Source organism: Chaetodon trifascialis, chromosome 20 (assembly GCF_039877785.1).
Source record: "Chaetodon trifascialis isolate fChaTrf1 chromosome 20, fChaTrf1.hap1, whole genome shotgun sequence".
NCBI classification, from domain to species: Eukaryota; Metazoa; Chordata; class Actinopteri; order Chaetodontiformes; family Chaetodontidae; genus Chaetodon; species Chaetodon trifascialis.
The window spans coordinates 18676400-18737836 of record NC_092075.1 but is presented as its reverse complement, the minus strand read 5'-3'; the positions used below and the strand labels follow the sequence as shown (position 1 = coordinate 18737836).

General features: G+C 41.9%; 5 protein-coding genes across 7 annotated transcripts; 4 read left to right on the top strand and 1 right to left on the bottom strand.

Moving 5' to 3' along the window:
• The first annotated feature begins 3744 nt into the window (after nt 1-3744).
• On the top strand, nt 3745-25151 carry ghrb (growth hormone receptor b). 3 transcript variants are annotated; one of them, XM_070989177.1, is made up of 9 exons: nt 3745-3978; nt 7564-7654; nt 17449-17584; nt 19111-19289; nt 20380-20558; nt 20707-20851; nt 22043-22133; nt 22419-22488; nt 22866-25151. In XM_070989177.1, exons 2-9 carry the CDS (start codon nt 7573-7575, stop codon nt 23739-23741), a joined length of 1758 nt encoding a protein of 585 aa, XP_070845278.1. In that variant the 5' UTR covers nt 3745-3978; nt 7564-7572; the 3' UTR covers nt 23742-25151. The 3 variants fall into 3 exon arrangements, with proteins under 3 accessions (XP_070845278.1, XP_070845279.1, XP_070845276.1); XM_070989178.1 differs by lacking the exon at nt 3745-3978 and adding an exon at nt 4019-4051 and having other exon boundaries at nt 22866-25145; XM_070989175.1 differs by lacking the exon at nt 3745-3978 and having other exon boundaries at nt 7549-7654; nt 22866-25145.
• Nucleotides 25152-25618: 467 nt separating this feature from the next.
• Nucleotides 25619-30820, top strand: LOC139349017 (coiled-coil domain-containing protein 152). Its single transcript, XM_070989460.1, has 8 exons — nt 25619-25675; nt 26213-26318; nt 27183-27251; nt 27577-27641; nt 27943-28078; nt 28296-28423; nt 29770-29871; nt 30692-30820. The coding sequence occupies exons 1-8, from the start codon at nt 25619-25621 to the stop codon at nt 30818-30820; spliced, it is 792 nt and encodes a 263-aa protein (XP_070845561.1).
• Nucleotides 30821-32223: 1403 nt separating this feature from the next.
• nim1kb (NIM1 serine/threonine protein kinase) lies at nt 32224-35793 on the top strand. Its single transcript, XM_070989200.1, has 4 exons — nt 32224-32443; nt 32951-33252; nt 34059-34327; nt 34605-35793. Exons 2-4 carry the CDS (start codon nt 32979-32981, stop codon nt 35358-35360), a joined length of 1299 nt encoding a protein of 432 aa, XP_070845301.1. The 5' UTR covers nt 32224-32443; nt 32951-32978; the 3' UTR covers nt 35361-35793.
• Nucleotides 35794-36701: 908 nt separating this feature from the next.
• gadd45gb.1 (growth arrest and DNA-damage-inducible, gamma b, tandem duplicate 1) lies at nt 36702-38328 on the bottom strand. Its single transcript, XM_070988813.1, has 3 exons — nt 38112-38328; nt 37781-37988; nt 36702-37663 (listed from the first exon to the last, which is right to left on the bottom strand). The coding sequence occupies exons 1-3, from the start codon at nt 38252-38254 to the stop codon at nt 37550-37552; spliced, it is 465 nt and encodes a 154-aa protein (XP_070844914.1). The 5' UTR covers nt 38255-38328; the 3' UTR covers nt 36702-37549.
• A 4031-nt stretch (nt 38329-42359) lies between these two features.
• Nucleotides 42360-43506, top strand: LOC139348701 (growth arrest and DNA damage-inducible protein GADD45 gamma-like). The gene is made up of 3 exons (XM_070988984.1): nt 42360-42460; nt 42567-42774; nt 42892-43506. The coding sequence occupies exons 1-3, from the start codon at nt 42360-42362 to the stop codon at nt 43003-43005; spliced, it is 423 nt and encodes a 140-aa protein (XP_070845085.1). The 3' UTR covers nt 43006-43506.
• The last annotated feature ends 17931 nt before the right edge of the window (nt 43507-61437 follow it).

The window sequence follows — 61437 nt, the reverse complement described above, 5'->3', positions numbered from 1 at the left end:
AGTTGGGCATGTTTTTCTTTTTTATATGAACTGAAATGTTTCCAACAAACACTGTTTTGCCTCACTGGATTGCGACATGAGGAGTTGCGTCACAATTGGTGATCCTGCCTTTAGCAGCTGGTTGCAGGATTTGGACAAAGGTCACAAAAATTCCCATTTGGCCCATATATGAACGGCTTGGCTCTCGCTCTGTAAACACAAAATGCATGTGGAAATAACATCCACATCTTCATCTGTTATACTGATTTTTTATTTCTGCCAGTATGCGTATAGTCACTAGAAGCACAGTATCTCAATCCAAGACAGTTGCTAAGTCCTGTTTGTTGTCATTTTAGTTTTTATTGTTTTATCTGTTTCATATTAGTGAATATAAAATCAGTTCCATAGATAAAGCAAAAATGTCCCCTTGCTCCATCAGCACACGTACTATCATCAAAAAATACTGTGCATTCAAATACATATTGCCGCAGGTGGCATGTCCAGATGACTTCAATAGATAAAACATGAGAAAATGCAGTTCACACCAGAGGACAGTGATGAAGCTCACATTTAGTCCACCCTCACCACATCTGGATCTTACCCAATTAGAAAGCCACCACCTGGGCCGTCGCTGACCTGCAAACATAGTAGTGTTTGCCATCTGGTGGTCATATATTTTCTTGTCTGGTGCTGAGCACCAAGACACAGACTGTTGTTGCTCCACCGTAGGCCTATCTGTTTTTTAAATCACAGATGAAGCATATCATTTCTTGTCCTGGGACATTCAGAAACACCTTCCCCTCCGGTGGCAGGAGCTGAGCTGTGGAACAGATTGTCAGCCCGGGGTGTGTTCTGTTAATTGCTACCTCTCAAGACCCAGCTTGCCTCCGTGTCCCATTTTCCCTATCCATTCCTACTCTTCTTTATTTTCTAACTTTTTTACTTTTCTTTTTTTTAAACGTGTTAATTCCCCCCTCACACAGATGCGTACGCACACATATGGATCCACTCCACACATACCAAACACACACGAGTCACGACACACACCTCACATACACACTGTCATTTATTTAGCGCTTGATGAACTCAGCTTGCAGCCTTCCACACCTTAACTCTAACTATACTGTGTCACTTCTGTTGTGCAGCTCTGCCTTTATGTCCATATAATGTGACACTTGTACCATTGTTTACGACTGACTTCTTTTACTTTGCTGCACTGCACCAATTGGAAAAAACATCCTTTCACTGGTTTATTCAATAGCAATTCAGCTCAGGAGACAGAAGACGGACAAAAATACAAAATGATTAACTTTGAGGGTTAATAGGTGTAGAAATCCATACTCATACATCAAAATGATCATCAGCTGTGATAACCATCAGCACCGTCTGGCAGTCTTTTTAAAGAAAAAAAAAATCATCAGTTCTAACCAATGGCATCATTTTCATTTTAACTTCGGCCATGTGCTCAATCCTCTATGACTACACTCTTCACCAGTAGCAGCAGTGTGTTTTTTCAAGTGCATAATACACTACACCCACCATATGTCACAGTTTGACAGTGAACATTATATCCTGACCACAGCGGTGCACTGAGAAAAGAGGTGGACAACAGACAAGACGGCCGGCTCACACTGCTGTTCACTATAGTATTATACGACACTCACACTGACTGTTGTAATGGCCTTTTTCAAACACTATGTGTGTGCACGAGTCTCTGTCTGTTTGCGTGTGCTATGTAAAGTATGTGGAGAGTGTGTGGGTGGTCCCTACGGTCTCGCACACACTCAACAACAAGTTGTTCCTAACGTGAGTGGGAGAGACTGAGCATGACCTGGATTGTGACACCACAGGCTGACAAATACTGCTCTGAAACTGCTGAGGGGGAGTTCTGTTACATGCAGACAAGCTAGTTCACGTTTTTCAGAAGAAAGATGTGCTAGTTCAGTTTCATTCAGTTTGAAGTGGTTTTTATTTACCCTTTGTGGTGTGGACCATAGTTTAAAAACACTTCAGCACGGGAAAAAAAGAACTTTCACTGAACAGCACAAGAGCAAGTAACATGCTTACTGGAGTAACAGTATATGTACATGCCCATGTACTGATATCCTTTATACAATCATGTGTTCACAAAGTGGTGAACCCCTCTTCATCCTCGCTTGTCTGAGCCTTTCCACGATGCCCCTTTCATACCCAATCATACTCTCACCTGTTACCAATGAACCTGTTTACCCGTGGAATGTTCCAAACAGGTGTTTTTTTTGGAACATTCCACAACTTCTCCAGTCTTTAGCTGCTCCTGTCCCAACTTGTTTAAAACATGTTGCTGCACCAAATTCAGAATAAGCAGATATTTACAAAAATCAGTGAAGTTGTTGATGTCAAACTGAGTATGTCTGAAAGGATTAACAAATGATTTATGCTTGATACAGCTCCTTAATGTTATGATTTTTGCTATGTAGACCCTCTACACAGCAGACATTGTGACTTGTAATAGGAAGAACAGCACAGGTGTTACTACTAAGCTCAACAATGGCTCTGTTATTTTCAAGTGTCCCAGTGAGCCAAAACAGTGTGAGAGTGAGTCAGCATTCACAAAAGCAGGACCCCGAAACTGAAGCCCCTAGATGGAATTCAGCCATCATGCGTATTATCATTTACACTTGTGCTTTTCCAACCATACGAAAGGCCTTAGTCTTGAAAAGGGTCCCTCATTTATTGCTATTAATTAAAAATTACATCACCATTAAGATATGTTATTCTTTCCATGTGCAGCAGTAAAAGGAGAAAAACAAACACAGAGCGAAATGCAAGCCAGGTGTGGTTTAGTATGTGGGGTACACAAGGGGAAAGGTACAAGAGTACTTCTACATTTAGTTTTTAAGTATGAATCAGATTACTGTAACATTACTATTAAGTTAATTTCAACTGCCAAAGTATCATTAAAGGTTTCTTTAGTTTAAAATAGAAAGTTTAAAATAGAAATACTCAAGCTACTTTCCGTCATAGATAGAGACCCGTCTGCAATCAAGCTCCTCTCCGGAGGAACCAGCTCCAGTTTTTGTTCAGGAAGCAGACTCCCCACATTTAAAAGCAGGCTTCATTTTAAGCCTGCTCATAGAGCTGCCTCATGTGAGCTATTAATCATCCCTCAGTAATGCTTCTGTAGGCCCAGACTGCTGGGAGACTTCCCATGATGCACTGAGCTCCTCCCTTCTCCTGTCCCTCTCCATCTGCATACATTCTTATCCCATTAGTGCATGCTACTAACTCGTTTCTCTCCCATAGTTTTTTGCTTTCTCGTTGCTCCTCCTGATGCTTTCTGCAGGTATTTCTGCCTCCAGAGCTGTAGAGTAAGATCTGTGATTGCAAGCCACCTCCTGCCCCCACATTCCTACTGCTAGTATTATAATTATTATTATTATCATTATTAGGCTACTATTACTCAACATCTCTATGTGTGACTTGCTACATATGTTCTCCTTCCTCCCGCTCTATCCTTCTACCTCTCCTCTTGCGAGGCAGGTATACGTCCACCCAGAGCCTGCTTCTGCTGGAGGTTTCTGCCTGTTAAAGGAGGGTTTTTCCTTGCCACAGTCAAGTGCTTGCTCATGGTCGGAATTGTTGGGCCTCTGTGAATCATATCACAAAAAGTGGAGTCGACGCCTGCTCTGACTTTCCACCACAGCCCTCCTGTTCTGGTTTGTTTTCCTGCTGTACCCAGACTCCACCGACAGATGGCGCCCTCCCCTGTGCCTGACAGACAGAGGGATTCTCACAGCTGTGCCACTGCCCCAAACACACTCAGACCGCCCGCCAGTGCGGCAGCGTTTCTTCGACAGCGTTGGCAGCCTGCATGGAGCTCGCTTTAACGCGGTCCTGTGTGTTTTTCAGAGGCCGTCCCGTCTCTTTTCAGGGACTCTGGAGTTTACTGTGTGTGTGAGAGTTCCGCCGTCGCTGCTGTTTATCTCGGAGTGGAGCTGAGGACGCTTCAGCTCAGCGGTGAGCTGCTTCTCATGTCCGTCCTGCATGTTTATGTGTTTGCGCAGCTGGACGCAAAACTACTGGATCTACAGTGAGTATTTGACCTGCCAGTCAGGACCTGAAGCGTGTCTCGGGCTGTTCAGCAGGTGTAGTCCCTAATTGTTGTGTGTTGTCGTGTTTAAAGTACATTTTTTTTCCATGAATCTTGCTCAATCTCAGAGGGCAGACTGGGGGAAACAGTGAGGCGGCTGGAAAACAAGCTGGAGATGTCATTAAATTGCAACTACTGTCCACTTAAAGTCAGCAGAGGCAGCTTGTCAGGGCTTAAAGGTGGCAAATATATGTCAAGTCCTCAGGTTTGGAAAGGTGGGAAGTAATTATATTTGAAGTATTATGGACTCCATGAAGTTTTGAGGGACTTAAGTTACATTAATGATATAATTGTGAAGGAAATGCTGTTTAATGTTGCTTTGTTTATGTCTTTGAAAGGACGGATGTTAAAAAAAAAAATATTTACAACTGATTTGTCAATAAAAAACAATTACTCAATTTATAAGTGTATTTTAAGTTGATATTAATAATGAATCAATAACATTAATTGTCAGTTAATAACCAATCAAAATGTCAAATCTTTCCTTCGTCCAGCTTGTTTATTGCGAGGATTTGCTCTATTCCTTTCTCTCATGCAGTGATAAACTGAATATCTTTAGTAGTTCAGACAAAAAAAACAATCTGAAAGGTCATAACTTTGGGGTTGAAGACATTGTATTTTCATATTATCTAATATTTTATTGAATAAGCCATTATCAGTCAACCAAATAAATAAATGGTCAATTAATCAATCATGAAAATGATTAAGATTTTTTATCCAAACATGCTGACCGAATTATGATGGACTGAAGTAATCAAAATGGACTGTTTGTCTTATAAATTTCGTTGTAGAAATCTCAGAAACCTCCCACTCTCTCAGCAACTGAGCTGAAAACCTTCAAAATAAAGTCTGTGAGTAACATGTATGAGGAAATAGGGACTAAATGGCAGTAAAATACATAGAAATGTCCCATCAGGGTCTCCCAGATATAACGCCATGACCTTGACTATGTTTGTGAAGTCCACAACTGCTCATCAAAGCACAGGTTGTGCTATCTGCAGCTGTGAGGGTATTTTTTTCTCAGTCTGTCTTATCAGCATGAGAAATCTGAGAGCGTGAAAGCTTGTCCTCAGCGTGTTCAGACAGACAGTGATGAACAGAGATTCATAATGCCGTGACTGCAGTGGAGTTTATTGAAGTGAGAATGAACATTGTCGCTCTCACTCCTGGCACTGGCATCGGAGATACGTATGATAACACTTTTCAAGGTATTCTGCCTCCACTTGATCCAACACAAGCAGGGAAAGATTATGTAACTGTAATTATTTTTAGCATATATGTGAGCCGAACACAGAGGCTGACTGATGCTACACTGAGGCAGATAATCGGCCAGTATTCTAATTTACAGAACTTTTTGCCAAGCTGCCTTCATATTTGACTATTTTAGAGTTGTCACAAAGATTAGGCATGATAATTTACACTGTGTGAGCACCACAGAAACATTATATATTGTATTTACAGACTGGTTCATCAGTTATTATCCAGCACATCTTAAGAGCAAACACAAATCCTGCACAAACGTTTTAACCTCACTGCCAGTGAATGAGTCAAGCTGGACCAGAAATATAGTACAGTAGCTGCTTCATACTGTCGGAAGCGATCAGGGTGTGCCACGTCTATGTCACTGTAGCAAAATGACTGTACCTGCACTGCAACATAGAGCTGCGAAACTGAGAGCAAAGATGCTGAACTAACAAGACAGGAGACTCCATCGAAGCATGAGTCTGCATGAGTAGGTGTGAGGAGAGGAAAACAGAAAGGTGAGCAGTAAATCATTAATCCCTTGTTTGATTCTGTGTGAGTATGTATACACAGTGTGAAGTCAAGTGCACTTCAGGTGTCACATCGCACTTGAAAGCAACACGTGTGCGAGCCAGCAAAGCCAGTGTTTGGCATCAGTGCTCCTGAGTAAGATTTAGCACTTTTGATTCCCTATTAAGTCTCATTCACTCCAGTCATATGTGATAATGATCTTTTATTTGGCCCAAAAATCCATTGTTCAGTGAAGTCGAAAACATTTCATGGACACTGGGTGTACTCGCCCTCATGGCCTGTCTTCACAAATTCCTTTACTGTTAAATTGCCATCAAAATCTGGAAATGACATTGCTATTTTATGAGTAAGGAGGCATCTCCAGATAGATTATGATATTTTAAATGATAAATCAATCAGGCTAAAATATGTGTTGGGAATCTTAATCACAAACTCACCAAGGGCCCCAGCTTCAAGATTAAAAAACTCTGCAGTACAAGATGAATATTATGAAATAATATTTATAAATCTCTTTGCAAGTATCACTAAACAAGATCTTAATGAGGGCCAGAATATAGTAGGGATGGATTTCACAAGTGTTGTCAGGAACCCAGCGTAAACCAGTGTACTGTTTTGAAATGTGGCTTTCCAGGAAAGATAAATAGTGTGAATACCACGAAGTGTGTAATGAATAAAACATGCTCAGCTTCTGATTAAGACCTGCTGGTCCTGCCTGCTCTCCAGTAACTGCGGTGAACGATGATTCATCACTTGGATTTTTTATTTTTTCATGATTTTATTTTTCTTGTCCATTCAAATTACAAAAAATGCAGTTTTAACACATGTTGTCATTGTTGTGTGTTAACACGTTGAGTCTTGTTGAATGTTGAATTGACAGTTTGAACAGAATCACTTTTGAGACACTTTCAGTTTAGCGAGCGCTAAATGACGTTCAAGAGTAAGAACTGACTGAAGTTGAAGCACAGTATAAGTTGTAGTGACAGTGCTGAAAGGGCGTGAAGTGTTAGATGAAGCGTAAGCATGAAATGTTTGCTGGAGTGTAAGTGATAATAGAAATGGAGGAGGCACTTTTAGTGACGTCCTGGAGGGAAATAGTGTCAGTTCAAATGCAAAAACTGAAGGAAGGTTTCTGAAAGAAGCTGAAGTGGCAAAGTATAAACAATGAAAGGAGCTGAAATGTCAGTTGTAGTGTAAGTAATAAAAGTATCTGAAAGTATCAGTGTGAAGTACTTAAGGGAATCGGTTCAAGTGTAAAAGCACAGAGCAGATATCAGTGTCACTCATCTAAATGACCTGCATGAAGATCAGAAATGGGGTCCTTCTAAAACAGTGTAGGAGTCAAATCCTACAGAAATGAAAAGTTCCTGTCCTAAAGAGTTCAAATTTCAAGAGCTTAGCACTATATTTGCCCAGTGGGCACAGAGTTCATCCACCTGAATGTTAGGATAGAAAATCACCTAATAGATAGCTGCTATGTATGCACTGGAATGGGTTTTACTTGCCAATGCTATGACTCTACACATTTTTATGATGGGTGTACGCAGCCTCTCCTGGTTTAAAAAAAGTCGGGAGGTTAAGGCCCTTTTTATTGGTGGTAGTGGGCTGGGCCTTCGTGTGCTGCGTTTCAGCTGGGTGGACTGCACTGGGAAACTAACGTGCACCACATGTTTCCTCCACAGCTCAACACCATGGCTGCTGCTCTCACCGTGCTCCTCTTCCTCTCCCTTCACATGTTCACTGCTGCAGTGCAGGAATCAGCCCCAGAGCAAGGTATGTTTATGAGTATTAGTGTTTGTCTGGGTACCAGCAGTGTCTTTGTTCACTTGTCTAACATAAGTAGAGTGGAATTAGAAAACTTGAGCACAGGCTTGAAATCATGTTTATTACATAACAGACATTAACATATTGTTTCGTGTTAATTGACACATTTAGGCTTGGCATTGACGATGCTTTCTTTGCAATCTGGTGCTTTCTGATGCACAGATTTTCACTTCCTGTTGATCCATTGGGTTTGGAATCAACGATTACACAACAACAGATGGAACTAATTTTTGAGATGAATCTGCTTGTAATGGCCGACAGGACGGTATAAAACATTTGTAATTGCTCAGTGACTGCGCTGCTTTGGCATTCAAATGAATGTGAACTGTGTTGCACAACAGTGAAGCCCTCCACAGACAGCCACATGGAACAGCCAGCAGATTTCTAGTGAAGTGGCTTCCCAGGAATTCTCGAGAGCAGAGCGTACTCCACTGCTGAACAATGGGAAGCTGTTTAGTGTGCCAAAGCCCCCCCCATTTCTACTAAGTAGCCCCTCAGTGGCAGCGGAAAGGCCGTCTATTTGCATACATGGCTCGTGTTTTATCCACAGATATAAACTAGGTTTGGACTGACCATTAAAGTCATGCACGGACATCTTGTGCTTTGTCCTGTTACATAACACTTTGAGTAACTTTGTGGGGGTGTCGACAGAGGACTTGCTCCCCTCTGTTCCCGTTCCCATGCTGCTTATCTTTAATCTGTTTTTGTTTCATGTCTTGATGTGGGATTGAACAGAGATGCTGCGTTCTGACAGGTCTTTTCTCCCCTGTAGCAAAATATGGCAGTGAGAGCTAACTTGAAATTGAAAACTTTTTTTTTGCCTCAGCCAAGTGTATTTTTTTAATGCAGTCTGCAGTAACAATTTTACAACCTTCAATAACCTCCACATCTCTGAACCGCTGCCCTCATCTCATGTTTTGTTGTGTGATTCAAATCGGTCTTGTGTGACTGTGGTGAATGGCCGCTCACCACGTGGGAGAAAAAACTACATACTGAAGACCAAATGCAAATGAAACGTCCATGATCTCAGTATTTCTAGGGGAGGTATGTAGACGCAGGCCAACAGCTATTGGCAGACACAGGCTATAAAAGACAGCCTAGCTATGCTGGCTGGCTCCTTCACCTGGAGTACTTCTACTCACGTTATCTCATAGCACAAGCTGTTTGCAGCTCGGGGTGGAGGGAATGGTTAGCAATATAGGACGATTAGCTTAGCCACGTTGGCCCAAACCGGATAATTATGCTTATTTTAATCATCCAAATGGCCGAGAATCTGAACGTCAACCGATTTTAACTGCTGAATTTCTTATCAACTTTCTATGAAGTGTAACTGCAGCTTTAACTTGGCAGTGGTGCAGGCAACTGGATTTAAAGCTTTGTGATTGGCTGTTTCTTACTGAAGTGCACCTCTTTCCTTACATACTGGTGCTCACTAGAGTTGGACGGTATACAATATACATAATTTTGATACCGCCAAACTTTCCCCACATTTTCCCAGTACAGTATACAGTATTACCGTGACTAATTAAAAATCACTTTGCAGGGCAGCGTGACATGCGTGCAGTTCAGACAGTCAATGCTCACGCTCAGAAGCACCAATCGTAACTTGTAGCATACCAGACTGACGGGGAGAAACTCTACCAAGCATTGCCACCCTAACGAAACATAATTCATACCGCACAAAATTATATGCGCATGTAACGAAAACACAAAAATTGCTCACATCAAACTTACGGCATCTGCTGATTTCACCACTTCACGCAAACCACAAAAGCCCGGTATCATATGAAAGCAGAGAGTCTGATGATCACGAAGATGTCTCCCTCCACACTGTGCGACGAAAACTCGGCGAGCTAGCAGCCAAAGAGTAGCAGAAAAAAACTTTGCTAAATCATAAAGTATGTTTTACCTTTTCTGTTTTGAGGTCAAAAGTTATATTCCAGCCCCAAAACACGCTGCTAATGTCTCCTCCTATGACTCTGCGTTAGTTTGAGATCAATCACGAAGGTCCTGCTTATTTACATAAAGAGGAGGGGGTTTCTAGAATGGAGGGAGCGCTCTTCATGCAATAACCTATCTCTGGGATTACTTCCTGCTGGATCGTCATTGGTGTTTCTATGGTGAATGTGGGCGGGTCGCTGAGCTATTGATCGGCGTAACTACGCTGTTAGTTTCACCGTTCCGTTCATGAAGGAGGAGAGCTCTCACAGAGGACTCTGCTGAGCAGCCCGAAGTGTTATTTTACTGTTTTATTTGTATTTCGTCTTTTTATGAGAGCTAAGAACAATAGCAAGCAGAAAAAATGCTGAAAAGGTGTTTTCAACAGAGGAGTTTCTCTGTATGCTTGGACGAGATAACGGTACTCTGCCCAGACGCGCCCATATGAGCGCCTGGACATACCTGTGTAATAACATCTGTAAAACTGCTCAGGTTAATTTTTTAGCATGTACTTTTGCACAGTCACCTTTTTCTCGAGTAAAAATTCAACCAGATACATTGAACGGAGTGGACTTCATTTTTCTTATGACGATGCTACAGTTATGTTCGACCCTTATAGACCTATATGCGCAGCATTTTTTTAATGACGGTAATGAAACTGATACTGTTGCTATTTTTAGATACCGCGGGATACCTTATTACCGGATTATCGCCCAACCCTAGTGCTCACAGATTTTTATTTTTTTATCGAACACTAGGCATTCTTTAACTCAGTTACTCATTTTAGTGTTTTTATGATTCAACAAGGAGAGTTTCATGTCTATTGAAGCCTTGCGTCTGTACTCAGTCAGTCAACTGCCTGTCTGTGAGCAAATCACAGGGACTTTTCCGTTCAGAAACACCAGCCATCCAGAATAGCTTCCCAATTTTATTGGAGCACCAGCTGCCAGAGGTACTACTCTGAGAAACTGAATGGTCCCCGTTGAGGAGAACAAGAGTTTTTTCGTCGTCACCACTTGAGCAGCACTGTTTATATCACACAGGAATCAGGACATTGGCTGTTAATATGATTATGTTTCATGGCTGGAGAGGTGACACTCTTAACTTTGAGCATACGCAAGCTTTTTTTCTGTACACGTTCTCTCCTAAGGCTTGTTAGGTGCGTAAAAGCTTCAGTAATCACTGATGTGACCATGGTGGCCCTTTGCCAAGAAAGGAAATGGCTTTTCTAGATGCAGAGGATTAGGTATTTCCTCCTGAGAGTGCACTGATTGATGCCTGAACATGTCATTCTCTAAATAACCCTTTGCCCTGTGTGCTCACAGGAAAGACATTAAAGATTGCTTCCTACCAAGTCACTGTGCAGATGTTAATAGATGCTGTGATTGGAAAAACACAGTTATCATCAAGGGGTTGTGTAAATAAAGACAAACAATAAGCACTGTTCTGCCTAATAATTTATGAAATGTGCTGAAGGTGTGAGTGAGTCCTGTAAAGGAAATTAATGCTAGCTGCTATTTCCTGCTCTCTTTGAAATCATGGCTGAAAGGAAAAGCATCTGCGCTGCGATTGAGTGCGGATGTTATGTTTCACCCCGAAATAGACTGTCAGCAGAGGGAAATCATGCTGTAAACATGTTTACCTCATAGGGCTGTGGCAGTTTGCCTCAGACAGAGTCCTGCAATGAGAATACAGTATGTTATTTGTGAATATGTTGTGAATTGATATAAGCATCTTGTATATTGTCTGTGTTTTGTGGCTCAGCTGACTGAGCTCAGAAAGAGCTCTTAAACTACTGCTCATGTGTTTACTCAAACCGTAGGTGAACTCTGCCTGGCAGCTGTTGAGCAAACACAGCAGCACTTTGTTTGACAAGCACATGAGCACAAAACTGAAGCCTGTTTGCAAGTTGATCTAGTTACACACTTCGCCAGTATGGACCTGATGTACACAGTGTGTTAAGGTGGATTAGTCATCGTGGAGCAATACACTTTTTAATATATAATTTATTTGTTTTCCTACAGTATCCGCTGCTGCAGAACAGTATGTGCTTGTATCAACTGAGGACTTATTAAACGTCTTTATAATTATGTGTCGGTTAAGGTTAGTGAAAGATTGTGGTTTAACACAAAAAACGTCAACACTGACTCCAACCTCAAGACATGTTGTGTTTACTTTTTGAACATGGCCTGACCAAAAACCACAATACTTCCCTAAATCAATGTGCTTTTGCTCCCTTGTCCTAACCTCACAGTGGGATGGGATGTGAATCCCTGCACTTTGCAATAAATAAACAGAGGACATTATTCAACTGAGAAAACGCTTTCCCTCAAAACATGTACGTCAATATAAATTAGCAATATTTAAACAGAATTTGCCCTCTAAGGGCTGTTGCTATTGGGTTTATTTACTACTGAAGATTGCACACTGTACAGATGCCTCTCTCATGTCCTCATGTGCAGTATGCAACACAGGACCTGAACTAAAAAGTCAGTATTTTCATAGGTGAATGCTGGTGGAGCAGGGGGCCTAAGTTTTAGAGGGCTACGTCTCCACTCATAGAATCTGGAGTTATGATAGGTAACTAACATTTTATTTAATATAAGCTTTGCCCTTCAAGAGCTGTTGCTATTGGGTTAATAGTGTTGCTTTCGTCAACAAAAATTATGACTAAATATCGTGGTCAATGAACCTTTATCATGTCACGAAAACAAGATGCAACGTAATGCTTGTCATGTGACAATAACTATAATTATAATATTATGTATAATGCAATATTTTTGACAAATAAAAATGAGACTAAATGTGGTTTACAAAATAAAAACTCTCATTTTCGTTGACTAAAACGAGACAAGACGAAATGTTATTTCCTCTCGTTTAGTCGTGTTGTTATTATTATTTTGCAGTATTTCTGTTTCCTGTGTCTCACTTCAGCGGCTGCATCAGGTCGCACTGTGCAGTTGCAGGCGACGTCACGGCATTAGTCCCCACTCACGGCGTTATTTAGAAGACGCAGCTGCGGTAGGTTAACGTTAACGACAGACAACTGACACAGAGAACAGGATCGATGGCCGGCCAGCTGGCTTTGGTTGGTAAAATAAATACCTTGTAAATTCAAATCCTTCTGTATCTGGAATGGATGTATTCTTGAGTGTATAAGATAAAAATAATATAATAATAAGACAATCTTGTTTGAATTGTGAAATGGGTTTGGCTAAAAGAAAATTTTGGTTTTGTTTATACTACTAGGTACTTATACTATATTGACTGGGTTAAATAGAATTGCATTACTAAAAAGAGACTAAAACACAATTTTCGTTGACTAAAACTAGACGAAAACAGTCACGGATAATTCTGACTAAAATAAGACTAAAATGATCAGACTTTTGGTCGACTGAAACTTGACTAGACTGAAAAGAGTGTGAACGTGACTAAAACTAATAAAAACTAAAATGACAGCTTGACACAAAGACTAGACTAAGACTAAAATTAAAGCAGGCTGCTAAAAACAACACTAGTGAAGAGCAAAGCTGATGTATTCAATGCCTACTGTCCACAGAGGACATACACCAGTTCACAACCCTGTGAATGTAAAGCACAATAAGACAAGGAAGCACTTGCTGTGCCTTGGATAACATCCTGTCAGCCCTGTGTGTGGAAAAAAGGGGTCAAGTGATATTACACTCCTTCCACACAGAACTGCTGCTGCAGAATGGTAAAACAGTGATTACGTACTGTAATGGTTCCCTGTGTATCTAACTAATCTGTGATGATGGGATTAGAGGCATATTGTTTGCTGGAGACAGGGTTACAAATAAATGCAATGGAGCATAAAGTACAGTGTTTTCTGGTTTTCCCATTTTATATCACATTTTTGCATTATTTTTTAATACTGTAAATTTCCTGGAAACTTGTTTGAGAGGCCATTTAAATCTGAATATCTGTGGTTGGTCTGAATATATAAAATGCCTAACAAACTAGTTATTTGATAACTAAAAGGTAATGGGCATTTGTGTTAAGGTTTTTCTGTTATTCCATTCCCAAGGCCATCAATCTAGCTATTTCATCACTTTGATGCAACAAAGTGCCATAAAGCTCTTCTCCTGCGTGTATTGTCATATGGTCCAAATCTAAGTATGTCAAAATTGCATTTATTACAGTAGTTGGCCATTACTTGAGCAAGTTTGCTGCCCTCACTCTTTGAATGTGATCTTTATTCTGATGTTTAATCTTAATAATGTAAAATAAAAATTATAGAAACAAAATCAGGCATATACCTCACACACACCCACAAAGAAATATAAATCAATATGGCAAAACTATTGTTTCAACACATGTTCCCTGTCACTCTCTCTGACACACACACACACACACACACACACACACACACACACATATATATATATTTCCTGGAGACTTAGCCTAATCATAACTGCTACTTGCTTAACCCAAACCTAAATGGATTTACGTCCCCACAACATGCATAATACACCTTCCCACACACACGCTCACACACAAACACGCATACAACTTTCAAACCACACACTCGTCATCATTTATCGGGATGAAGTGAGCCACCAAAATGCTCTGCATAGCTGAGTGTCAAATTGATTTTTCTCTAAGTCCTGAGCTAAGCACAGTTCCGAGGAGGAGTGGAGGATCTGGTAAACAGGTTATTTTTAGCCTGTAGCTCCCCTTCCCTGAAGCGCCCTAAGCAGGCCAGAGGTATTCATCACCTGCTCCTAGTGGTGCCTCTCTGCTGCGACGAAACCATCCTGTCCTCACGCTTCCCGGTACTCAGCCAGCCTGAGCTTGTGTGTTCCTCTCTGAAATGTTGATGTGGTCGTCTGACTGCTGTCCCCAGAATCATTGATCACAAAGCCTCCTGGTAATATGGTCAGCAGTGTTTACTTAACGAATGTAAAAAAAAAAAAAAAATGCTCCCTCAGCTCTTTGTTTAAAGAGCCACTTGATCCACATAAAGGAAAAAAATCACCTCATAGTAACTAGCCTTGCAGATAGTTTTCAAAGCAAACTATATCCACTCATGAACACTGTTGAAACAAGTTGTAAGTATATCTTGATACTGGAATTCATAGGCTGATGATATTTGACACTTCGAAAGAGTTTATCGACCGACATTCACTTTCAATGTGAACGCAAACAAGACACATTTGAGTTTGTAATATAAAACTTTGGCATTTCTCTCTGAATTTGTGTTTTCTCTACTGCAAATACATGTTAGTTTTATGCTGAAGTAATTGTCAGTAATGTCAGCCTGCCTCATCAGTCGGCCTCTAGCTTTAAGATATTGTCTCATTGACTCTGGATGGTCCACAGACCCCACAGTCACCTCTTTTCATTAGAACTACTTTCTACCTAAAACATGAAAATAGTGTGTTCTGTGGATTACCCAGAGTAACCAGAATTATGTCTTTAAGCCATTTTTCAATGTTGTGACCACCACAAAAGCAAGTCCATTATATGAGAAGAATATCTTATAATCTATAACCCAAATAAAACAAACCTATCTGCATGGCTAGATACCACTAGCCACTGGGTGAAACAAGCCTTTAAGTGGGTGACATGTTGCAATTAAACAGAAAGCATGAAGCTGATAGGCTCATGAATGAGATTGACAGGACTGATAGACTACAGTATGCATTGAAACATGTCTCTATTTTCAGGAGCAAATGCAATGCATTGCAATTAGTGCATATGCTGTTTTTTGCAGGTTGTGTACACAAGATCATTTTTGTGTAGCACAAAGGGACTACAACTTGAATTTTTTTTTGCAACCCTGTGTTTTAGAATGACAGATAAATGAACCTTGAACCTAGAAAATTTAAGTATTTTACTAACAAGAAATGATGCAATGCTGCACGGACAGATGTCAATCGAACTGCACCTTTGTAATGACACAGCCAGTTAAACTTGACAGAGTACCCCTGTGCACTCCTACAGCACTGTCAGTCACAATGTCACAATGCACAGTTAAAAAAGTCAATGCAGCAAAACCAGAGATATCATTAGTTAAGTATTGTAACTCCACATTCTGTGAGCAGAAGTGCAGCCCTCTAAGGGCTGTCGTTGTTGGGTTTATTTACTACTGAAGATTGCACACTGTACAGATGCTTCTCTGAGGTCCTCATGTTCAGTGTGCAACACAGGACCTTTTGTTTCATACAAGCTTTGCCCTTAAAGAGCTGTCACTATTGGGTTCAGAGCGAAGCTGATGGATTCAATGCCTACTGTGTCACCAAGGTCCACAGAGGACATACACAATTCACAACCCTGTGAATGTGAAGCATAATAAGACAAGGAAACACTGGCTGTGCCTTGGATAACATCACGTCAGCCTTGTGTGTGGAAAAAAGGCGTCAAGTGATATTATGCTCCTTCCACACAGAACTGCTGCAGAATGGTGGAACATTATGTACCGTAATGGTTCCCTGTGTATGCAACTACTCTGTGATGATGGGATTAGAGGCATATTGTTCGACGTGTGTGTAGAAGCACTAGATCTGACAATGCATCATCCGCCGTCTCACGTTTAAAATTGAATGAATCAGGGAACACATCGCCAGATACAAATGGATGAAAGTGCGCAGATGTCTGTCACTGTCATCCATCTAAGGAGGGCCATAGGCAAAGATAAGGCTGTTGTGGAGTGCACCCAGGTGCCCTTTGGAAGTTCCACTCCTGCTACAATGTAGGCTTAATTGATGAAGGGCCTCTCGCACCCTGGAGCTACATAAAGCACAGTTACAGTTACAGTGGGATATGTTTGGCTGGTGGCTCCTGGTCATAAATGTTCTTGCCTAAGAGGCAGCAAGCAAGTGCAGGTTGTTCTACCAGCCTCACGATCAGATCTGCTGCCTCTTTGATTATGCCCAAGAAATCTTGGAAAAGTCCTTTGGCAACTGGCAAATAGAAACCGCTATACATTTACCTGTAGCACCATGAAGGCGGTGCTCACCACTGGAGCTCCTCTGCATTCAGGTGTGCACAGTACCTAATGGGTGAAGATCTGCCGGCAGTCTGTTTCCGGGCATCTTCCCCTGTGTTGTTCACTACTTGAATTTGGGAGCAGAGCTCAGGTTCTGATGGTGTTCTATACTGGATACGAGTATACCATACAGTACAGTGTACTGTGGCGGGAAAGAAAATCTTCAGTTCAGTTCAGTTTTTTAGCTTTTTAGTTTTTTCATTTTCAAACTTACACTCGTTTGAATTCGTTTGAGGCAATTGATCAGAGTTCGCACAGGGCCCTCTGGAAACACAGAACCTATTGTACAACAAATAAAAGCAAAACGATTTTCCAAAGATATAATACTACAACTTTTTTTGTTTTTTTCTAGATCTATAAGACACTCCAAAATAAAGCAGTATTTAGTTTGCATAGTGACTGTTTTGGGTATGCTTAAATGCAGTGAACACGCTGCAGGCAGGAATGTAAAACAGGCAGGTAAGGTCTGCTGCTCTGTGTGTTTACGCAGCCAGTAAACCAGGATCCAAGTATTTTCTTTGCATGTGCTTTTCTGTGTACAGAGAGAGCAAATAGCGTTCCACGACAGCCCTGGCAGTAAACCTGCCAGCTTTGGCTTTTGCTGGAAGTTGAAATGACTTCCAGGAAAAAGCAGACACTCACCCTGTGGCTGCTCACTGGAGTTAGGTTACAGTAATTATCCTGTCCAACCTAAAAGACACAGCCATTGCAACAAAGAAAAGACAGCAAAACAGAAGTTACCAGCATCAAAAATGATTAGGTATGTAATCTCCCCCCCTTCTCTGTTTCCCTGCAGTGCCCCCTAAGAGACACCCACACCTCACTGGCTGTGTTTCCGCCAACATGGAGACCTTCATCTGCCGATGGAATGTCAGCAGTTTCCAGGAGCTGTCTGAGCCAAGAAGCCTCCGCTTATTCTACATCAACAAAAAGTAAGGGTGGAAAAACTTTGTCTTTACTGACAGAAATTTGCATTTCTTTCTGCGCTTTCAAGGGAATCAGGGTAGCAGATGAAAAAGGGAAGTAGCCTGTAGTTTTTTGTTTTAATTATTCACTTTCCATTTTGGATGAGTAGCCAGACTGCAGATTATGTTGTCATTACAACAAAAGAGTGAGGCAGCTGGAAACAGCATGCGTGAAAGAAAAAGATGCCAATTACTGTAATAGAAACAAAACAATTGAAACAAAGTTTGTAATAGAATTTTAAAAAATTACAAAATAGTAATAGTGCATAATAAAAGAAACCAACTCAATGAATAGAACTGCAAAAAAAAAAGAAAAGAAAAAACAACCATTAAATTAATGATGGACCTAAACTACAGTTTACATTTCAACATTTCAGCTTTTCCTCTTTTAGTTTCCAGTTGTCTTCAAATACTATATATAAAACACACAGAGGAAGATTCGAATGACAATAATTACGTGTGATGCAGAGAATAGACAAAACAAAAACAAGAAAGAAGAATCATAGGGGAAGAAAGAAAGAAACAAAAAGAGAAAAAAATGGATGGCATGTGAAGTTAGTTTGTATGTATGTACATATAAAGAAAGAGGTGTCAGAAAAAGCATGTAGGTGTAAATGAATGTAGAACAGAGCTGCCTCTTAACCCACATTATCAGCCTTTCTTACTCAACTGCTCATTTGCATGGTCACTGCTTTTACAACTCAAATGTATACATTGTTGTGTCTGAACCTTATCTGGCATGTGGCGCACCTGCACACACAAGGCAAAAGTCCAGTTCAGGATGACACTTGGCAGTGAGATTTTTCTTCTGGAGCATAGTAATGTTTCTCCCTTATCGAACAGTTAGAGAACTTTGGTAAAGTAATTCACAAATGCACACCAAAAGGTCACAGGATTTCTTAAAGTTGTCGGTTTAAAGGATAAGCCTGATATTTTTTCTTTCAAACCCGACAATGTGTTAGTCTGTCTTTCAGAACTTTATGACCGCCTCGCCCTGTCTGGTGTTGAGCCCCAAGCTCCTACTGAAGACATGCATTGTGAAAAACAGCTCACATTTCTATAGTTTGATCTTTAAAAACAGATGGCCATTGTACTTTTCAGCAAACATCAGTTAAACAAGAGCAAACAGTGCACTTGTTGAGAACTGTGAGGTCCAGAACTGACATGTGATACTTTGGGATTATTTGGAAAACTTGTAGGAAAAAAAGACATTTAAGTTTCTAGATAAATTCTGAGAAGCAGTTTCACATTTATGTAGTATTGGGGTTCATCTGATTTTTTTTTATCATGAAGAATCTAAAAGACTCAAAGACTGAATTGAAGTGAATCAAATCAGGACTTTCTGAATCACAATTTAATCCACTGGCAGAGTAAGCGTACTCCATAAACATTCCTCTACCACTGCCTTCAGGCCGTGTTTCAGGGCAGAGGTAGAGATCTCCTTCCTCTAGTTCATAATATGTTTTAGACATGTTATCTTCTCCCGCTTGCAGTCCCCCCCATGCCCCTCCTAAAGAGTGGAGTGAGTGTCCTCACTACAGCACCGACAGGCCAAATGAGTGCTTCTTCAATGAGAACCACACATCCATCTGGACAGCTTACAGAGTCCAGCTCCGCTCGAGGGATCAAGCCACCCTCTATGACGAGAACCTCTTCAACGTTCAAGACATCGGTGAGTTTACCGCCTCACTGCCCTGTCTGCCAGGATCCAGATTAGAGAAAGTTGATAAAAAGCGGATTAAAAACCCTTGTATGGTCATGTGAAGTTTCCCCATATTCCCTGTTACTTTCCATCCAAAGGTTTAATGAGCATCACAGGGCCCTGTGGGGGCTCTTTATTCTGAATTGCATCTCTCAGGTTATAAACAAATCCTGCCTCCTTCACTCAGAGTGGCCTTATGGTGTAAAAAAGTACCAATGTTCTTCCACAATTTCCAGATTAGCCATTGTTCCACTAGCATCAGTCTTTCTGAAAGACCTAAACATGTACTTTTTGTGCATATTCTCTGTAAAATGGGTAGCTCTTCCTTCATAAAATATCCCATGAGTCTTAGCCATTTGCACACTGTCAAGGCCTCACAGCAGCTGTAGTTGTTGGCTGTTAAAAATAGCTCTAGGGATGGCAATGTTGGTCCGTCAGTGGATTACCATAATATTTTAACATTCATGTTGTTACTTTTCCTCTAGTGCCAGGAATTTGGCTTCAGGCATTCAAGTTCCCTAAAGGAGAAATCTGACTGACTTTGTTGATCAGGTCAAAGTTTATTTTTGAAATAACTGCAATATAATGACATTCCCATTAGCAAATGTTAGCATGTTAACATTTGGACATTATGTCTGGGAAACATCAACATGCCAGCTGTATGATAAATTAGCTTTGATGCCAACTTGCATATGTATATATGCACAAAAAGTAACCAAAATACAGGTACTCATAGAAAGTAAGTACCGCAGAGACATAGGGAAGCATAGCAAATATATAATACATGATATGACCCCTGTCCTCATATTGTCCTCTTTTTATGGTTTACGCCCTCTTCAGTTCAAGGAAATTATTAATGCCGCAGCTTATGAGAATATTTTAGACAATAATGTGCTTCCAAGAGAAGCTCGTTTCTCTTTCTCGATTTCTCGTTCTCTTTCTATTAGTTTATTGGGCTAATTAATTTAGTCCAATGGAGAATTCCCTGACTCATATTATAGAATGAGTCCATAAATAGATGAGTGTAAACTTTACACTAAAATGATTTTCTGTTCTGCAGTGCAACCGGATCCTCCAGTTAGCCTGAACTGGACGCTGCTGAATGTGAGCTTGACCAGCTCTCACTACGATGTCATGCTGAGCTGGAAACCGCCTCAGTCTGCAGATGTGGAGATGGGGTGGATGACACTGCAGTATGAGGTCCAGTACCGTGATGTCAGCTCTCACCTGTGGGAAGTGGTGGGTGTCTTCTGAGATTTATTTCAGTGTGCTAAATTGCAACTTCAGTTGAGTTGAATTGTAGTATTGTCAAAAGAAACGTGAATGTGGAGAACACTGATGCTATAGCACTTTTTCTCCTACTTGAACCGTATTTGCTTTACCACAGGTCGACCTTGTGAAAAGCACCCATCGCTCCCTTTTTGGACTTCAAACTAACATGAATTATGAGGTTCGGGTGCGGTGCAAAATGTTCGGTGGGAAAGAGTTTGGAGGATTTAGTGACTCTGTCTTTGTCCACATGCCCTCTAAAGGTAAACACTCACTGCACTGCTCACAGGATGGATAGGCAAAGATGTTACAAATGCTTTTCTAAATGTTTTTCAGCTTTACATTCAGCCTATGGAGGCTGCAGCTGAATGTCCTCGTCATTATAAAGAAACCTCTCAGTATTTCTGCCTACACTTCCCCTGACAGCTCACCCTCCTGTCACTGAGCATCAGTAGCTTGCATCACTATATGAAAACTAAATGATATTCCAGTAGTTGCCTGTTTGATCTCCCTAATGCTGTGATTTCCTGTAGCCATGCGTGAATGCAGCCCCAAATTAAATATAGTCTAGATAGTTGAGAAGTAGGCCATTGTATTTGTCAGCACACATCTTAATATTTACATTTGTACTTGAAGAGAGAGCTTTAAGACTGTTGATCCATTGCACAAGGCGCACCTCCGTTTCTTTACCCAAACAAAGATGTCAGTCAGAAATGAAAGCTGCTTACTGCGTTAAAGGACTTGCTGTCCTAAGTTATTCTTAGTATTAGTTATTCTAGACAAAGACAGCACTGTGTTTCTGTAGCTCTGAAGGTCCAGTGTGTAGGATTCAGGGGGATCTATTGGCAGAAATGGAATATTCACTTATAATTGACATTAGTGTACAATCACCTGAAAATGAGAATCATTGTGTTTATGTTACATTAGAATGAGCTCTTTATATCTAGAGAGGGAGCAGGTCCTTTCCACAGATTCTGCCATGTTTCTACAGCAGCCCAGAACCCAGAAGTAGCTCAGAATTTAGCATTTTACACACACGAGATGAAGAGTGCTCAGTTGGTTGCAATTGGTCACCTCACTGCTAGATGCCACTAAACCAAACACACTGGACCTTTGATGTAATCATAATTACAAATACAACAAAAGTGAGCATCTGCGGCCATGCTAGCAGCTCTGTGAGGCTGTAGTTATGCACAGCTGTACTTTGAGCTAAATGTTAACATCTGCATGCTAACATTTGTACAGCTGAGGCTGATGGGAACGCCAGTCTTTTTCTTGACAGCTGTATGACTTTTTCCATAACAGCCCTGGATTCTCTGAACAATAAGGAGCATTGTATTTCTGATAGACAGAGACGTTACATTAACAGCAAGATAAAGTCAGCAATATAATGTATTTCATTTTTTTAATGCACAATATTATCTACATAAAGTCGTGTGCATGTCTTTTCCCAGTGTCGAGATTCCCAGTGGTGGCCTTGCTCATCTTTGGTGCCTTGTGTTTAGTGGCCATCCTGATGTTATTCATCATATCGCAGCAGGAAAAGTAAGTACAGTGCAGCCATCAGGATTTCTGAGTATGGATTAATGGTTTTGAAAAGCTCAGAGAAATGAGAAAGTGCAGTATGCTATGCAGTGACCAGCACAATGCATGTGCTACTTAACCTTGGAAGAACTCAATGTCTTTTATCAAGGGTGGTATTACCGACACAGAGACATTCTGTATATCCTCTCTTCAATGTTTGTACTGAGGTCTGAAGACATGTTTTTATTCTCTATTGTTCATGTGTTATGTCAAATTCAACATGTTTCCCTTTTATCCTCCCGAAAGGTTGATGGTTATTCTTTTGCCTCCTGTTCCTGGACCTAAAATAAGAGGAATTGACCCAGAGCTGCTGAAGGTATATCACTTTATTTTGAGCTAAAAACAAAATTGAGTATAACTGTGTGCTCACAACTATGGTTAGTACGGTAGGTCAAAGCTTAAGCAGAAATTTCCAAAGAAGTTTGGCTGGGCTTGTTTAAAACCTGTCTGATTGCCTCACTGCTCGTGTTTCTTAACCTGTCTGACGTCTTTTTAGCAATGTCACAGCATTCCCAATTCCTAGCAATTACCTTGAGGAGACAAAGGTTATATTTCTGATAGAAATGATGGTGTATGCTACAAAAATATAACCCATGTCATAATAAACAGGAATTATCACTAAAGGAACAGACCTAGCTCAGCAGCTGAATGTGGCCTCTAGAGTGTATCGACTCTCTTTTCTTTACCTCACAGAAAGGGAAGCTGAGGGAGTTGACGTCCATCCTGGATGGCCCCCCTGATCTGAGGCCGGAGCTATACAACAGTGACCCCTGGGTGGAATTCATCGATTTGGACATTGAGGAGCAGAATGACAGACTGACAGACCTGGACACGGACTGTCTCATGCACCGCTCCCTGTCGTCCAACTGCACTCCCCTTTCCATCAGCTTCAGAGACGATGACTCGGGCCGGGCCAGCTGCTGCGACCCAGATCTTCCCAGCGACCAGGAAGCATCGCCTTTGCATCCTCTCACCCAAAATGAAATCCTCAGCAAGGAAACGTCGTGCCTAACAGCCTGTGAGCCAAGCTGCCAGCCCCAGAGCCCTGTCACTGGGGTGCCTCCTTTGGTAGAACCAGGCAGAGAGACCTTGTACACCCAGGTTAGTGAAGTAAGGTCGTCTGGGAAGGTGCTGCTGTCTCCTGAGGAACAGACTGAGGTGGAGAAATCCACTAGCAAAGACACAGAGAGCGACATCATGGCAGAGAAGCAGAAAGAAAAGAAAGAGTTTCAGCTGCTGGTGGTGAATTCAGATCATGGCGGTTACACCTCAGAGCTCAGCGCAGGAAAAATGAGCCCGAGATTGTCCACAGGAGACATGAGTGAGCCCTGCCAGACAGAGGGAGACTCAGGTTCTTTGTCCCCATCATCTCACCATGAATCAGATAGCACCCCCACATCCCCTCTTCCCCCTGCTCCTGTCTACACAGTGGTAGAGGGTGTTGACAGGCAGAACAGCCTCTTACTGACACCAAACTCGACACCTGCTCCCCAGCTGATAATCCCAAAGACCATGCCCACACCAGACGGCTACCTGACCCCTGACCTTTTGGGAACCATCACACCATAGATCAGCGGTGAACTGTGCAAAGACTGTTCAATCAAGGGCAGAGATACTGTTAGCTTAGAAACAGTCTTGGAGATTGACTATGGAGGGTCCCGACGTTGAGTGATAAATGTCAGCTCACCTAAAATAGTCGAGGGGAGGCATCTGGGCCTGTCCTGCCAACACCTCTACCTCCTCTGGCCTCCCACTGCTCCCTCTGACAGGGCTGTGAAGTCAGCACGGTTGGACATTTGGCATGACCGAGTAAGAGCACACAAGAATGTGGCTGATTGCAGTCATGGAAAAGGAACTTTTTGATGGAAGATAACACAAACTGGTGCTCGAAATTGCCTCAAAAACTCAATACTCACTTGAAAACAGGTATATAACACTTTGCTGAAGTTGCATTGATCACATGTTTGACCACTAGAGGGCAGAGGAACTCCACAGCAAACTGAGAGAACACACAACCCCAGTGCTTTAATTAGAAAAGTGTTTTGGTTAAGGTGTTAGCCAGCTTGGTCATTCATTTGGACTCATGTTTCAATCCAGAATCCTCAGAAAAGTATCTGGAGCTGCTAAATGATGGACATTCTTCACCAGCTTGTCACTCATGTTGTCTCTGCTGTTGGGTGCTATGAGCTAAAGAGCTTTGTAGAGCTGCAGAGTTGTGGTTTTGTCAGTACTAATAACACATTTCACATGTGAAATGATTGAGGGTGAGTCTTTGACTTTTTGTTTATATCAAAAGCTTTCTTTTTGATAAAATTGGGTCATATGTAATTAGTATGCTATGTGAAAAATGTCTGTAAAAATGAATTAATCATCTGACCTCTTTTTATGAAACCAGCAGTTTTATGCTTTCCATAAGTTCCATAAATAAGCTTTTCATTCAGTCCTTTATATGCTTTAAGACAAATACTATCATAACAGAAATGTGTAAATCAGATTAAAAAAAAGTAACCCATTGCTTATTTGATAGTCAGCCTTGTTGGGGTTCATATATCATGTTGTTGCTATCACATGAAAGTAAAATAAAGCATGAGCTGTATGTAAAAGGATCAACTGGAGCATATAATATTAGATTCTTATCTTACTTTGACGCCATTGCATACTATGTTCGTCATTTATGGTCAAAACTGAAATGTTTTCAGAGCTGACAGATAATAGAATTCTGTCTCATGCTCAGTCAGTATTTGTTTTTGAATGCATGGAATATAACAAAGCTTTTTATTTGTCATTTGTTGCTGTTTAACAGTGCATTTGAATGCAGATTAAAAGGTGGAGGTACATGGTTGTCATTGTTGAATTTGTACAGTTATTTCACATTAACTGTTCAAAAGTGGTAGTCACAAACAAATTTCTTACTTGTGCCTTTGTATACTAAATTCAAAAATAAAGGTCTTGCATTAAAAAATTATTGAAGTAAAACTGAATATGAAGTTTGTGTAACAGCTTTGTCTGACGCACATACATGTAGATCTAACATTACACGTACAGACACACTTTACTCTGAAATGTGAAGTGAAAATATTAACTGCAACAAAAGCATATGACGTCAACGTTGCTAAAATACCTGAGAAATGTCAACATAACATACTTAATAGACGTGGTCAACAAATGAGATGCGCTTCCCACCTCTGGTCTTTACAGAAATCAGTATCTACTCTGTGCGCGAGCCTGACACTCACCGTGAGCGCGGCTGTCCACCAGCGCGCGCAGTTAGCAGCTAGCTGTAGCAACATAGCCTGAACTTCGTTGGTAGCAGGTAAAGCGTAACAGGAGGATTTCTGTTGATGTCGTTTAACGTCAGTGAAGTTTTAATGAAAGGGACACACTAATCCGATGCCATTACTTTTTTTTTTTTTTTACAGTTGCCTGGTCTTCCTTAGAATAGTAAAATGTCAAACTGTGTTAATCTCGACACGTTTATGGACAAGTTTATTCAGCTGGAACAGGTAAGATAGCGTAAGCAAACTCACTGATGGCTAATAATGGACGTCTCTGCCATTTGGTTTCTTGTCTGTTTTTCTGTCTTTGCTGCTTTATTAGCTAGACTAAACAGAAGTATGAGAACGAATTGGAGAATAACACATTGCTGGGAAATTACAGGCTGTCCTGCAAGGTTATGGTCATAATTTGACAAACCTTATTCCTAAGAAAATAGCTAATTCTGTCCTTTGGTTGCTTGTGCTGTGTTTCCTCTACATTCTATTGTACAGTATATTGTACAGTGCTTGTCTGTAGTAAGTTTCTGTTTTCTTGATAGATAGATAATAATTAGGGTTTCAGCCCACTGAACTCAATCTTCAACCATACTCTTTGGTATATCGAATCTTAGTCAAAATCATAGTGCCCAGTAATACACAGTGTACATTAGTCGTGCATTAGTAACTTAACCCATGTACCTGCTCGTGGGGACATTGTGGAGTAAAAAAAAAGATTGAAGTCTGAATTTCAGAGGATTTCCACTGGCGTTTGTTTTTGTCAAACAGACAATTACAGAGGTTAATGGCAAAAACCACATGTTGGAGATTATGTTGGAGGATGCCAACAGACTCAAGAAATTCTATCTGACCAAGGAGAAAGTTCTGATTGAGGGTGAGTTTTTGACTTTCGTTTCAAAGCTGGAGCAGTTATTTTAGTTTTTTACATCAGTGTTTGTTTTTCTAAAATTTGAGATCCCTGTGGAGCTTGATTTGTGTCTCCCCTGCTTTTGTTAAAATTCCAAAATATGACTGATATATCAGGCACTGGTTCCCAACCTGGGCGTCCCAACCCCCACTAGGGGTCACTAAATCGTAATGGGTGGTAAAGAGGGCTTCTTCATTTTGAAGAGGTGTAAGAAAACCTTTTTAAAATATACAGTTGGCCAGTATCTCAAAATTAAATTCATTTCTGTGATGAAAACAAAATGAAAATGATTATTTTAAAGTTTAGATTATTTTTTAAGTATAAAAAACTCTCACAGGATAAGATCACATGAAGACCTGAACACAAGCTATATTCACAGATTCTTCACTCTGTGCGAAACAGCCCCATCCCGTGTTAGAAAAGTTCACAATTAAAACAATCAACGAGCTTATAGTGGCTAACGTCGAGGTGAAGAACACAAAATTACTCAAAGAAGGAGCCTGTTCAGCATGTGTGATTCTTAAAGATTAAGAAACACACAATGCAGACGCAGAATTGTATAACAAGTTCCCAAAAAATATCAGGAAAACTCATCTATGATGCAGAATTTACAGAACTCCAAATTATTTTAAATCGCTCCTCACAAAAAAAAGATAAAAATCTGACAGTCATTGCTTTTCACAACAATAGACCAAACCCATTTCAGTGGTTTAGAAACCTTATGTCCCTCACTGAGTTTTTTTATACTGGAACTTGTATGTGTGTGTGGCACTTAAAAACCATGAAACAAAGCATGAAAAGTCGCTAATTCTATCGATCTACTTGTTGCAGAGAGAGACAGTCTTCTTGTCTCTGTGAACAAACTACAGCAGACTCTACAGGAGCAATGCAACCTCAGAGGTAACAGGAATAATCCACTGGACACATTCCTGGATATTTAAAATACTCAGACATGAAGAAATATGCACAGGGCCAACCTGAGCACTCATATAGCACAGGTTTAATGAAAGTTTAAGAAGATTTGGTGTCTAACAAATAAATGGTTTTATATTTAATAGTGTTGCTATGAAGTGAAAATTTTATTTACTGTGTGATATCCATTTAGTATGACACTTATATTTCCAAAATGCACCACTGTGCTCTACGTATGTATAGTCGATTTACAGATGATGTTCTTTGAAAGGATTTCCATCATATGACTATTCTCAAACTGTTCGTGTTGTAGTGGAGAATGAGAGACTGAAGAGTGATATGGCTGACCTGAGACAACAAAATGAGAGGACAGCAGAGGTAAGAACTGAGTCAGGAGTGGACACTGATAGCATTTAGCAGTAAATAAAGGAACTACGGCAGTAAATCAAGTTTAATTGAAAGGTGTACACTGTGTAATGTTGAGGTGAATTTTTAAGGTTTATCTCCATTGTAGCTTTACCTCAAATCTTCAATTTGACATCATCGTGATCAGTTGATTCTCTCCATTCTTACTAATATTTTAAAGCTCATTGGCGCAATCCCAAATGTTTGTTCAGTAGTAATTTCAACGCTCGTCTCTGTCACTGATGTGGTTTGTGTGGCCTGTGTGTTGTCTCAGGATGGAGAGGCTGTGGTTCAGCAGCTAGTCAGTGAAATGAGAGCAAAAGCAGAGAGACACAAGAGGGAGCTAGAGACTGTCAGGCTGCAGTGCAGGAGAGAGATAGAAGATACCCACAGGCAGGGTCTCAGTCAGTGTAAGACCTCACAAACACTCGATACACTGACACAGTGACACTGTTGATGTGATAAGATGTTTCATAACAATAACTCCTGAAAGGTTTGTCTTGATATCAGCCAGCAGCAGCAGAGAAAAACAGCAGAACAGAAACAATTAGAGGAGGAAAAAAAACAAGTATCTTAAAGATTAATCTGTATTTGGCTGGTGCGTGCTGTTGGTTCATTTCCTAACAGTGGAAGCTAAAGACACTGAAGTAAAGAAGCTGCTGGAAGAGAAGGACCTCGAGCTGGAGGAGATGAAGAAGAGGCTGAAGGACCAGGAGAGGGAGAGGCAGAGCGAGCTCCTGAAGTTACAGATGGAGGTGAATTAAAAGCTACATTTCACATCCAGCAGTACTGCTGGATTAACCATGTTACAGTTCAGCAGATAGTGGTAATTCAATACGTACAGATGTCAGCCACCATAAAACAGAAGAAGAAAATGGCAGCAGCCGTCATTGGCCATCATCAATACACAGTCTACACGTGTCTCTTGTCAACACATTTGAGCCAGTGAAGTGACCTCCTGTGACAGGACTCCAAATGTTTTTCACTTAGCGTTTCATAAGCTGAACAGACACAGCCTATGTGTCACTACGCTGAGAATGAACTTCATTGAAAAGGTGCATATTAATGTGAAGGGGGACACAGATAATGCAGAGCAATTCACAAAAACTGTCAGTGGGGGGTTAAGAGCAAAGTTGCAGTGGGCTGAGTTTTGGGGGCTGCTCTTTGATGGATTGAAGGACATCACAAAACGCACCCTGCAACTACACAGAGACTCCACTGTGAGAGGATGGACGCACTTAAAGCGAGCAGGAAAACACTCTGCAGCGTCCTCTGTGTGTGACTTGATCCAAACAGTAAATCCAAGCGATCCAGACTGTTACTGCAGCATCAACAAGGTGGTTAAACTGTCTCTTCCACTGCCTTTGAGCAGTGCAGCATGTGAGAGGGGATTCTCACATCTCAGCACAATAAAAACCAAGTCCAGATCTCGTCTGTCACACACTCGTCTCTCAGCCCTGATGCACATTCACCTGTCAGAGACGACCCGGAGACATTTGACTCAAAGCCAGCTGTTGGCCTGAGGATGGAGACAGCTAATCTGAGCCTCAGGCAGCGACTGGGAGGTGCATCTTCATCATCTACCATGCAGGAAGCTGAAGAGGAGTGCAGTGAGAGAGACACTGAGGACAGCGATGAAGATTGTAATCATTAAGACCATGCTGCAGTATGTAGCAGGTGAACACCGAACATCATCTCCACCATCCCACCTGAGTACCTGACTTAAAAATTCATGTGCATCCCTGATGATAATCCGGTTTTCATAGGAATAGACTGATAATTGCTTTGTTGATATTTATCAGCTGATTTTTTAGCTGCAGCAGGTGAATGATCTCTGTAAGCAACCTGTCAGTGGGAACAAGTGTGACTTGACGGATGTTCAAGAGTTCTGTCTGGAGGAGGGAACAGTTGAAATTTGGTTTCATGTGTGGGCAACATGACACAGTTCATGTCAGTTTTGAATATTTTCCGGAAAGCTTTGTGAAACGAGCAGAAGTTTTGAGAAAGTGTCAAGATTAAGTGCAACTCTGCTTTAGTCTCGCGCAGCCAGTTTCAGATTCTCTGCAAGATCGTCTGTGTTTTGCTCTGTGTGTTTTGGCAGTTTGGTGCAAAGTTAGCCAGAGTTCAGAGTACAGCTCAGTGGAGCCAACAGCAGCAGCAGCAGCACAGCTCCAACCTTATTCCACAGAGTGTCTTCAAGAGGGTGAGCAGCCCACACAAGACCTTTTACATCCTCTCTGTTCATTATAGAAGTTAACTGACAAGGTAAATTCCAAATTTAAGGGGTAATGAATCTCTAACTCAAAGACTTGGTGCAAGATGGTTTAGGTCTGTCTGTGTCCTTGGCATGCAAAGCTCAGCTGAGAGCAGAGCTAACTGTATTAGATTTGGCCTGGATGTCTCATCTTGTTAGTCCCCACCTTCTAAGTAGCATCAGGCTACTTCCCAGCATGCCCCATCAGCTTTGTTATTTGTCTGACAGACAAAGGTTTGAGAGAGATAGCTTTAATGGGCATTCAGACATCATTTTCACCTTTCGTGACTCTTACTGATTCGACCACAGTAGTGTTTTTGCTGTCTGTATTAACTCACCTCAAACAGCCAATATGGTGGCTGTGCAGAGACAAGCTGTAGCTAGCTAGAAACATACACAAACATGTGTTTGTTGAGTGTGCTCACAAAACTTGCCAGAAACTCCTAAATAATAATAACTTCAGAGGTGTTCAGTGATAATGAAAACAATAATTAGTTCCAACCCTAGAAAGAATGAGGTTAGCAGTCACTAAATACAGTGAAAAGCACACAGCAGACTGTCATTTATCTGGTGCAGCCATTCACAAGAACCAATGAATAACCAGTTTATAATTAGCTGCTGGTGTTTTTGTGGGACATCACTGTCAGCTGTGCTTTTCTGAGAAATATGTTGTATGTCTTGTTTATATTGCTTCTTTCTAGTATGTGTGTGTGTGTGTGTGTGTGTGTGTGTCTGTGTGTGTGGATTAACTGTTCGTGTGTATCCTCAGAAGCTGCAGTCCTTCCAGGAGGAGAAAAACAAGGAGCTTGTGGCTCTGCGTCAGAGAATCAGAGAGCTGGAAGAGAACCAGCGTACCTGTGGCCTCAATGATAGCCGTCAGAGGAAGCGAAGGATCTAATTTGTTCAGAGGCTAAAAAGCTGTTGACCTCTCAGCTGTGCAAAGTCCTGAGAGAGCTGTTGAGTTATTTTACAGATGTTTTTTTTTATTATTTGTTTTGCGTTTTTTGTAAACAGTGATGCTTTTTGTGTCATACTTGCTGAGATCTGCAGTTTCTCTGCCATGCTTGCAGGTGACTAATGTGCAGAGAGCATGTTTAAACACAGGCTGTATTCCTGTCTAAGGTTTAATCCAATCAGACGCCTGCACGGGAGGGAGGGAGAGGGAGGGAGGGAGGGAGGGTTAGGCTTAGGTGTACTTCAGATTGAATCAGATAGCTTTCATTTCATTCAGAAAAAAGGAAATCGTTTAATGAATTTCTTCTGTTTTTTCAGATTCCTTGTAGTCAATCTTATGTATTCCACTTCGAACATGTTGTAATACTCTTTTTAGTCATTTTGAAACCATATATCTCTTAAACTCCACCTTTCCCATTATTGACGTTTAGGGAAGCAAAAGTCTGTCAAGGTCTGCTTTTCTCAGTAGTCTAAAACTTTTCCATTTACCTGAATAATTAAGTAAGAGTCTGTGTCTTTCTATTGATCAGCTTTACTATCACAGTGAATTGTTCAGTGAGAATGTCAGTATTAATATAGTCATTCTGGACTTGAATTCCCCCTGAGCATTACTCCTGCCTTACTAATTTGAGCTCAATACCAAGATCCAGACCTTGACGTCTACCGATACATCTGTGGTGATGTAAACGTTGTACCGATCAGGTCGTAATACCTGAACTACACTTGCATCACATCGAAGAAAGCAGACTTGAATTTACTCTTGAAAAATGCTGATGTGATTTGACTGTAGTTTCCACCCTGTTGTCCCTCCACTGCTCCTCACAGGGACAAAACACCTGAATGAGGACGATCGGCCCGCTGAAGTGTTAACCTCATGCTTTGTAATCTCTTTATCTGTGCTGCTCAGCCAGCATCTAAAGGGGGACAGAAAGCTAATCTCTATGAGAACATTGGGTAATGCCGTTGCATAACGTTTCATCTTCACAGAGGCGAGGAGATCAACCTTAGCTGCACAACGCAGATGTTAGAAGTGTGTTCTGCTAAACCTGCAAAGTAAAGCACTCTGGTTATATATGGGATGTAGGTACAAACACTTGTGCACGTGTCATCTATTGCATCCTTTCTGGCCTCATTTTTGCCGCCCTGAACTGGTGTTAGTCATTTGAAGGGATTGGGACAGACCTAAACTAAAACAGGATTAGAGTTCATGACACCACCTTAATCTTTCGTCCCTCAGTGAGGAAGAGGTGAGCTGTGAGGGGTGTGGCCAGGGAAACCCATGCTGTCTGTCCACTGGACTGGTGGCTCAAACACATGCGCCCCCTCCCCTCCCCTGTTCTTGGCCATCAGTGCACAGTTAGAGAGCACGGAGGTGGAGGCCATGCCAGCACTGTTCTCAGTAGGAGAGGACTTTCTGCATTGATTTTGGCACAAAATCCAGCATGTAAGTGAAGAAAATTCCTTTTTCTTGGTCCCACTGGACCAACACAACCGTTTGTTTTTGCGTTGCTGCTTTCAATGGATTCTACAGCTGTGTTCTGATGCAGAGCAGCAATTAGGAAACTTGGTAAGAAAAGAATCCTATTTTCCATCATCTTTTTTGATACAGTAATATGTAGTGTAATATGTAAATGCTGCATAAGACGTGAGACTTTGACATTGGTGTAGTCTGAAAATCTAAATATGGTTTCAGTGAAGCACGGGAGTATTGAATTGTAGAATGGTGTGTAGAATATTTATATGTGATGTTAAGGGGACATTTAAAGGGAATGTCAAAGAAATTAGGTTTCAAGTGGTAATGGGGAGCTGTGATTGATGCAGCTGCTCCCACAAGTTAACACTTTATTTACACTTTAACACCGTTTTTAGTTGTGTTGTTACTGATAAATTTACAGATGTTTGGATGTTTTTTGACCAAATGAAGCACTACATGGTGTATTTAACATCCTACTAGCAATTTCAGGGAAAATACATATACATACACACACACACACCCACACACACACACATATAAAACTGCATGTAAAAACCATGAGCTGGCAAAGTCTTAATGACATTATCATTATCTTTGAAGATGACCTCACCTCCAGCCTGCTGCAGAAATGCCTGGAGGCCAGTACCAGGTGACGAACACCAAGCTTCGCCACAGTATCTACAACCTGACGGACAGCTCGGATGTTGGCCCAGAGGATGAGGAGGCCGATGCTTCTCTGCGCCTCACCCCTCTGCAGAAGCTCACCACCGACATGTGCAAGGACGAGCACACTATCAAGGAGCTGATCATAGGTCGCAGGGTGGGCTTCTACAAGGTCCGCGGGGAGATTGGCTGTGGGACCTTCTCCAGGGTCAAATTAGCTTTCCATGCTTTGACTAAAGGTAGGTGTACATGCTGTCTGACTGACAACAAAGCACCTCTAACTGTGTGGCCCTCATGCCTCTGTTATAGAGTCCCATTTCCTTCACTGTGATCAGTGTGCCCTCACAAACCTAAAACTGAGTGACGAGCTCAGCCCGAAAACATTTTCTGCAGGCTGGACATTACTGAACCTGACAGATGCTGCAAATGTGGAGAACCAAACCCTACCAAAGACTGAAAGCTATAGAGCTTGCTTCATTTCATCAGTCATTGTGCAACACATTGTGTACGCACGCTCTCTGTTCTTCTCTCGTGGGCATAGCATGTGTACTTGACATGAAATGCATGAGTGCATTATGAAAGTAATGCAGTCGTAACTGACCAGAATTTTCATTATCCACTGATGTGCCAATCATCTCTTAAACATTAGAAAATAGTGAAACGGCCCTTTACAAGTTTCCAGATTCCAAGTTGATGTTTTCAAATGTCTTGTCCGACCAGCACATGAAAACCCAGAGTTATTTAATTAACAATGATGTGAAACAGAGGAATTTCTCACATTTGAGAAGCTGAAACCACAGTGTTTGCAATTTTGCTTGATAAATGACTTCAGTGATTAATGAATTATCACAGCTGTTGATGATTAATAATCTTCTGTGGTCTTCAAACTACTTCCATTGTCTCACCAACAATCCAGTTTACAATAAAATGAAACAGTTTTAAGTAAACTTGAACCAGCTAATGTTTTGTAGTGGAGTCATTTTTACCACGATTCCTTGTTGACGGTCAGATTGTCTCCATGTCCTTTCATCTGTCCTCCTCATAGACAAAGTGGCCCTGAAGGTCCTGGACAAGACCAGGTTAGACAGTCAGGCCCAGCGTCTGCTCTCCAGGGAGATCAGCAGCATGGAGTGCCTCCAGCACCCCAACGTGGTCCATCTGTACGAGGTGGTGGAGACGCCGAGCCGCCTCTACCTGGTGCTGGAGTACGCGGGAGGAGGAGACCTCCACAACAAGATCTGCAATGAAGGAAAACTGTCCGACAACACCAGCAAGATCACCTTTGCCCAGATCCTCTCTGCCATCAAATACATGGTTAGTTATATCGAAACATTTCTGAGCTCCATTTTTTGGTTCATTTTTTCTATCGTTCAGTTTTATTTATTAATCCTAATAAGTCACATTAAAACAGCATTTTTGGGACACACCAGGCTTAGACAGCAGCGGCTTTGATGACAAAAAAAAAGACAAAAAACGCCCTGAGTTTCACGTCTTTTAAAAATGATTATTTTAAAAGTCCCACAGAAATTCTGTCGTCTCAGATTTTTGGAATATTCAGAAATAACCCAGCATCTTGTCTTTTTCTACACAGCACAACATCAACATCATCCACCGGGACCTGAAGGCGGAGAACGTTCTGTTCACCAGCAGCGGCTGCGTGAAGGTGGCGGACTTTGGATTCAGCACACGGGTTTCAAACCGCAACGACAGCCTCGACACCTTCTGCGGCTCGCCGCCCTACGCTGCCCCAGAGCTCTTCAGGGATGAGTGCTATCTGGGCCCCCCAGTGGACGTCTGGGCCATGGGGGTCCTCCTTTTCTTCATGGTGACCGGGACCATGCCGTTCCGCGCTGAGACCATGGGGAAGCTGAGGCGCAGCATCATTGAATGCGCCTACACCGTCCCTCCCTGGGTGCCTGGCCCCTGCCAGAGGCTTATCAAGGGTATCTTGAAGGGGGTCCCTGCTGAGCGTTACGCCGTTGACCAGATGCTGGGATGCGATTGGCTCTTACCTGTGGAGTTTCCCTGGTCATTGGTGCCTTCTGATCCAGGGAGCCCTCTGCAGAGCCTGTTGGACATGGAGCGTGAGGACCTGGAGGAGGAGGAGGAGGTCAGGAGCTCACTGGAGGAGCTCGGCTTTACTGCGGACCACCTCCGGAACAATCCGCTCAAAGACAGCCGCAGCCCCATCACTGGGGTTTATCGAATCCTGCTGCACCGAGCCCAGAAGAGGAGGGGCTACGACTGTCCCCCAGTGGTCCGAGGGATGGTCAGGGACCCCAAGAGGGAGGGGCTCCGGGCCTACAGGGGCCTCAGACACACCTCCAAATTGTGTGTGCTTTCATAACAGACTGACAGCAGTTTTTATACAGACTTCTTTTACACAAACACGTTGGTGATTGTAGTTTTTACTGAGAAATACTTTTTGGCAGTCTGTGGCTTTTGATACATTTGTTTCACTCCTTCCAGTGCATCTTTATGGATAGCTTAAGGTATATGTAAAAGTGCCTGATGAAATGAAACTAAAAGTTGTGACATCATCCGCTTATATTCAGTTTAAGAGTGTTTTTGTCCCTTCTCAAAGGATTTGATCTGAAGGGTTTTAGAGATCTGAAGATGTGGAAGAGTAGAGAAAAGTTAGGAAAAATGAATGGAGTCATTTTGTGTAACTTTTTTCCACCTTGGGACCTCTCAGATTTAGAAAATAGTCACAAATTCTTTTTCCGAGTTCCCGGAGCCAAACAAAAAAAAGAGTAACAGTTTACAAAGATATTAAACAAAAAAAGCTGCATTACTTAAAGCTTCATTTTCTGTTTATCAACTGATCACGTAGATCTTTGATGCAAAATCTATTTGTGCACTTTGTCTATTGCATCTACTTTGTTGTGCACAGAGGAGCATTAGTGATTGTAAGTTTGTTAAAGAGAAAGCTGTAAAAAACAAAACAAAACAAACAAAAAAAACACTTAAAGCTTTCCTGAAAAGATTCCTATTGTCAATGAAAACCTAAATAAAGTGGTGAAAAAAATGATGCGTCACGCAGATTTCATTGTTGAGGCGGAGCAGGTGGCTGCTGCTGCACCCAAACAGAGCTCATCTCGCGTCTTGGTGGCCTGTTTACCAAAGTTTCACTAAGTGCGTGCGAGTAAATAATAGTCGGGACGGCAGCTGGCAGGACACCAGATGATACTCAGGACCCCTCTCCGTCTCCACAACCGGCCCAAACCGGCAGGACCCAACCCGGCTGCCCTCTCTGGCACTGAAAGCTGACTAACCCCCCGCTCCTCCCAGCCCTGCCCGACCCCCACCTGCAGGAAGCGGCAGATGGCGCGGCGTGGCTGCGGAGACATCTGCAGGCCAGACAATAGGCGCTCTGTGCGGACCGCTGGAGCTGACAGGCCCAGAGCTCCGCTATTGTGCGCTGCGCCATACACATGCAGATGAGGTCTGCTGGAGGAGGGACCGCAGGTTGTTTTAATAGTGCAGGGGCAGATGACAGGCCTTAGCGCCTTCCATGCAAATCTGCTGAGTTTAAAACTTTTGTTAGTTTCATAACCACCCTCCCTCCTGTCTGCCCCTCACCACCTCCTCCACCCAAACACACACAATACACACATCTGAAGCATAGAACCCCACAGAGAAAGTGAAAACACCACGACAGAAATCTGACTTTTTTTTGTATTTTATTCAACATTTTCCACTTACAGTTCCCAACAGTTGCTCACGTGAAACTGCTGTTATGCCATAAATGATTTTGTTTCCAACATTTTCCAACAGGATCACAGCATCTTCAGACAAATATTTTATTTTTGTTAACATTTATGTCTTCAGTACATGTTGGAAATCTATAAGAAAATCTTTCAAATTCTCAGCATTTTAAACATTAACTTAATTTAGCCATTTTCTAAAGTGAAAGACAATAGACTTTTTTATGTTTTAGAATATTTTCGTCGTTAAACATCTAAAGTGAAACCTTTAGACAGTATTTATTTCCAATACTTTTTAAAGATTTATTTTTTTTGTCATTGTTAAATTTCTAAAGTGAAACCTTTAGAGCATTAAGACAATTCTGGAAAGTGGGAAACATTTCCGCTGATTGCAACTGTTGTCGTGTTGCTCAGCAAAGAGGACGTCTTTAAAAAGTCCCTTTTTAAGAGCGCCTCTTTCTCAGCACCGCTTCTTCTCCTGCTGCGCGTGCTTCAAGATGCGACATTTGCTCTGTGGAGACCACAGGACGCAGAATTCGCTTCTCCTTCCTCTCCAAACCTCATCCGCACAAAGAATGAGGGTCGATGTGTCGCTCTTGTGGCATACCTGACCTCATTCACATAAAGAATGAGAGTCATCTTGGCATGGACGGGACAAGAGGCGACGGTTCACGGGGGCCCCTCGGGCCGGCGCCGTGCTGCCTGGACGGGAATCCTCCTCAGGAGTATCCAGGGATGAGCAGAAACAGGGTCATCCTGTTCATCAGGATGAGTATTTCCAGATAAGAAGCTTCACAGCATCTGAGCAAGAGAGGAGCCGAGGCCCAGATCAGCGCTCGGGGAGGCTGATCTCGGGAACCCAGTCGTTCAGACGGCGGCTCTCCTCACAGAACAGGTGCAGCTTCTCCAGAGCAGGGTCCTCCCAAGACCCGTCAGCTGGGTTCTGTTCAGACAGAGAGAGGAAAGAGGCTTTAGTCACACGGTTCTTTCCAAAAGCATCACACACAGACTTCAGGAGTAATTGAACAGAATAGATTCTCGTCAGCTGAGCTCTACATACCGTGATGAGGACGCAGTGGGCATCTTCAAGCTGCTCTGCCTTGTCGCCAACGATCTCAGCCAGACGCTGCATGTCGCTCACTCTGACGATGCTGATGTCGTTGTCAAAGCAGAAGGACTGGATGAGGGTGAAGTGGATCTGCAGAGCGATGTCACACTCAAACTCCTCATCCATAGCCAGGACGCAGAAAGACACACTGTCCGGGTCACTGTGGAGACAAAACAAAGACAAAAAGCTCATGAGATTTCATCCCAAGAGTACCCAAACTGCCTGATATGACTGAGAAAAATGTAGCAAGCCGAAATCTTTCAGCTGTGAGTCTCATACTTACAGATTCATAACTTTTGCGCACTCGTAGACACCGACGGTGATGGAGTCGTTGTCTTTAGCAGACACCAGGACCTCCTCCAGGGCTTGGCCGGTGCACTGAGCACGTTCGGTGGGTTTCTGGATCAGAACCTCCTCAAGAGTCATGATGAAGATGATGAAGATATTCCGCAAGGGGAGAGCTTTAGAGAGTTTGGTCGGAGAGTAAATCCGAAAGGTAGCAGAGTGCTTTCAGTCCGGCAGACTCCCTCTTTTATACTCTGCAGCTCGTGCGGCGCAGTGAAAGCGCTGCGCCCTGATTGGCTAAAGCTCAATGGTGTATTGGTATGATAATACTATTGTCACACTCTGGCTCGTGGCAGATTGATGGGGGTCATCGAGCCACGCACGCTCCCCCTCTGAGCAGCAGCCCGGCCTGGAACTAAAAATAGCTTCATTAAAAAAAGAAGTTTGATCCCTCAGCAATACTTTTGTGCAAATGGAAGAAAACAGCAGTGATACGAAGTGCAGAGATGCACGCTCAGCATCAACTGCACTTTTACATGCCTTCATAAGAACCCTTAAACATGCACAGAAGCTGCATACTGTCCTTTCTGGAAGCACAGAAACTACTGACAGACCAGTTTTGGCCCCATAAGCCACCTCTCAGACTGAAGAAATGAAATAGGAACTCCACTTCAAGAAAACTCAACAAACTTTGAATATTGTTTCATGCATTTTAGACTTTTGGTAACATTGTTTCAGCAGCAACATGGAGAAAGTGTGAGGCGCCCCCTCCCCCTCTGCGCTCTCCCCGAGCAGAGAGAAAGGGCAGGTGGATGATGCCATCTGTGGACTAGAGGCTGGCCATAAAACGGCCTCATTGTGCGCACAGAAACCCTCTATTATTACGGACCCCATACAAATGCAAATGACCAGCGCGTGCCAGAACGCTGTGCGTGCTGCGCAATCTGCACTGCTGGCCCATGCGGACCACGTGGCCATCAGCTGTCCAGAAAATCTTTGCTTGGTTTTTATTTATTTACTCTGGGGAGTTCGGGGGCCACACAGACTGAATTCTAAAGGAAAACTTGCGGTTTTTTTTTTGTTTTTTTGTTTTTTTTTTTGCACTTTTGTTTGGTATTTGGTGCGTGGATTCACCAAATGTCTCCAAGTGTGATTTTATTTAAACCTATTTTCAACAACTTTATGTTGATTTCCGATCAACTAAACTAAACTTCTACACACAACTCCATTTTATCAATTTCACGGACAGAGCTGTCTCTCCACTCTCCTTATTTGCTTATATTTAGAATTTGGCTTGTTGATCCACTAAATGTTTGGTCTGTGGTCTTCAATAAACTTGTTTCTGATAGCCGTCTAGTAGTTTCCTATCACTTTTAAGCACGACAAAACTTTTACGCACGACTCTATTGCATCTACTCCGCTAATAGAGCATGTTCTCCTCAATAGCTCGTGCTTCTTTGGTACTATTTTATCTGCATAATAATTCAAAACACATTTCGCATCAGGTCAGGCCTGCTGCCACTGCTGCGTAAATAGTGGAAGGGGGCTGGAGAGGAGAGGCGGTGCAGGAGACACAGGTTGGCGGTGATTGATTCAGCGCTATTGTTTAGCGGAAGGCAGAGCGGCAGATGGAGAACTGTCGCTATGAGCCCCCCCGCTCGCCCCATCCTCGCTCCTAAACCCAGGTCAACCCCGACCCCAGGGTGCGCCGTTCTTTTGTCTACAAGTCTCCACGTTCGCCGGTCTGTTGTCTGAGTTTTGATTAAATTTGAATGCCAAAGAGACGAGCTTATGGTCTAAACTTTCAAAATGAAAGGTGTTATCTCCAAAAGAGGCCAGACATGTATGTAGGCAGATAAAAATCACTTTCAGTTTGAGCTGTAAACACGTGAAAGAATGCTCAAAGTGTGTTTTGTCCCACAACAAAACTCTTATCTGCACATTACGGCAGAAACAGTCATTTGTTTATTTTCAAACCGCTTTCAGTTTCTGCAACCTCGTCAGCTGGCCGACAGGCTCGCGTTTGGGTCAAAGTTTGATTTGGATCCAGCTGATAGAGACTCAAACTCTGAGCTATTTTAAGAAGGATCTGCTTGCATTGCCACGGGGTAGGCGCGTGCAAATCGATACCGACCTTTTGTGTGTACATCTGCCAGATGGAGGTCTCCCGGCAGCGCGCGACAGGTGTTGGTGGTCAAAGCTCTTTTCTGGTGACCTGCGGCGATTCAGTAAAGCCCTAGACTTCTTTGTAAAGGTAGACACTGTCTAAAGCTGCAGGATATGAGGATTTTGATGGTAGATATTTAGCATCTGGTGTGTGCAAATATGACTTGGGGTTAGGGAAACAGGAGAATATTTTAATAGATATCGAAAAAGTACAATATTTCTTTATTTTGGATTGATCAAATGTGTGTTTTTGAGTTAGAAAACAGGCAAACTCAATGTAGTTATGTGGGATTTAGCTCAACCTCTGCGTTCGTATTTTGTTTAACCTGAAAACTTATATACTTGAATGAAGAACGGCCATCACGCCCAGCAGGTGCTGCCTGACTTCCTTTGTCCACCCCTCCCTTCACCTGCCCCTGGGGACAGATGGTATCTCTCGGTTGCTGTGGAGAGTGATGCAGACAGAGAGATAAAACATGCAGGCATCTCCAGATGCCACGCGCCTCAAGTGAGGCCAGGCTTTACGTATGTAAAGCAGTGGCGCGTGCCACTGCCTAATCTACAAAAAACTCATGCAGTAAATTGGTCATGAGTCACGAAAGTCTGTCTGACATCCAGTGAAAGTAAAAGGTCATATCAAACTCCAGCATAATGTTTAGAGCAATATGGAATTCAGACTTTGATTTTGGAGGTTTTACACAAAAAATTCAATGCATGGAAAAGTTGTTTCTATTGATGTGAACAGTGAAATCAGTAAAGTGTTCAATTTTCTGTGTAGTTATTTTTTAATATTTCAAGATTCAAGGTCACGTTTGGAGATGTACTTCTGGACCAGTCCAGTCAGCCAGTAGCTTCCAATAATTTTGATTCAAATTAATCGATGAAAATCAATCAGCAGGCTCTTGAAACTTTTTACAATTGTGACTGTATTTCTTGTCTCAGTTAGATTTTCAAATGTTAACAATTAATTACATTAATTGTGTGGTACTACAGTTTATGTTAAAACCTAAGCTAATGCATTTTAAGTGCAGATTGATTTAAAAAGTTTGCACTGTATTACCGCATACACGTTTCAACTGTGACCAAAATGAATGCAGATTTGATGTTATGCATTACACAGTTCAAGCTGCTTGATGATTTATTGTCATGTTGCAGAGTGGAAGCCAATGACTGACTGGACTAGTTGGGAAAATATGTTTAAAAAGCTTAATCATGACACCTGAAACAACACAGAAATCAATAACATAACAAAAAAATATAGCACTAGTTGAGGGTTTCACTCCAGGTTTTTCAAACCGCTCCAGGAGGTGTGAAAATCAAACTCATGAAAGTTGCTTGAGGTGTGTAATCCAGTGAACACCAAATCTGCAGACACGTTGGTTGAAGTTAGATTATCATTGCACATTAATGTAGTTAAAAGTTTTACATTTTTTAAGTTTTAAATGCAGATTTGATTTGAAAAGTCTGAACTGAAGTACTTTATAATAAGAATGTCAATTGGCAGAAGGTAATGCAGATGTTGACAGTGATTTCAGCTAATAGATCTTCATAACGTGCAGAAATGAATGGAAATCAATGGCTGCCTGGAATATCACAAAATTGCATAAGAAAATCTAAAACACAGTGTGGTGATATATTCATTGAATATTCAGCTGTGATGTAAAGTACTGTAGACGTGAACATGGAAAGCCTTTGTATGGTCCTTGTTTGAATGCAAGTTATTGGTTGCTTCTGATTCTTCCTGAACTTTGAGGACATGGACAACAACAGTCTGGTCTTCCGGTGTAGTTTCATTATCTCTGTCAGCTGAAAGAATCATTTAAAGGTCAGAGAGTTTCTACATCTGATCCTTTCACCCAAAGCTGCCCCCAACTTTCTAAAACTTTTCTATAGGCACGCGTCCCTGAGGGTGGGAGGGGGCTGAAGGCCTGTTGTAGCCATTGTGCCCGGAACAGCCAATCAAAGAGTGAGCGTGTGCCGGGTCTGCGGTATAAATGCTGGCAGATTTTGGGGGGTAGCACAAACCCTCTTCTCTGGACTTTCTGATCACATCAGCTGAACTGTAAGCTCAAACGTCACTATGCAGTCTCCTGGAAAATCTCTGAAAGAAGCTCTGGTCTGTGCTCAGACCGAGGATCGACTCACTGTTGGAGTCTACGAGAGCGCTAAAATTATGACAGAGTAAGTGAACTGAACATGACATAACTACAACTGTGGCATTCTCTCTGAAAACCAACATGATGAAGAATGAACAGCAGCAGCTAACAAAAGGTGACTTTTCTTTCAGTGACCCGGACAGTGTGTCTTTCTGCGTCCTGGCTATGGATGAGGAGTTTGAGTGTGACATCGCTCTGCAGATCCACTTCACCCTCATCCAGTCCTTCTGCTTTGACAACGACATTAGCATCGTCAGAGTGAGCGACATGCAGCGTCTGGCTGAGATCGTTGGCGACAAGGCAGAGCAGCTTGAAGATGCCCACTGCGTCCTCATCACGGTATGTAGAGCTCAGCTGACGAGAATCTATTCTGTTCAATTACTCCTGAAGTCTGTGTGTGATGCTTTTGGAAAGAACCGTGTGACTAAAGCCTCTTTCCTCTCTCTGTCTGAACAGAACCCAGCTGACGGGTCTTGGGAGGACCCTGCTCTGGAGAAGCTGCACCTGTTCTGTGAGGAGAGCCGCCGTCTGAACGACTGGGTTCCCGAGATCAGCCTCCCCGAGCGCTGATCTGGGCCTCGGCTCCTCTCTTGCTCAGATGCTGTGAAGCTTCTTATCTGGAAATACTCATCCTGATGAACAGGATGACCCTGTTTCTGCTCATCCCTGGATACTCCTGAGGAGGATTCCCGTCCAGGCAGCACGGCGCCGGCCCGAGGGGCCCCCGTGAACCGTCGCCTCTTGTCCCGTCCATGCCAAGATGACTCTCATTCTTTATGTGAATGAGGTCAGGTATGCCACAAGAGCGACACATCGACCCTCATTCTTTGTGCGGATGAGGTTTGGAGAGGAAGGAGAAGCGAATTCTGCGTCCTGTGGTCTCCACAGAGCAAATGTCGCATCTTGAAGCACGCGCAGCAGGAGAAGAAGCGGTGCTGAGAAAGAGGCGCTCTTAAAAAGGGACTTTTTAAAGACGTCCTCTTTGCTGAGCAACACGACAACAGTTGCAATCAGCGGAAATGTTTCCCACTTTCCAGAATTGTCTTAATGCTCTAAAGGTTTCACTTTAGAAATTTAACAATGACAAAAAAAAAAATCTTTAAAAATTATTGCAAATAAATACTGTCTAAAGGTTTCACTTTAGATGTTTGATATTGATTGAAAAAATACAAATAGCATTAAAATGGAAAAAAAAATACAAGTGAATCTGATCTTGAATCTTGATGAAAAATCTGAAAAAGAAAAAAGAAAACTAAAGCTGAGAATATAGTATTTTCTGAACGTTTCACTTCAGCTTTATTCATGTCAAATGAAACTTGTTCCCTGCATAGATGACTTCTTGTAAGAGGAAAGCATAGAAATAAAATATTTGAGTTTAATATTGCTCTCTGACTGTGTTTGACTTTATCACCTGAGGTTACAGTTGTCTGAAGCACAAATCAAGTCCCATGTAGACCATGGCTTTGCAATCCTGGTCCGGTCTGATTTGACATTTTGACTTTCTGAGTCCTTTTTGAGGATTTCTGTACTTTAAAATCCAAGTCTTGAACAACTCAGTCTGAAACTCAAACAACAGCAAACATGTCATGTCCTTATATCTCTACAGTACCTCTGTGCATGTTGACACATCACAGCTCCTGAGAGGCTCGTGCAGTATTTGCTCCCTCTGAATGTGAGATGCTTCACTAGAATCAGTCAAGTACCCTGCACAAAAAATGAAATTTAGTGTGTCAACTAACAAAATGCTATGAATCCCCATCAGTGAATGTGCTGATCACAATGTAAGTCATGTGGTTGGATGATGGCAAGGGTGGAGGTACCCTTGGTAATTTCCCCTGAGCTGATTAGATTAACTGACCACACACTGGGCTGTCATTGATCAGCAACAGTCCACCAGTCACCATGCAGGCATCAGGCTTCCTTTTCCATTTAGAACACATAGTTTTAAGGGATAATTTGACATCTGGAAAAATGTGCTTACTTTCTTGTAGAGCATTAGATGCTAAGATAAGACAGCTTTATCTACCCTGAGCGAAAATGTTGTGGAGTAGTTGTAATAGAAAGTAGGAACGACAATAAAAGATCAATAAAGATTGAAGTATGAAAATGTATCAGTCAACTAAGCGTGTTTCCCCAAAGTATTCCTTTAAAGTGTTTGAGTCAGCAAGCAACGGCATCAGTTTAAGAGCTAGTGTTCACGCTGACGTTAGCTTCACTGCTCATCGTTGGCATAGCAGTGGTACTGACACAGAGACTGGTACAAAATGTATCTTTCAAAGCCGAAAGATTTTTTTTTTTTTACCCAGTCAAATCCAGGCATGCACACACACTGGATGAGTGGCTGCTGTACTATAGCAGCAAAATGTTTCTGCCATAAGAACTTACTAGAGTTGTGAAATACTGCGTCAAACTGCTGCAGCATCTTGGCATCTGACAACCACTAGCAAAACTCATCGGATGATAAGCTGCTGCGACTTGGCATTGGATAAGACAGTCAGCTGCCTGATCAGACTCAATTCATTCACAGGAAGTTATTTCAGGAGTTAAATCACAGTGACTCTGAGCGGGTGAGATGTTTCGTATCTGCTAACTTATTGCTTTTGCGAATCCGTCTATCAAAACTTCAGGTGAGCTTTCATTTTCGTAGCAAATGTTAACGTACATTGTTACTCTTGTCATTTGGAAGCTTGCAGCACTTTATTTGCTCAGGCCAAAGTGAATTATGCAGCAATGAATGTCCATGAAGTGAGACAGTTTGCCGACAGTTAAGTTTGAATCATCTCCATGATTTGCTGGTGACAGTGTGTTAGCCTTTCCCTTCCACAACGTGAGTAACATTACTGACTGTTTGAAGCCACCTCTCTGACGTGTAATGTTAGCTAAGCTAGCTAACGTGACCTAACTTCATGGTGTTTCTCAACTCAACTCAACTCAAGTAACCAAGTACATTTACTCAAATACTGTACTAAAGTAAAAATTTGAGGTACTTGTACTTGGGTATTTCTATTTTCTGCTACTTTCTGCTTGTACTCCACTACATGTCAGACTTAAATACTTTCTACCCCACCACATATTTCTGTGACAGGTTCAGTTATCACAGAAGTTACTTTGCAAATACAGAATAACAGTACAAAAAAATATAATCAATAAATGATATTGTTATATCAATTAGACTTTATTAGTTTCCAGAGGGAAATTCACAAGCTCCTGTGTTTCCAAATGTAGATGTGAAATGCTGGTAAAGGCAAAGAGACTTCAAAGCTAAAAAGAAATTAAATCAGGCTGTGTTCTCCCTCGTCTCTCCCTCTCTCACCCCTCTGTGTCTCTCGCTCATCCTCCCCGTCCCCTCTGTCTCCACTTCTCTCTCATCCCTCTTCAATTTCACCCTCTTCTGCCTCTGTGTCTGGGCCTCTGTGCGCTCTGCTCCTTCTCCTCCTCCTGTGTGTGTGTGTGTGTGTGTGTGTGTGTGTGTGTGTGTGTGTGTGTGTGTGTGTGTTCATCTACTGGTGTCCCATCTTATCCTGACAATGTGATTAAAAGAATCAAAATGCAATAAAAGTTTATTTGTTCTCATTTTTTTGTATTATTTGAAGTGTATTTATTTGTTCTGATCTCAAAACGCTACAAAAGACTTCATTTACGTATTAGATTCAGTAAAATTTTTGACCGGGCATGAATGCCTGCCAACCCCTCTACCAGATACTTGTGTCTGATCTCACCTTTCTCAATACTCTCTGCAGGTCTGCAGCTTTATTTCATGATGCAGCTCAGGAAACATCAGCCAAAGTGAAGCCGCAGCTTAATGAAGCTGATCCTTTGCTCCTGGCACACGTTGGTTTCTCTTTTCTTCCTCTCATTTGTGATTCAGAACTTTCAACCTTTTGTGTCTTCGCACTCAAACTCTGAAGCCACTCTGACCTGCATGTTGCATGTCATTGCAAACTATTGTGCAGCCAACAGCTGCTGCATCCTGCCACGCCCGCCAGTGACACACACACATGTAACTTGTCTCTGTCAAGTGAAGAGCTCATTACAATGTAAAATAATGCAATACTTAACCAGAGTAATATTAAATAATAATAAAAACAAAAACAAACTAGACCAAAGACAGAAGAAGAAGAAGATGAGGAGTGACCAATATCATCTATATGTTTGCTCGACCCTCACATGTTCACATACACAAACACACACACTCTATGGCCAAAAAGAAAGAAAAAAATGGACTAAGCATCACCAGCTGAAACTCAATCACCCCTTTAAATCTCCACGGCAACCAACCCAGCACTCACTCCATCTGCTGTCCAATTTAATGATGAGGGGGAAAGGAGAGAGAGGGGGAGGAGGAGGAGGAGGAGGAGGCAGTGTGCCTGGCACAAGCCTGCTGCCATTCATCCATTCAGGAGCAAATCCTCCAAACAGCAACATCCCCCAGCAGACAGCAGAAACACATCTGAGGTGACAGCGCTGCAGGAAGGAGCTGCATCCACTTACAGTAACACAGCACTTCAACCTTTGGCAAAGAGGCTTAGCCACTTTCTTCTGAAGCACGCAGCTTAAGTCAGGCTGTGGTTAGCTCATCTTAGCATAAATACAAGGAAGCAAGGGGAAGACAGGTGGCCTGGCTCTGTCTGAATATATGCTCACCGTCACCTCTGCTTCATCTGTGCACAAACACAGACGTAAAATATTTGAATTCTCTGTAAGCCTTTCTGAACTCTCTCACCCTGAACAACCTCAGCTGCCCTCCACCTCAACCCTGGTCATAAAGAGCTCTGCTGCAGCAGCCACATGCTGCTTCTCAAGTGTCCTTTCAATATAAAAGCCTCCTCCTCCTCCACGTCCTCCTCCTCCCAAAATCCTTTCTGTGTGCTGGAGAGCTGCAGCAGATGGTTGTGAGAGCTGCAGGCTGAATGTGTGTGTGTGTGTGTGTGTGTGTGTGTGTGTGTGTGTGTGTGTGTGTGTGTGTGTGTGTGTGTGTGTGTGTGTGTGTGTGTGGGTGTGTGTGCTTCTCTGTGTTTTTAGTTTGTTGGTGTTTTGGTTGAGCAGGTTGCATAGCATACAGGCACCGACATCCCCTCAAATTAATTTTAACATATCTATATTTCTTTGGTTGTTATTAGCGGCACACAAATGTTCATTTTAGACTGCAAGTTATTATTTCTAAAATCATGCTATTGTCACTAAGACACAAGAGCATTATGCAGCTAAAACCGCGAGACATATCCAAACTCCTTTTTCTATATTTTCTATTATTAGTATTAAAATTTGCATTTCCAGAAAATATTTGTCTGAACGAGATGAGTTTCTAAAGATGGCTCCATAGCTGAAGAGTTTCCGAGGATAAGGTCTGCTGACTCGCTCTGTCTGATAGCTATGCTAATATTCTTTTTAACTATGCTAATGTTGTCATCCATCATTACCATAAGCCTGCTGCTGCTGCTGCAGGTCACAGCAGGCTCAGGGTCACACAACACACATGTGTAAGTATGTGTATACGTTCAGTCAGATCTGTGTATACACACACACACACACGCACGCACACACACACACACACACACACACACACACACACACACACACACACACACACACACACACACACACACACACACACAGATAAAACACATCCATACTCTCAGTCATCAGCTGTTGATGCTAATTTCTCTTTCTGATATCCATCACTGAGGCCCCTTTCAGCTCGTGATGAATCTAATCACTGCTAACATGAACAAACCTGAAGCCCCCCAGGCTGCTCCTCTCTCAGATACCTCTGCTTATGGAATACATTTGTATAATTCAAAACATTCATGCAATAAACCAAACATCATCATTTCGGTCTGAAAGTTGTTTGGAAGCACTGCATCATTACAAGCTCATTAGATGTTAGCTGGAAGGGAATGCTCATTTGTTTGTACCAGGTTTTATCTTTAAAGGGAACCAGACTGTAGTGTTTCTATCTGTTTACATCCAGAGTTCCAGCATGCAAGCACAAAGTGGACAGGCAGTAACACACACACACACACACACACACCCCCCCCCCCCCCCACACACACACACACACACACACACACACACACACACACACACACACACAGACACACACTGCCAGCTGTTGCCAAAACACTGGCCTGCCTCTCCATTCAGTGCTGGATCCCTCAAGGGCCTCGTTCAGACACAGCAGCAACACTGTGTATGTGTGTGTGTGTGTGTGTGTGTGTGTGTGTGTGTGTGTGTGTGTGTGTTGAGAGAGTCGATGGTAGAAAAATCATCAGCATAAACCTTCATTCTTGGAAATAGTAGTTTGAGGAAAAAGTGGAAGAAAAAACATTGAACTCAAGGTGCACTTACTCGCATTATGCAGAGCTTTCATGCACGTTTCACACAAGATAAAAAAAAAAAAAATCTTTGCCTTTGGAGGAGATTTGTCATATTTGTGCATGAGAGATCAAAATGACACAGTCACTTGAGACGGAGACATAACACTTGTCTGTCTGTGTGTGTGTACATGCAGTGTGTGCAGGAACAGATCGGATGGCTAAATGTGTTTGTACTGCACCCCCATCCACTGCACACCCTCACCAAAACAAAAGTCAGACAAAAGCTACAGCCAACACTTCTACACCCTCATCAATGGGCACAAAGAGCAGAAAAACGACAGGAGGGGCCCTACACAAAGGTGCACCTAGACCCTGGCCCTCACTCCTCTTTTGTGCTGAAGAATGGCGAGGTCCAGGAGCAGCTGCTGTTGGCTGCACGGGACATTTGAGACGGTCCCTTTCACCAAAAACAAAGTCTGGAGCTGTGAGTGTGCAGGCTGAAGGGCTGCAGGGGCGAGGAGGAGGAGGGAGGCTGTACACAAAACGAAAGGCACACTTTGCCAGATCAGCGTGAAGCTGACTCCCCATTCATCCTGCAGATCAGCAGCAGGGTGGGGGAGGGTCTCAAAGTGAAGGAGGAAGCCTTTAAAGTTGACATGAGTCACATCAGTCACAGCACAAAGGAGTCCCAGAGGTCTGCCATATGGACGCAGACACATCATCTGCTCAGGAATCACTAAAAGAAATCCAGCCACAGCCAATAGCAGCGCAAGCTTTGCACCGGGCTCTACCCAGCGACGACACATCTCTGGTTTCTGATTGGCTGTAGAACTGTCGTTATTAAGGCAGTGTCTCAATTAGCCAGATAGGAAGGAGGGCACTTTGTTGTTTTAGTGCCTCAAGATGATCTGTGTGTCCGATTGATTAGTGTTGGTGAAGATTAAAGAGATACATTAGAAAAAATTCATGTCCTCTCAGTTACAATGGCTGTTTTAACACGTGGTTCTCCAAAAAGTCATATATCAGCAGATTTCCATGAATGACTTTTGCTATCACTTTTTTTAATCGCTCTGTCTCTGACAATAACACTCTCTGTGTGCTTTTCTCAATCATTAGAGGACTTTTTGCTCTGCTGATTTCTCTCCTGATAACGAATAAAAGAATCAATTCATGACAGAATGGAATACATCAATGAAACAATCCCAATGCATCAAATATCAGACACCAAGATTAACAAGAAGAATGAATGAAATCATTTTAAAATATACTCCACTCAGTGTCACTGCATAGATATATTTTATCTTGTTCTTATGGACATTCTCATCATACATTTCAAAACATGAAAATCCTCTCGACTGCGCAATTTTCTGTCTGCTCTGCTCAGTGAGGTGCCAGGATGAAGCTGAGAACAGAGGGGGACACATCGGGACAGGACAGAGCTGTTACAGCGCCCCCTATGAACACAAGACTTGATTGATCTAGATGGAGGAAATTCATGTTTTGCAGCTGCAGGTAGGAAAAAACAGTGGAAGAACTGTGAAAATGAATAAAATCAAATAGAAAATGACATTATAGGCCTATAAATACTTCACACCACAATATCTCACAATACCTTAAACCTAAGTCCAATAGATTAAATAGATTTATTTTGAAATGTCCCTTTTCTACCCATTGTAATGATATATAAGACTGAAAATTAAACATACTGTTACACACTGAATACAAAACATCTTCTAAGTTCTTCATAATGAGCCTTTTCCTTATTTGACATCAAGTGGCTCTTGTCTCCTGACAATGACTTTATTATTGTTTTTGATTGGTATTTGTCATTTTTTCCCCTCCATGTTTCTGCGGATGCCTTTTTGTGTGCGCCACCGTGGCATAACTTGTCAGAGCCCTCTTGAAGATGAGATGATGCATCTCAAGAGGCTTATCTTGCAAACAATGAATCTGTGAAGTGTTATTTCATTATAACAAATGCTGCTTCGGTTCATAAAAACAGACAAATGGAGACAAACGAGGCAGAGGCAGTATGTTGTCGGCTGTTTGCTCACAAACCGATGCAACAGGACATATTACAAATAAAAACTGTTGTAATTTAAAAGAAAGAAACAGGAGGAAAAAGAATTTCATAGTGAGCTGAGTTATAACATTTTTCATCATTATTCCTCAGGGTCTCTCTGTAGATCATATGCAGCACACTGGTAATGTATAGAAATGTGTAAATATTTCTGTACTGACTGTTTCCTTAAGATGTTTCTCCTCCAAGCATCTTAACAGTGGAAAAAGAACTTTTCAGAGCCTTTACATCATCATCAATACAACTATATGGAAATACACCACTACAAGTAAACATCCTGCAATTGAAATTCAACTAAAGTAAAAGTACAGAAGTATTATTAGCATAATATACTGAGGTAAAAGTTTTGGTTCTGCAGGAAAATGTCCCCTGTGGCTGACATATTGTACAATCTCATGAATGATCTAGACGCACTGGTCTAAATGAGTGAGTCAGAGCTGAACTGAGTTTGAATTTGCTCTGAATGACTGAGGAAAAATTGAATGAGTAGCTCATGTCCATCTGCTCGGTGTGCCATGCCGTGGTGTAACAGTGGTACTGCAGGATGAAATGTGGCCTCGTCACATGCGCGGTTCAGCCTGATGGACACAGAGCGACAGCCCCCTCTAGTGGCTACCAGTCGCTCCTACATGTCAGCGCATCCTGAAGTGAACTGTCCGATGTTAACCAATATGGTTTTGATTAAACCAAAAATAAATGACCGAGATGAGCATGTAAAATTCATTCAGATAAGAAAATAAAGAAGCTGCAAGCTTTTACAAACTACACCAAATATTACCTGTATAAACATTATGAAGTTTCTGAATTCTTCAGTTTCCTTCGGTTTGTTTGACATGTGATTATTCATGCTGACTGAGGGTGTCCAACACACACACACACACACACACACACACACACACACACACACACACACACACACACACACACACACACACACACACACACACACACACACACACACACACACACACACACACACACAATAATTTGAATGTAGTGTTTCTTTTGGAAACATTCCATGTGCTCTGCAAAGTTGCACAGAAAGAAAGGTACATAAACATGCACATGTGCACACAGTCATGTTTCCATCATTTTTGGGGACATTACATAGACTTACATTCATTTCCTGGAGACTTACCCATAACAATAACCGCTACTTGCCTAACTCTAACCCTTTCTCTAACATTAACCTAAATTTAACCTTAACTTCAATCTTCGCCCTAAAAATTACTGATTTACATGAAGGGGACCTGTGCCCCCTTCCATGTCCCCCGTCCATGTGTTAACAGATTTACATCTCCAAAACGTGAGGAATAAATGAGGGCATATTAAAGGTGTACTCCTTTGTCAAGCATGTCAAGCTGTTCTGGGTTAAATTTCCCATTATGACACTTGCTTGTCATTAGCCGCTCTCTGCCTGGTAAACAACCACATCACAACTTTATGCCCCAGTTTGTACCACAGTGAAAATGTGCACTTTCCAAGCCCCAGCTGAGTTAACCCTGATTACATCATGATGACATAATCAGGGTTATGTTCTCAGACATGGCAATGCTGTCTGATGGATGAAATATGTCAAATCAGCGCAGTGCACCTTCAGGTACTGTTCCATTTAAACAAATTAGACCTCATGACAGAAAAAAAAACCATTTAAAATCAATTGTGGAAGGAGTTTCTCAGGTAATAACGAGCACACTAACACAAAGAGGGACAGGAGCACGAAAAGAAACTGCTTTCGTCACTGGACATGCAGCCACCAGAGCCTTTGCACCATTCACCAAGAATGACTTTACAGTTTGAGTATTTTACAGTTTTTGATGTCAGCTTCCCTCTGCAGGCAGCGGTCAAACCTGCATCTCACGGCCGCCCAACAACCAGACCACCCACACACGAAGCTGAGGCGAGGAAGCATCAGTCCACTGCTGTTACTTACTCACACTGTTTGCTGTGTCAATAGAGGATTTGTGTGTGGTCGGAGGACTGTGTTACAGATTCATCCATGTTTCCCTGTGAATGATGTTCCACCACAGTATGGCAACAAAACAGAAGACGTGAACATGTTTAAGCACTTGAGTTCAAATACAGTCCATTAAAGTGAGGACAGATGAGTGTGCGCAGCGCCATGACACCCTGCTGACTTACAGCCATGTTTGGCTCTATTTGAGAAGCACAATTCAGACTGAAGTGCAGTGGGTTTCTCCTTTTTCTTCTCCGTCAGACGGCCAACAACTTTTCTTTCAACAGATTCTCAGCACCGGGGAAATAGATGTGCACTTAGACATTAATAAAAATGTCAGGTCACTGCATGTGCATTCTTGGCCCTGTTTCAGAAACTGAAGAACACAAGGAAATACACCTTTTCTACTGGCCCACAGGTTGTCGTCAAAGAAGTAAGAAGGACAAGGTTTTATAACTCTGATGTAATCTTTGTTTAAGTTCTAAAGGTCAATGTTTTGGCATACTTCCTTTTCAGGGTAAAATCCATTAGTGACTGGCACATGCAGCACAGGAGTTTGAATCCACTAAATTCACAAGAGAGTCAACATGAACATGAGTCACATGATACCACGTGGTCACATGTGGAGCCAACTGAGTGAAAACTTCACCCTTCATCCCCAACAAACACTATTTTACATATTTTCAGCTAGATTTACTCACTAAAAAAATCCATCCCTGTAGTACAAATATTCAGACACATTAGAATAAACAATAATTAAAAGTGTTCCAGTCACACCTCAAACGAATGAAAACAATGTCAAAACATGCAAATATGTAAGCATTAATAAGACTCATAAGCAGCTGTGAGTGCTTTATGGACTTTTTTTCGGCCCTGAGCTTGACTTGTCAGACTGCCTACAGGCGGCCTCATGCTCCAGTTGGTGGAGTTTGCTGAGGCTGTGTACAGAAATGAAAGAGAGAAAAAAAAAGGAAGTACAGGTAACAGTGTATTATTATAACATTCTCCTAAAAAAAAAAAAAAAAATGTTTGAAATGATCAACAATCAAAGATAAGGTACCAAAGGTTAGTGCCTGCTGTAGGATGGCTAAACTAAATTAAATATGATTGTAACTAAAGTTAGTACATTAATAATAAAACACACACACACACACACACACACACACACACACACACACACACACACACACACACACACACACACACACACACACACACACTTCTGAAACCAAACACTCTCCAAACACTGTTTTACCAGTGTTGGGACTGTTAATGATTTGAGTTCGAGTTCTCATCCTTCCCACAACTTCCTCCTATTTATTTCTCTGTTGTTTTTCCTCATTCTGCTGTCATCTCTCTCTCTCTCTCTCTCTCTCTCTCTCTCTCTCTCTCTCTCTCTCTTTCTCTCTCTCTCTCTCTCTCTCAGGGTGAACACAGAACAGACTGGAAGTCATTTCAGAAAGAAATTAACACAGGAGTCTAATACTCTAATGCTCCCACACAGCAAATTGGATTTGCGCGCTCCACTGACTCTGAGTATCAGTGTGTTGCAGGACACAAAGCCTCCTGCAGCAAGTCAGAAGCACAGAGTCAGGGGAGAGACGCCGCTGCTCCAACACGGCTAAACTCTCAGATGAAAAAACAAGAAGCACCTCTCTGGTTTGGGGCAGTTTTCTGTGTTACTTCTGCATTTACACCTCGTGGCCAAAAGTATATGGACGTATGAGCGTGAATATGTTTGCATTCATTTGCTGTTATTTGCTTCCATCCAGTCAAGAGCTTTAGTGAGGTCCAGCACTGATGCTGGGTGATCGGGTGTGACTCACAGCTGGCGTTCCACTTCAGCCTAAAGGTGCTGGATGTCTAAATTTTAAACAATAGTGTGTTTCTAAATTGTGTGCCGTAGCATTAATATTTAACTTCACTGGAACAAAAGAGTCCAGAACGTGAAAATAAGCCCCAGACAAAGAGTATACAAATGACTGACTAACTAACTAACTAACTAATCTTATCTTATCTTCAACAGTGCTTATTGTTGTATTTTATTTTATTTTTTATTTTTTGCAAAGTGTGAAACGTGTCCTCATTTAAATCAAAGTGTTTCTTTCATGTAGTTCCTATGTGTTGAAAATTTTCATTTTAAATCAACAGCAAACCATGTTTTCTAATGGAAACTCTTTCTTTTTGAACACCAAATAAATAAAAAAAACTTTTACATACACTTTTATTTTCACTAGTCTTATTTATTTATTTATTTATTGCCGAGGTAAAATATTTTGGATTTTTTTTTTAAATTATTCTAAATTTTTTTAAAAAGAGAGAGAATATAAAATGGACAACTACTACCTTCAGGAAAACAGACTCATAATTTCTCCCTGCTCATTCCTCAGGGATGAATTCCCGCCTCATATTATTGTTATGCTGTAATATGTTTCATTACTTTGCTCCCCTGCAGCCTGAATGTTAATTAAGTTTTTTCGAAAACCTTCGTGTCAACACAGACATGCCTGGTCGGTACTATGAGATGTGGATGAGGTTGAGAAGCTAATGAAAAATACTGTTAAAGTTGTTCTACTGTATCTAGTCTATATGATTTATTTCCATGTATTGATGGATTTAGTCCATGCACGCCAGACTTCGCTGTAAAAGTTCAGTCACAGCAGTAATAAAACACATGTAATGGATTCGATGTTACAGACTTTCCTGAACTCCGAACACTCTTCAAACTGTCTTTCATCCACACAAACTAAAGAAACTGAATTTAAAGTTTCTTACATCTTTCCTTCGGGAGCTGAACTTTGATACCAGAGTGAAAAAAACATGTTTGTATGGTTTCAAAAGCAAAATACAAGCCAGCTATGGTTGAGTGGTCTCTACACTCATTCTTGTACTTTAGAGAGGCCACCTCCAGTGACAACAGAGAGCATGTTCTCTATAGGACCCCTCAACAACACCAGCGCAGATCTGTAATAAATGGATACAAAGCTGTGAATGAAGACTCATCACTGCTATCTCTGAATAAACACCTTGCTGGAAAAGCTTTTCTTCTTTGTGTCGTTGGTCAGAAAATGGGGTCATAAAGTGAGAACTCAAGTAAAGACACAAAGACAGGTGAGGTTTATATAACTAAAGTCAAAGTCCATTCTGGAAAACTGGAAGCCAGCTGCATCCACAAACTGGACAGATTTCCCTCCAGTGAATGTCTAGTAAAACGCCCTCAGCTGATGAGAGTGGCATCGATCTCTCGTCAACTCTCTGCAAGAAAGTGAACTATTCCCCAAAAGTCAGCAGAACCCGGCAGGTGTAACAAAGCTGGCAGGAGAGCCGGAGAGATGTCAGTCAAACAGCCGCGCCACACAGTCCTGAGCGGAGGTCCAATCAGTCTAATGAGTGAGTTCTGGAGCTGTGGTGTCATTTCGAGGTAGTTAACATACACGTGTGTTTGTGTTCAAAATGTCAGCTGATGACCTTTGAAAGGTCAGCAGCTGGATTTCCAGATTTATAGTGTGTGATGATCAGCTGATGTCAAACCGTGAAAGTCAAAGATTGGATTTCTGAGGTTTTAGCCGGACGGTGGTGATGTGCAGGCATGACGGACGCATTACGAGCTGCGGCTGCATCGCTGCACTTCTGCCGAGCTCCTTAAACAATTTCCCCCACATCTCATTTTTAACCTGCCACGCAGCCGTCATCGTTTAGCCCCGTAATTCCCCAAATTCACGCATAATCAAACAAATTAGCCTTTATGCTAATTTCTTATGACTCAATTATGTTCAAAGCCTGGCTTGAATGACAGTCATAATTACAGTCATAATGCTGGCAGAGATATTACCGGCGAATAATACGGTAATGGATATCAAAGGAGCAGGCTTCATCTGCCGTACAAAGACACTGCTGAGTGGGTTAGCACGAGTAAATAAACTCTGATGGTTTGCTGATGAGCTGCTTTTGTCCTACAGCACTGCTGAGACGGCACAGAGGTCAGAGCCACACACACACACGCACGCACACACACACACACACACACACACACACACACACACACACACACACACACACACACACACACATACACACACACACACACACACACACACTTTAAGAGATTTGATTTCAGCTACCTGTTTACCATCTCTCTCTGTCGAAGCATTTGACACTCTGATGCTCTAAGATTTTTTTTTAAAGAAAAGCTGCTTCCTTAAGACGGTGCCTGCATGGCTTTGTGTGTAATGCTCAGATCAAAATATTGTATTAATGATGAACACATGTAAGCCTGACCGGAGGAACTGGGTGGATTGTTATTCGTTCATTTTATTTTATAATAGCCTGGAACGGACACAGTAGTGACAGACTTGACACTGATATCACACATGCAACACATCAGCCCTCATGGGCTCAGTATGCTTTAAATGAAGCACTTGTTTGAGTAGAGAAGAGCAAAGTAGAGCTTTAAGGTCCCTGAGGGGCAATTTGGCTTGCAGACAACAGTCAAGAGTAAATAAGACAATTAATGACAAAAAGTAGCAGTCTATAGAACAAACACATACACAAATCAGCACAGGTATGCAGTAACTGTTGTCAGTTGTCACTAAAAGCATGAAGGAGATCAGCAGAAAAATATGCTGAATACATAGTGAGAAAAGGACAGGGGGCAGGTAATTCACAGGCCAGATCACATGTGTTTAAAAGGCCAATAGCTGAAGGAATCAAAGAGCACATGCGTCTGTTTGTTGCACCTCTAGGCAGGTAAAACCTCATGAAGGCCGCTGGGATGGATTGTCAGTGTCCGAGCCTCCCCACACGGCCACCTTTCTGACCTCACAGCTGCTGGGCTGCTGTTTGCTGGATTCCTGTCGCTTTGTGAAACTGATGATCTGACAGTCAGCAGGCAGGTCTGAAGTCTCTTTTTCACTCTTCACACAACTTCCTCTTCACTTTCTATGCCTGAGTACAACATCGCAAATGCCTTCAGGAAGAGACATTTACTCAAGCAACTTAACTTAATTACAAATGTACTTCACTTGAATATTTCAATTGTATGTGACTTCATACTTCTACTGCACTACATCTCAGAGGCAGATGCTGTACTTCTTCCTCCACCACAACTTACGTTACTAATTACTTTCTGATTTTTCTCAAACTCTTCTTGTCTAGTTAAATGCATGTATCACAAACATTGCTGATTGCAAATTTGAGTATTTCTGATAAACTGAAGTAATAATCACTGCAAAATATCAGTATTTACCAGTATAACACTGCATGACAGGGACTATTTTTCTACATAATGACCGCTTTTACTTTGACACTTCAAATTTATTTTGCTGACATACTTTTACTAAGGTAAAGTTTTGAATGCATTTAGCTTCACAGTGTGGTATCTCTACTTTATCATAAGTTAACTATATGAACACTTGTATGGGCTAAGTTGACTCAAGTAAAACTGAGTCTTGAGTGTATGAAGTGTCAGCTGACAGCTTTTGGAGTTGTCCAACTATAGCTATACTATGGCTCATGTATAGACAGGGACATCTGAAGCACAGTTGTTTTTTTTCTCATTCTACCATTTAAAAAAGGAACTTTGAACCTCTTTTCTTCTATTAAATTAGATTCAAGAAAAACCTCCTACTCTGACACAAAGGTACAGAGAGATTTTAAGAGTTTTTCCAATGGAAAGGCTCCGTGCCAGAATGCAGCAGCCTCTAAAAAAAAAATCACTTGTCGAGTGATCTACAGTAAGCTAATCTGGGGGGGGCACTGAACCAGAGGACCCCTGACATTTCAAAACAACAAATATCAAGAGTGGATATGCTTTTACACAGTAACAGCCTCCATAGGGGACAGTGTATACTGTACATTATTTAAAATGTGTTATTTTCCTGATTTTTAGTGTTTCAGGGGTCAGTTACCACCATCACTGAACATTTTGGTGATTTTTGTTAGTGATGTCACTAATTTTCCACTTTTGACAGCTGATAAAAGTTGCATTAGTTTTCAGTGGAATGGGGCTGAACCTTTCTTTTCATATCCAAAAGGGTGAATGGTGCAAAAAATTGAGAACGCTGACTTAGAAAAAGATCAATCAGCTGCTTCCATCCTTCATATGTTGCAGGTACCACTGAGATACAACGACGTCTCAATCACAGGCTGCATGGGAAGAGGCGAAACGGCTCTCCTGGCAAACACAAGGTGATTGATATCTCTGCTTATTACAGCGAGAGTCATCAGGAGGATCTTTTTTCAATCATGTCCGCTCTTTTTCAAAGCCTTGGAATTTTGGCATCCGAAAATCACTTTTGGCCTCACGACAGACAGCAATAAAAAAAGAAATCAAATCACGGTATTTTGTCTGAGGACTGCAGGAGCCAAGAGTTTGTGTTGACAGAATAATGAGACATTAAGAGGCCTGGACATGAGATTCCTTTGGGGAATGATTTTTCTTCCTTTTAGGATGGATTGATTGCATTTTGGACAATGTTCACTCACTCATGGCTGCTCATTGTTGAGGGCAGAGGTCAAAACGCTTGGCTCTTCACCTTGGGGGAATTTTGCAACTTGTGAAATTTCCCCGCCTCTGTGTTGTTTTCCTGTTGTCTATCCGATCTTCATCTTGCTCAGCCAGAACAAACAACAACAGCAACACACGAGGGTCCATAACTTTCTGTCACTTACCGTTGTGTTGATGAAAGCGCTGCCTTTTCAAGGCGAATCGCTGAGTGTTGTGATAGATGGATCCGGAACAACTGCAGAGTAATTGCATATTTTAGGGCCCTCAGATGAATTATCCAGCACTGATCCGTCATTATAATACTGAAACTCAGGCCGTCATTTGCAGTGAAGAATGTTGCTCAACACTGGTATTTGCACAGCTGCAGGGGGTCATAAATTATTGCAGAGGACACGCGCACATTAGTTCAACTCTTTCATCACAAGCTCTCAAACAAGGTAGCCCCCCCTCCTCCTGCATGTTGTTGCAGAGGCAATTGCTTTCTCCATGTCCTTTAACACAGCCTGCCATTTTTATGCTCTCATATTTACAGTATAGATCCAAGTTTACATTATGAGGTTTGCAAAATGTGAGGTTTACTATATTAAGTGTAATCAACTCCCACAGTGTGTTTTGAAGCATTCCTTGAAGTATTTTAGATGTCTTTCAGTCGTCCATCTCAGTGCACAAAGCCCCTTTCAGACATGCACCTTTTTACATTAATCTATCCACAACGTGACATGTTGGATACAGTTACATTTCCAGATCACTTTCGACACAAGTCTGAATTTGTTGCGATTGCGGTAAAGGCAACACAAAGTGAAACATGTACAGGGAGAGAGAGAAATGTGTGTCTTGTAAGATCACTGTAATAAGTTGATCATCTCAATCATCGTCTCTTATGCAGAAAATTACTTCATATAAAGTGGGAAAAACTGTGGAAGAGCCAATGTGAAGTTGTTGAGGAGATCAAATCAGTCTATAAAAACGGTCAAAGGAAGTTAAGAAAGCCCTCTTACAATAACACTCTGACCACCAGTTTCTTCATGTATTTCCAGCGTTCATTCATTTACTCATCCACAGCAAATTGTTTTTCAGAGAGCACATAAGCAAACAGGAATTAAAGTCCCAACTTAACATCCTGTCTTTCAATGCTTGTGCTAACAGTTGTGCAAGCACGCAGCTGAAGGTCTGAAGGAAGCCGTGAAGAACATGAAGGTAAAAGTCAACTCTGTCCGAAATATGTTTTCCATGAATGTCTTGGGTTAAACATGTTGTGGAGTGAACTTTATATAATTAAACTAGTAATTCAACTTGAACTCAACTACATTCATATTTGCATAGTGATTCCCCCCCCATTTTAGTGGAATGATTTTTTAATTAAGCCCCGTTTGACCAGCCCTGCTCCCTTTTTCATTCATCCTGACTGCTGTGAAGACCTGCCCAGGTAGTGCATTCATCAGGCACAACACACTTGACCTTTGTGTAGTGCCTGTGCAAAAGGGCAGGCGTTGCTCAGCACTCACAAAGCGACAGCATCATGAGGAATAAACCTCCTGAATCTCAGCTTCAGGAAGAATCACTGTGGCTTCACTTCTAACAAGCTCCACCAACAAAACCTACATTTACACTTTTGAGCTATGCATGCTGAGAATACATTCTCTTCTGCAAATTAGAGTGTCAAACACAAATATAAACACATTTATGAGGAAGTTTCAGCTACTTTTTAGTAGGTGTAAACACCAAAATATATGTCTCCTAAGGGTAGCTTTGCTGTAGTTCAACTTCTTCCAGTGTTGAGTAATTGATAACATGCACAGCTATGCTTTCAAAGCAGCTTGCCCACCACTCCATGTTGCTTTTACACTTTTTGGCATTGCGCATTTGGTGATATTTGACCAGCTTGGTGAAGATGGAGGCTTCTGCAGAGCTTAATAGTGTGTTGCTTCTGGTGTGAATTTCAGGAGAGGATTAATACCCACGTGCACATTTGTAAACCAGTCTTGGCTATCAATCTGAGCAGACATATTGGCACTAAAATCAACATTATACACTGAATGTCTGTGTGTGTGTGTGTGTGTGTGTGTGTGTGTGTGTGTGTGTGTGTGTGTGTGTGTGTGTGTGTGTGTGTGTGTGTGTGTGTGTGTGTTTACAGGGATATGTG

What these genes read in the sequence shown, in the direction of transcription:
- ghrb (XM_070989175.1), top strand. Translation starts at nt 7,549, where the DNA reads ATGTTTCCTCCACAGCTCAACACCATGGCTGCTGCTCTCACCGTGCTC. An exon ending in TGTCCACATGCCCTCTAAAG is followed by an intron (nt 20,852 to 22,042) that starts GTAAACACTCAC and finishes GTCTTTTCCCAG; the next exon opens with TGTCGAGATTCCCAGTGGTG. An exon ending in ATCATATCGCAGCAGGAAAA is followed by an intron (nt 22,134 to 22,418) that starts GTAAGTACAGTG and finishes TCCTCCCGAAAG; the next exon opens with GTTGATGGTTATTCTTTTGC.
- nim1kb (XM_070989200.1), top strand. Translation starts at nt 32,979, where the DNA reads ATGCCTGGAGGCCAGTACCAGGTGACGAACACCAAGCTTCGCCACAGT. An exon ending in TTTCCATGCTTTGACTAAAG is followed by an intron (nt 33,253 to 34,058) that starts GTAGGTGTACAT and finishes TCCTCCTCATAG; the next exon opens with ACAAAGTGGCCCTGAAGGTC. An exon ending in TCTCTGCCATCAAATACATG is followed by an intron (nt 34,328 to 34,604) that starts GTTAGTTATATC and finishes TTTTCTACACAG; the next exon opens with CACAACATCAACATCATCCA.
- gadd45gb.1 (XM_070988813.1), bottom strand. Translation starts at nt 38,254, where the DNA reads ATGACTCTTGAGGAGGTTCTGATCCAGAAACCCACCGAACGTGCTCAG. An exon ending in TGCGCAAAAGTTATGAATCT is followed by an intron (nt 37,989 to 38,111) that starts GTAAGTATGAGA and finishes TTGTCTCCACAG; the next exon opens with TGACCCGGACAGTGTGTCTT. An exon ending in CCCACTGCGTCCTCATCACG is followed by an intron (nt 37,664 to 37,780) that starts GTATGTAGAGCT and finishes CTGTCTGAACAG; the next exon opens with AACCCAGCTGACGGGTCTTG.
- LOC139348701 (XM_070988984.1), top strand. Translation starts at nt 42,360, where the DNA reads ATGCAGTCTCCTGGAAAATCTCTGAAAGAAGCTCTGGTCTGTGCTCAG. An exon ending in AGCGCTAAAATTATGACAGA is followed by an intron (nt 42,461 to 42,566) that starts GTAAGTGAACTG and finishes CTTTTCTTTCAG; the next exon opens with TGACCCGGACAGTGTGTCTT. An exon ending in CCCACTGCGTCCTCATCACG is followed by an intron (nt 42,775 to 42,891) that starts GTATGTAGAGCT and finishes CTGTCTGAACAG; the next exon opens with AACCCAGCTGACGGGTCTTG.
- LOC139349017 (XM_070989460.1), top strand. Translation starts at nt 25,619, where the DNA reads ATGTCAAACTGTGTTAATCTCGACACGTTTATGGACAAGTTTATTCAG. An exon ending in CAGGCAGGGTCTCAGTCAGT is followed by an intron (nt 28,079 to 28,295) that starts GTAAGACCTCAC and finishes ATTTCCTAACAG; the next exon opens with TGGAAGCTAAAGACACTGAA. An exon ending in TCCTGAAGTTACAGATGGAG is followed by an intron (nt 28,424 to 29,769) that starts GTGAATTAAAAG and finishes GTGTTTTGGCAG; the next exon opens with TTTGGTGCAAAGTTAGCCAG.